The sequence below is a fragment of the Lacerta agilis genome, chromosome 3, assembly GCF_009819535.1.
Source record: "Lacerta agilis isolate rLacAgi1 chromosome 3, rLacAgi1.pri, whole genome shotgun sequence".
NCBI lineage: Eukaryota > Metazoa > Chordata > Lepidosauria > Squamata > Lacertidae > Lacerta > Lacerta agilis.
This window is the reverse complement of record NC_046314.1, coordinates 112,345,002-112,403,237: the sequence shown is the minus strand read 5'-3', so window position 1 is coordinate 112,403,237 and position 58,236 is coordinate 112,345,002. Positions and strand designations below refer to the sequence as shown.

Sequence of the window (58,236 nt, the reverse complement as noted above, 5' to 3'; positions counted from 1 at the left end):
TTGCCAGCAGTCGATTCTTTGGAACGAGGGGTGAGCAGACTCACGGGGGGCTAGTTGGGGCGTTATCCCTCCATGTCCCCCCGTTCGATGGTCAAAATGTCCCCACCCACAACGCTAAACAGCGCTTGTTGCTGGGCAGGACTCCCGGGTTACTGGCGCCGGTGACTGCAACGCCGAATGAATACTTAAGATTCATTTTGGGTTTTCTCCTTCCCTGAATGGACTGCAATCCCATAATAAGCCAGGATGGAAAAGGAGCTGCATTGTACAGCAAATGCCACAGATAAACACTTAAGTGGAAGACTTCAGGGTCTGGAAAAAGACACGAGAGCTGTTTTGAAAAGGGTGGGACAGAATTGTCGGGTTCTGGATACTGCGGCTAGTGACTTATCGCAAGAGGAATCTCATGCATTCAGCAGTTTTTTGACTGCCTGCACTGTGCCAGTGTTAATTTAATTGCTTTTCTGACATCTTGATCATGCCTCCTCCTCTTCCTCCTCTCCCCACCCATTGCTATCAATAAATCTCATTTTTATTGTTTTCAAAGCAGCTGTGCCAAGGTTCCCACCAGGAATGGATCCGAAAGAGGGCCTTCCTACCACCCTTAGGAACACAGGAAGCTACCTGAGTCAGACCACAGCTCCATCTATCTCAGTACTGGTGACACGGACTGGCAGCAGCTGTCTCCAGGATCTGCAGACTGGGGTCTTGACCAACCCTATCTGGAGATGCTGGGGATTCATAGAATCTTAGAGTTGGAAAGGGACCCAAGGGTCATCTAGTCCAACCCCCTGCGATGCAGGAATCTCAGCTAAAGCATCCATGACAGATGGCCATCCAACCTCTGCTTAAAAACCTCCAAGGAAGGAGAGTCCACAACCTCCTGAGGGAGACCGATCCACTCTTGAACAGCTCTGACTCCCAGAAAGTTTTTCCGAATGTTTAGTCGTAATCTCCTTTCTTCTAACTTGAAGCCATTGGTTCAAGTCCTACCCCCCCAGAGCAGGAGAAAACAAGCTTGTTCCCTCTTCCGTGTGACAGCTCTTTAAATATTTGAAGGTGGCTCGCATTTCTCAGTCTCCTCTTTTCCAGGCTAAACGTGCCCAGCTCCTTCAACCATTCCTCATAAGGCATAGTTTCCAGACCCTTGGCTGCCCTCCTCTGCACACGTTCCAGCTTGTCAACATCCTTCTTGAATTGTGGAGCCCAGAATTGGACACAGTATTCCAGGTGTGGCCTGACCAAGGCAGAATAGAGTGGTACTATTACTTCCCCTTGATCTGGGCACTCGACTTGGCCCTTCTGCATGCAAGGCAGATGCTCTCTCCTTGTGCTATGCCCCCCACAAATTAAATTCTCTTCCATTCTCACACAAAACGCTCTTGCCTTTTTGAAAGGAAGAGGTGGAATGCGGGTCACGGGTGGCGCAGTCCTTAAACAGCAGCTCGCTTGATCGGTGATCAGCTTTGTTTGGGCGCAACGATTACCGTCATTTAACCAACGCTAATCCTGGCATGTTTAAAAACAATATTGCAAAGCTGCTGTTTACCGCTGCAAACATCAAGGAGCTATAAAGCTCTTGAGCTGATTTAAACAAAAGCAAGCCCGGCCTTGCCTATCTGAAAGCAAACAGAGTGGCTTAATCCTATTTTTTCGGTGCATTTTACACTTGACCTCGTTTGATTTGGCCCTCCTTTGCAAATCTTACAGGCTCCAGACTGTAATCAACAGATGGAGAAGATGGATCAGCTCAATCTTTAGATTAAAGTGGTTCAGTCGTGGAGGGTGCATTTGGCATACAGAAGAAGGCAGGTTTGATCCCCGGCTTGGCTAGTTAACTGAATCAGATGGCAAGTGATAGAGAAGATATGAGAGTCCCTGGATCAACGTCTTTGGACTACAACTCCCATCAGCCACTGGAGGGCACCACCTTGGCAAATGCTGCCCTAGAGAGCTGCTGCCCATCCGACAATACTAATCTAGGTGGACATAAACACTTTTCCAGTTACAGTCTTCAGTCCTGCCTTGAAGGCAACTTTTGTCTGGCTCCACAGTTTGGACGTTTAACTGAGGCCGCAAACCTTGTGCGACTCGCCCAGCCGAACCCTGTCTGGCGTTCTTCCTCGGTGGCGCTCCCGTCAATCTGAAGGCAGCGTTTGGTTAGCAAAGCCACAAGTTGGATCTGTTGGTCCCCAGCGCTGGAACGACAGCATGGCGGCAATGGGCTTTCCCGCAGGAACGTTTTCAGAAGGCGGGCCCATGCTTTTTTGCCTAAGGCTCATGCATTTCATAACGTTTTCTCCAGTATTTCTGGTGCTAGGGAGTCCCAAGACCTGATCCCCTTTCTGCCACCAAATGAACGTTAATTAAAACACATTGCAGCTTTTGTAAAATCTCTGTCAAAGCCTGCGTGCCAGTTTCATGCAGCTCATTCCCCTTTCCTGAAAGAAACAGTAGCTTTTCTGCCATGTTTGTGTGGATGGTAGACATTTGTGAGGGGCAGATCTTGGGCATTAAGCTTAATCATTTACGTTGCTGAGGGCTGTTGTTCTGTAACGTGAAAAACATTAGCCTTTGCGGCCTCTGTGGCTGTCACACTTGCAAGACGAACTCGTGGTTTAACTTCTTCCCCGCTAAACATTCCAGGAACTGCAGCAGCTAGGGAGGCTGCAAATTATTTACATGTGCAAGCACCTTGTAACAAAAATGGGAAGACCAACCTTCAAACCGCACCTGAAAACTTCTCCCTTCCCCAGGTTTTCGGGGTTGATACCTCTACACCTCAACCCAAATGTCCAGCAGAACATTGGCTGTCATTTTTGGAATGGAACTAAGACTTATAAACCTGTAGGCATGTTGTCTTTTGGTTAAAAGAAAATAATAAAATAAAATAAAATATAGATACAGTAAAATGAAAGAAGAACTCCCTGGATGCCTAGCTCTAGGTTTGGGGCGAGTACTCTTTGGTGAGAGAGCCCCAGCAGAAATTTAAAATCACAACAGCATGCAGCAAAGTCAAGCATGGAAGCAGAGCCTTTAAAATATCTGCTTCTAAGTTGCTTCCAAAGTCTCCCAATTCCCATAGCATAGAAAAAGACCACACATTTGGCAAGTCAAAAATGGTTTACTTACAAACTTTTCAAAGGTCCGATTCATGTGCTTTTCCATACATCAGTCAGAAAACACGGGCAGTAAAATTTAAGATTAATTCCAAAGTGGTGAAAGTTCCTAAATTAATTGTATAAAAACACAAAGATGGCTTGCTTAAGCCACGCGGACTCCTTACCGGAAGGGTTCACGTGATACAAGTGTGGTGGAAAGTGGGGAAATAAAGAGTTTGGTGGCCCTTCCTTTGAACGTGAGCACAGGTGACCTAGTCAAACCTTGCAGGACAGCATACCCTATGGTCTGAATCCCTCCATGCATTAATTTGAGTTGAGCACGTTGGTTACAAAACCCAGGGGACAGGGCCAGGGTTTAGCTGCATTTTCAGTTTTAAAAATCATCTTTTGCGTCAGGGCCCCCTTAAGCATATCAGGCGCCCTGGCGCGGCCAGCGAACTCGCGCTCCCGCTCCGCCGGGCAGCCGGAGGGCGCTGCCGGCGGGAATGGAGGGTGGAGGCACCCTCCAGGCCATTGCGCTAGTAGGCTCAATGGTTAAGACGGCCCTGTTTTGCATCATTCAGATGCTTCTCTGACTAAGGAAGCCTCCTTTTGTACATAGGCGGAGCATGCCGAGATCTGCGGAGACGGAACTGGCACGTGCGTGCTTCATCCTACAGGGCTGTTTGTTCTTTTCTTTTTAACATAGCGCGTTGTTCAAAATGTGTGCCCTGAAATTCAGCTGCGCTGAAAATCTATCCCGTGTTCCAGCTCCAGCCATTTCCGGAGGCTTATTATGGGGTGCAGGAATTGTCCTTGCTCTGACAGCTGGTCTGGGGAGAGGGGTGGCTTCTCCTCCTGGAGAGGAGGCAAAAGACAGGCAGGGACCTGATCCATCCCCAGAGGGTGGTGCCATCCATCAGTTTATGGGGAAAAGAAATTGCTTTCCCATTTGCACGAGAAGGTCGGGTACTCCCTATTCTGCAACTGCTCTTTTTTGGTTTTTGTTGAATGAAATTTTATTCGCTTTTAAACAAATCCATGTGGATATTATTTTATCTTTTTTTTAAAAAAGGGGAAGACTTCCCTTAAAAACAAAGTCAGCAGGCACCCTGGTCTCCAGCACTTGGTAGCTGGCTTCCCCAGTTTTCTATGCTTCAATTAATGCTCAGGGGAAGATGTCATAAGGCATTGCAGGGGGGGTTGGACTAGATGACCCTTCGGGTCCCTTCCAACTCTACAATTTTGTGAATCTGACTCTTCCCACCGGGCTTTTCTTAATGATAAATAAATCAGGAAGCTCAAGTAACCAGGTAGGCGGCAGAGCGCTGGAGAAATATCGAAAGCAGAAGTGACCCTCCCCGTTATTTCCATCACACTGTGCCAAGAAACACTTCACCCGTTGAACTTCCAAGTATTTTGTTTTTCAAAAGAAGTGACAGCCAAATTTCGATGTGTTCTAAAAACTGTGCCTTGACCACGCCAGGCTGCAGGAGGGAGGTCGTATTACACAAGACTTCCACCATGCTGTAAATAAATAAGTTTAACAGACACCCCCTGCAATTAGAAAACTAGCTTATCAGGGAGAGGGTTGGAGGGGAATGTTTCTCCCTGCCTTGCTAGTTTTCTACATGCAGGGAGTTTGAAGCATTTGATTATGTGAGCCCCCCACCTGCAGGTGGAAGTGCTGGAGTCCAGAAACAGGTTGACCACCTCAAGTTGAAGTACTTTGAACGTAGTTCACCTTAGTTGGCAGCCCTGGATGGTTAGGCTAGGGAAAATGACCAGCAACTTTGGGCTAATAAACTGGTTGGTAACCTTAAGTGACATTCATACCATTTATTTAATAATAATAATAAAATCCCATGTATTTTTAGCATGATAAAGAGTCTGTGGAAAGGTGCCGTTCCAAGAAGATGCTTGCTTGAACGGTCGATGGCGAGACAGGAGCCCGAACAAGTTTTAAGATTATTTAAAGTTATAATATATATGTGTGAATATCTCTCTATATTATGATGCAATATGACTACCGATCTGCATACTGACTTCACCTGTTAGAATGAACGGAAATAAATGGACAGGCATTTTCATTTCCAAATCGAGAAAGTGTTCCTTCTTCATCCTTTCACTTCTTAAAAAATCTCTTCGCTGCAGCGACGAGGACGCCAAAAATCCGGGTTGCCAGATCTGCGCATGCACACGCACGCTAGGAGGCAACATTAGAAAGCAACGAAACTCCCTAGTACTGCAGCAATAAAACCGGCTAGCACATTTGCAAAGCTAAGCAGGATATGGTATGGTTTCAAACTTAACATTCTGCAGGTTGAAAACTCAAATTTTGCACCAAGAGAAACTGAACTCTGGTTGAATGACAGAAGTTCGGCATAGGTACATCATTTGTGTTGTTTTGCATGATTCATAACCCCCCCCCCAATTATTTAATTTATTGCATTTACAACACTGGGTGGCCTGAGGTCACCCAGTGAGCTTCATGGCCGAGTGAGGATTTGAACCCCTATCTCCCAGGTCTTAACTACTACGCCACATTGGCGCTCACAATTCATTGTGGCTATTTCGCACAATCTCATTCATGAAAAATGGTGGGATTAGCCCAGGGGCCGCATTCCCTCCTGGAAACTTCCCAGGGGGGCCGCAGGACAGTGGTGGGCGGGGCCAGATGAAAAAGTGGGCGGGGCAACATATTTGACTTTCCTTCGTTCGATAGGCTACATTCCAGCTGGTCACAACAGAATTTGAGAAGGGAATGGCCAAGCCCAATGAGGGCTGTGGCTTGGGAAGGGTGTATAGTTAAGCTAGGGGAGCGTCCCGAGGGCCAGATAGGAGGGAGCCAGGGGCCACAATTGGCCACCAGGTCTGAGGTTCCCCCATTCCTGTTTTAGAAATGAGCCAGTTGAAGGAATGCAGAAGGTGAGCTTGTGGAGAGCAGGTGAGCCATAGGGGGGGGGGGGCATGAATCGAGGATTCTCAAAGGGACAAAGTTTTATGGTCTGGGCAAAACTTCCAGAACAGGAGGATGTAAAGGAGAGGAAGGCAGACAAAAGGGGTGAGCAGTTTTTGTTGTTTTGCACTCTGCACATGTTCAGAAAACCCTCATCACATTCCCTTAAAAGTTCTTTTTCTTTTTTCTTTTTAAAAGCAATTTGCACATGCTCAGATTCCCTTGGACCTTGGGTATTTTTAAAAGCACCTTTCTCCCACGCGGGGCGGGGGGAACGCTCTGTGCGTGCTCAGAGGCCCAAAGCCCAAAGTGCTAAAGTGTTGTTGTTTTTTGGAAACAAAGAGGACAACAACCCTGAAGGGACTTGTCCACGTGGCATTTTGGGAGAAATCATCTGCTCAGAGACATCATCATGTGGACAGCGGCAAGGAGAGAGCGGAGCCCAATAGATGTGTGGGGCAGGGAGGGCAGGGCGCTCTGACATCGATTGCTCGGGAGACGCGCAGTTCGGCGCTCTGCTGAGTGGGTCTGCCGGAGCAGCTGTTTTGAAGGAGTTTCGCATCCCTGGAAAGGTATCGAGTCCGGATTCCACCCCCCCCCCCCCAAATGCCATTATCAGAGCGCAGAAGCCTAGAGAGAGAGAGAGAGAGAGAGAGCTAGATAGAAACCAGGTTGGCTGAGCACGCGGAGCGTTCACACGTTCATTTAATTCCCGCTAATGCGCGTGGCGACTCTGACACGCGGGGTGCACGTGTGCACGGCTTCCTTCGGCAAAGCATTGCGTTCGCGGGGGTGTGGTGCTTACTGACGTCTGCAGTCGTAGAGGGGTGTGTGAACACACGTGTTGGACGTGGAAGCTTTCCGGACGTACTAACCATGCCAGCGCTTGGTTACGAAATCTGAGGAGGTGATAGAATCATAGAACTGTAGTGTTGGAAGGGACCCCTGAGGATCATCTAGTCCAACCTCCTGCAATGCAGGAATATTCAGGTGTCCCATAAGGGGGTCGAACCTGCAACCGTGGCATTATCAGCCGCACCAGCTTCACCGCTTAATTGTTTTTTAAAAAACTCAGCAACAACCAAAAGTGGCTTGCAAAAAGAATGAAACGGTTAAAATCCACTTTTAAAAAGTGACGGCACCACATCAACATTCCAGATACCTGGGTAGTCTTCTGGAAAGCAAAATAAAATAAAATAAAATAAAAATAATTTATTATTTATACCCCAGCCATCTGGCTGGGCTTCCCCAGCCACTCTGGGCGGCTTCCAATAAAATATTAAAAATACAATAATCCACCAAACATTAAAAGCTTCCCTAAACAGGGCTGCCTTAAATGGTTTTAACAAGTGCTAAACAGAGTACAGTGAAGGCACCTGCCTGTTATCAATCGGCAAGGAGTTCCAAAGTGTGGGCGCGGCTGCACCAAAAGGTAGATTCCTTGCAAAGGTGAAACAGGTATTACGTTACACCTGTAAGAGTGTCCGTTCCCGCAGCTGAAGATGCTCAGAACGCAGGACCCAGGCCAGAATGAGCGGCCTTACAGAAAGTACTTTAATGTGTTGGGCAGCAGACAGAAGGCCAAGAACATCTGCATCGCTGCCATTTCTTCCTCACCAGCTGCCCACACCAAACCTCTGAAGAGGAAACCATCTACCACCTTGCCATGATACAGTTTTCTTTTTCTTTTCTTTTTAATATCTTTATTAAATTTTATAAAACAAAAACAACACAATCAAACATAAACACAACAATACAATACAATTATTTAAAAACAAACCTACATTAAAAACATACCTATAATAACAACAAACCTACAATAAAAACAAAAAATCTTATTTATTCTCACTAACAACTGTCCTTCACATTGTATGTTGACTTCCTCCTATCTCCTCTTCCTGCGTTCCTTGTCTATCATCTTTAGTAATTTCTAAACATCCTATAAAACCTTATTTTCTATTACAAATAAAGGTAAAGGTAAAGGGACCCCTGACCATCAGGTCCAGTCGTGTCCGACTCTGGGGTTGCGGCACTCATCTCGCTCTATAGGCCGAGGGAGCCGGCGTTTGTCCGCAGACAGCTTCCGGGTCATGTGGCCAGCATGACAAAGCCGCTTCTGGTGAACCAGAGCAGCGCACAGAAACGCCGTTTACCTTCCCGCCGGTGCGGTACCTATTTATCTACTTGCAATTTGATGTGCTTTCGAACTGCTAGGTGGGCAGGAGCAGGGACCGAGCAACAGGAGCTCACCCCATCGCGGGGATTCGAACCGCTGACCTTCTGATCAGCAAGCCCTAGGCTCTGTGGTTTAACCCACAGCACCACCTGGGTCCCCTCTCTATTACAAATACCTACTTATTAATCTTAACTTTATCCTAGCTCATATTTCATCTATCTTGAACACTTAACCTAACTCTACATCTACAGTCTATCTTTTCTTCCAAATTATATCTAATTATCAATCATACAATAATTTTTTTTAATACAGTTTGAATTTCTTCCATTCTTCTTCCACCGCATCATCCCTCTGGTCACGAAGTTTCCCGGTCATCTCTGCGACCTCGAAGAATGACATGATACAGTTTTCATAACTGCCTATAACTAAGCATAGAAGCGTAGTAAATTGTTCAGTCGTTCAGTCGTGTCCAACTCTTCGTGACCCCATGGACCAGAGCACGCCAGGCACCCCTATCCTCCACTGCCTCCCGCAGTTTGGCCAAACTCATGCCAGTTGCTTCGAGAACACTGTCCAACCATCTCGTCCACTGTCGTCCCCTTCTCCTTGTGCCCTCCATCTTTCCCAACATCAGGGTCTTTCCCAGGGAGTCTTCTCTTCTCATGAGGTGGCCAAAGTACTAATAGTAATAGTAATAGTACCACTCTATTCTGCCTTGGTCAGACCACACTTGGAATACTGTGTCCAGTTCTGGGCACCACAATTTAAGAAGGATGTTGACAAGCTGCAATGTGTGCAGAGGAGGGCAGCTAGGATGATCAAGGGTCTAGAAGCCAAGCCTTATGAGGTACGGTCGAAGGAGCTGGGTATGTTTAGCCTGGAAAAGAGGAGACTGAGAGGAGAGATGAGAACCATCTTCAAATATCTAAACGGCTTTCACATGGAGGATGGATCAAGTTTGCTTTCTCCTGCTCTGGAGGGTAGGACTCAAGCCAATGGGTTGAAGTTACAAGAAGGGATATTCCGGCTAAACTTCAGGAAGAACTTTCTGAGGGTAAGAGCTGTTCGACAGTGATTCATAGCCAAGTAGGAAAATGATCCTGAGTCTCCCCAAATCATAGTGTCATAGCGTTGTAGAATTGGAAGGGACCACAAGGGTCATCTGGTCCAACGCACTGCAGTGCAGGAATCTTTTGCCCAACGTAGAGCTCAAACCCACAAACCTGAGATTAAGGCTGGATCTAGACACATCAAAGAAGTGTATCAGTTAAACGCGTTGCAAACTTTGTATGGGAAATCGGGTTGGCAAAAACAGAACTCCACAGCGACATCTGGTGTCACAGTGTTAGAATGCATAAATAACGCATATAAAGCATTTTTTTCTTTGCCAGTGGAACGGTCTCCCTCGGCACTCTTCTTCCTTGCAAGTTTTAAAGCAGAGGTTGGATGGCCATCTGTCATGGACACTTTAGCTGAGATTCCTGCATTGGAGGGGGTTGGGCTAGATGACCCTTGGTCCCCTTCCAAATCTATGATTCTGCGATTCTATTATTATTTTTACAGTCATACCTCGGGTTATGTACGCTTCGGGTTGCGTACTTTTCGGGTTACGAACTCCGGCCGTAACCTGGAAGTATAACCCGCTGTGCGTGTGATACGCGCATGCGCAGAAGCGTTCTGTGTGCTTCATGCATGTGCAAAGCGATTTTTTTTGGGTTACGTACAGCGACCCAGAACCAATTAAATATGTAACCCGAGGTACAACTGTTCTGCAATTTTTTGTGCCTGTACATGCTTGGATTTGACCCTGTCATTGGAAAGACCATTGTACAAGAGCTGTGTCTTTGAGTGATTAACTTGGCCCCTTTCCGCTTCAGTGTGTGGTGTAGCCAGTGTGCTGTAGTAGTTAAGAGCGGTAGACTCGTAATCTGGTGAACCGGGTTCGCGTCTCCTCTCCTCCACATGCAGCTGCTGAGTGACCTTGGGCTAGTCACGCTTCTTTGAAGTCTCTCAGCCCCACTCACCTCACAGAGTGTTTGTTGTGGGGGGAGGAAGGGAAAGGAGAATGTTAGCCGCTTTGAGACTCCTTCGGGTAGTGATAAAGCGGGATATCAAATCCAAACTCTTTTTCAGGGACTCGGCCGCCACCCCCAATTTTCTCCCTCTCCTGCAGCAATGCCCGAGGGCCCGACTGTGAAGAGGTTCCAGCTTCAGTGCTCCTCATTTGTGGGGCAGGGTGTGACCGAAGTAGGGGGAAGCACGAAGCAGATGAACCCAGATGATCTGAAGGGGCTGGTGCTGTGGGACACTAAGGTGAGTCTCACATCCATTTGGCTCCCCCAAATACCTTGGGTATTTTTTCCTCGTCTCTGCTGGTATTCATTTGGATTTTTAGAGCATTAAGAATGATCTTGCTGTAAGTTGGTGGGCACTAGACTTGACATAGATTTCTGGGACCAAGTGGGTGCTAGAATTTAATTAATGCTTGGAGTATTAAAACTAGGTAATCACACCCTATGTGAATTTAAGCTGTTGGGCACGTCAACAGCTACTAAAGATAAGCTACTTTGACATTTGTGTTAGGCGTTTCTAAATCCTCTGAAATTTGCATGTACTGTACTGTATTAAGTTTTAATTAGGTCAAGCCCAAGATGATGCTTTCGGTGATGTAGTAACAGCTAATTAACAGACCAATTTCCTTGCAGGGAGCTACCAACAGCTCAGCTGGTACAGCATGAGTCTCTCTATCAGTGATGGCCAAACTTGCCCCTCCAGCTGTTTTGGGACTACAGCTGCCATCATCCCTAGCTAACAGGACCAGTGGTCAGGGGTGATGGGAATTGTAGTCCCAAAAGAGTCATGGGTCTGAGCGCCACATTGGGCAAAAGATTCCTGCGTTGCAGGGGGTTGGACTAGATGACCCTCGGGGACCCTTCCAGCTCTTAAAATTCTATGTTTCTATGATAGCCTGTTTGGTAATGATCTGCTAGCACAACGAAGGCTCAAATGCCAATCTCCACTAAGAGAGGTTTTTTTGTATGCTACGGCGGCGGCCCGAATTTTAATAGCGATGAGGTGGAAAGAACCAGATCCACCATCAATAATGGAATGGCAAAACAAGTTGCAGGAGTTTGCGGAAATGGCCCAGCTAACCAATAATTTAAGGGGGGGATCAAAGCAAAAGTTTCAGGAAAAGTGGTTTAAATATACAACATATGTTCAGAAATATAGTAGAGGTTGGATAGTCATGCCAGCTTTTCAATAGCCCAGAAAGTAGATGTAGAAGGAAGGATACGAGGGGAAAGCAGGGTATGGGTCGAAATTGTAGTGTTATAAAGATTTATTTGAAGATATGTGGACAGGATGATTTACACTCACAATTAAGAGTGAACTATACGGTTGGGTATGACAGGGGGTCGGAAGGGATTGGAAATTTGTTGATAGTGTTGGGACTGTTTATTTTCAATATTGGGGATGGGTGGGGGGAGGTCGGGATTTTGTTTGTTTGTTTGTTTGTTTTTGGGGTTGTTTTGTTTTTTTGTTTTTTCTTTTGGTTCTATCATGTATTTTGCATCTGTAGTTCTTTTATGAGTCAAGATAAGCTATCATGCAGAATGCAGTAGTATATAAAATATTCAGAATTGTATAAACACATGGAATTGGATACCGGATGGGAGTAACAACAAAAGGAGAAAGTGTATTAGAAGTTAAGAAACACAATAATTGTAACTGGTTGTGTTGTACAATTCTTTATCTTTATTTGCAACTTACTGTTTATTACTGTACATTTTGTAAAACAATAATAAAAATTTATATTAAAACAAAAACAAAAAAACAAATGCCAATCTCCTTTGCAAACGAGTGGGATTTCTCCCTCAGCTGAGAAGTTAGTTTACAAGCTAATGCTAGTGTTTTAGGGATGACAGTTCGGAGTTATGGAACGGAGTTTGCAAGCAGCCGGTTGGGGAGAGAGAGTCAGAGAGCGATGGTGTTGCTGTGCCTCTCTCCCAGATTTTTTTCCCATGAGCTTGTGAAGTTGTTTTGTGAGTTCATTCTGAAAACTTCAACAGGTATCCCATCAGGTCCACTGGCTTTGTTGTTTTCCAATCGGTGGCGCTGTGGTCTAAACCACCGAGCATCTTGGGCTTGCTGATTGGAAGGTCAGCGGTTCGAATCCCCGCGACGGGGTGCGCTCCCATCGCTCTGTCCCAGCTCCTGCCAACCTAGCAGTTCGAAAGCATGCCAGTGCAAGTAGATAAATAGGTACCACTGCAGCGGGGAGGTAAACGGCGTTTCTGTGCGCTCTGGCACTCATCATGGTCCTCTGTGTGCCAGTAGCGGTTTAGTCATGACCCGGAAAGCTGTTGTGATGGCCTGGGAGTCAGACTCTGATGCTGAACCTGAGGGATCCCAGCCTGCACAGGATTCCCCGCCTCCAGAACCAGCTGAGCCGGGGCCAGGGCTTGAGCCTGAAGGATCCCCACCTGTGCTGGATCCCCAGGTGCAGGCATCAGCAGAGTCTGCTCTGGCTCCTGATGGGAGGGAGGACCCATTGCCTGCAGGTGCTCCACTCCCAGCCTCTTCAGAGGAAGCTGAGGCATCCCCTGGGTCCAGTAACCCACCAGCCTCTCCTGAGCTACAGAGGCTCAGGGCAGAGAGGCGAAGGGAGTTAAGTGTCTGCAGGAGGAGTGCTCGCCTCCAGGCCCGGAGGAGAGGCGAGTCTCCAGAGGATCGGGGCGGCCCTAAGCATAGGGCCAGATAAAAGCCAGCCAGACCCAGCCCAAGTTGCGTGAGCAACTTAGTTGCAAGCGTGTGCTCAACCTGCAACCTTGTGCCTGAACCTGCCTTGGACCTTGACCTGCTCCCTGCCTCGCTCCCCGCCGGACTGACCTCCTTTGGACCCCTAGACCCAGGACTGGACTTGGACCTCGCTTCATGGACAAACCCTTGGGGCCAGCACAGTTTGCTCACGCCACACCCGCACTCCCCCTTCGCTGGGGTGCGTTCGGGAGGAACTAGTAGCCATGGCTGACCAGGCGGCTGCGCTGGTGGCATTGGCCCAGGAGAACCAGGCCTTGACCCACACCGTGCAGCAGCTAAGCAATGCGGTTACGGCGCTTCAGCAGCGTTTGGATGCCTTACCGGCTCCTGGGGCCGCCGCCCCAGCTCCTGGCAAGTACCCAGTGGCCCTGCCAGAGAAATTTGATGGGTCCCCAGCCAGCTTTCCCATGTTTCTCGCCCAGGCCAAGCTGTATATTCAGGGGCGAGCTTGGGATTTCCCCGACGACCGCACCAAGGTGCACTTCCTGATCAGCTTGCTGAAGGACCAGGCGGCCAAGTGGGCGTTGCCGCTGCTCCGGCAAGACTCCCCCTTGCTGACAGACTATATGGGGTTTTGCAATCATCTGGAAACCACGTTCGCCAACCCTCAGAAGGGGAGTCAAGCCAATCGGGCAATTCGGCAGTTGAAACAGGGCAAGTCCACAGTGGCCACCTACGCCACAGAATTTCGGCTGCTGGCGCAGGACTTGACCTGGAACGACTCTGCACTGCGGGACCAGTATCTCGAGGGACTTTCAGACGAGATACTGGATCAGCTGGCCACGTTGGATCGCCCTGCCACACTGGATGCCCTCATCCAACGGAGTCTGCAGATAGATGATCGGTTGGAGGACCGTCGCCAGGCCCGGGGCCGCCGGCACTCCGGGCTCCCAGCGCCGGTGCTTCCCTGCAGTTCCGTGGCCAGAGCTGAGTCATTGGAGGAGACGATGCAGCTCGGGGCAGCGCGGCCTTGCCTCTCCCCCTCGGAAAAGACTCGGCGTCGGGAGGGGAACCTGTGTCTCTACTGCGGTGGGAGTGGACACTACGCCCGAACCTGCCCTGAGAAACGCCAGCCGCAGGTGAAACAGCCAACCCCAGTAGCCGATGGCCCAGGCTACCTGGGGCCCCAAGCATCGCATGATGGGCCCTCACCAGTGGAATTGCAACACCTCATGATACCGGTGCGTCTATACCCCCCCGGTGGGCCCTGGATTCTCACCCACGCTCTGGTGGATTCGGGGGCAACCCGCTCCTATATGGACTCTGCCTTCGCCACTCAGCATCAGGTGCCGCTTCAGAACAAGCCGGAACCAGTACAGGTGGAGGCAATTGACGGACGGCTCCTACGCTCGGGCGCGGTTACTCGGGAGACCCAGCCCTTGGTCCTGTGCTACCAGCAGCACCGGGAGGTGAGAACCCTGGACATTGCCACCATGCCCCGGTTTCCCCTGGTGCTTGGGATGGACTGGCTGGAGTCGCACAATGTTCAGATCGACTGGGTCAATCGGACTGTACGCTTCCCAGACCCGGGTTCCCATGCTCAGTCCGAGTTAGTAGCAGCTGCCCCCATGGGGCAGGCTGTGTCAACGCTCCCTGCCGTGTACCAGGACTATTTGGACGTGTTCGAGGAACAGGGAGCAGACCAGCTGCCGCCTCATCGGTCCTTCGACTGCGGCATAGACCTCCAGCCTGGGGCGCCCCTGCCTGTGAGCCGCCTATATTCTCTTTCGGAGCCAGAGCGTGAAGCCTTGCAGGACTTCCTTCGCAAGAACCTGGAACGCGGGTTCATTAGGCCCTCTACCTCACCCACTGCCGCTCCTGTACTCTTCGTTAAGAAGAAGTGTGGGGAGCTTCGCCTCTGCCATGACTACCGGGCCCTGAATAAGATCACCATCCCAGACCGGTACCCCTTGCCCCTTATTGCAGAATTGCTGGAGCGGGTGCAGGGGGCGCAGATGTTCACCAAACTGGACCTCCGAGGGGCCTACAACTTGATTCGGATCCGTGCCGGGGACGAGTGGAAGACGGCATTCGGGACCCGGTATGGGCAGTTTGAATACCTGGTTATGCCGTTCGGATTATGCAACGCGCCCGCCGTGTTTCAACGGTACATCAACCACGTGTTCCAGGACTTGCTAGACAAATACGTGGTGGTGTACCTAGATGATATTCTGATTTATTCCCGTGACCCAGCCCGTCACGAGAGTCATGTTCGGTCCGTGTTGCAGCGCTTGCGGGAGCACCGCCTGTATGCCAAGCTCAGCAAGTGCGAGTTCCACCAGCGGTCAGTGGACTTCCTTGGACACCGACTCTCCCCTGACGGGGTGCAGATGGACCCTGGGAAGGTGGCTGCGGTTCGAGAGTGGGCAGCGCCCCGGAACCGCAAGGACTTACAGCGGTTCCTAGGGTTCGCCAACTATTACCGGACCTTCATTGCAGATTATGCTCATCGCACCACCCCATTAACCCGACTGCTGCGCCCCAAGACGCCCTTCTCCTGGGATGAGGAGGCTGAAGTGGCATTTCAGGGGTTGAAAGCCTGTTTCCAGAGGGCGCCGATTTTACAGCATCCTGATCCCTCTCGTCCCTTTGTGGTGGAGACTGATGCCTCCAGTACGGCTCTCGGTGCCATCCTGTCTCAGCAACATGGACCCGATGCGCCGCTGTTACCCTGCGCCTACTACTCCCGGCAGCTCCTTCCGGCGGAGCGTAACTATACCGTGTGGGAGCGGGAACTACTGGCCATCAAGGTGGCCTTTGAGGTCTGGCGCCATCATCTTGAGGGGGCACGACACCCGGTGGAAGTGAGAACGGACCACCGGAATCTGGAGTACCTCCAGACCACCCGCAAGTTGAACCAAAGGCAGATCCGGTGGGCGCTGTTTTTCTCCCGGTTCCAGTTCCGGATCCGCTACATCCCTAGCTCCCAAAACCGGAAAGCAGATGCCCTGTCCCGGAAACCCGAGGACGTCGCAGACACTGTACAGCAGGCAGTACCGACGACTATCTTACCACCAGCCACATTCCTGGCCACTCAGGAGGCCAAGCCACTGCAGGCTCGGGTGCGAGAACAGCAACGGGTAGACACTTGGGCTCAGGAACGGCTCCGGGAACTGTCTGACGGGTCATGCCCTCGATATCCGGGGCTGGCCCTGCACCAGGGCCTACTGCTGCACCAGGGTCGTCTATACATCCCACCAGGACCATTGCGGGCTGAGGTTCTCCAGATGTCCCACGATGCCCCAGCAGCAGGGCACTTTGGGCGGTACCGGACCACTCATCTGGTAAGCCGGGAGTTCTGGTGGCCCCGCCTGAAGGCTGATGTGGCACGCTATGTTGCTGGTTGCGATGTCTGCCGGCGGGCCAAGGGTCCTACTGGGCGACCCCCCGGTCTGCTCCAGCCATTACCAGTCCCACCACGTCCGTGGCACACGGTCTCGCTGGACTTTGTGGTAGACTTGCCCCCATCTCGTCACTGTACCTGCCTCCTGGTTTTCACGGACCATTTCACTAAGATGGTGCACTGTGCCCCCTGCCCGTCCATACCCACAGCTAAGGAGACGGCTCAACTGTACTTGCAGCACATCTTCCGCCTGCATGGCCTTCCCGAGCGTGTGGTTTCTGACCGCGGCGTCCAGTTCACATCCCACTTCTGGCGAGCCCTGCACCAGACCCTTGGGACGGAGGTCTGTCTATCTTCGGCCCACCACCCGCAGACCGATGGCCAGACGGAACGGGCAAATGCGGTGCTGGAGCAGTACCTCCGGTGTTACTGCAGCTTCCAGCAGGATGACTGGGTCGATCACTTGCCATTGGCGGAGTTTGCCTACAACAATGCAGTGAACGCCTCCACCCAGCAGACCCCGTTCCAGGCCTCCTACGGCTACCATCCACGTTTGTTCCCGGACGTGCTGCCAGCTTCCGCAGTCCCCGCAGTGACAGACTGGCTTCAGGAGCTTCAGTCCCAGCAACAATTATTGATGGAGCAACTGCACCAGGCCAAGGACGCATACAAGGCCCAGGCTGACCGACATCGTCAGGAGGGGCCAGAACTCCATGTTGGCGATCGGGTGTGGCTCTCTACCCGTCACCTGCATCCTTCTCGGCCCTCACGAAAGCTGGATGCACGGTTTGCCGGCCCATTCACCATCACTGCGCAGGTGTCACCGGTGGCGTTTCGCCTCCAGTTACCTCCATCACTCAAGGTTCACCCGGTATTCCACCGGTCCCTACTTAGTCCAGTCGCCCCGCCCGACGAGTTCCACCCAGACAATCCACGACCGCAGCCAGTTTTGGTTGAGGGTGAGCCTGAGTACGAGGTGGAGCGCATTCTTGACTCACGATACCGCAGGGGGAAGCTCCAATACCTCATCGACTGGAAGGGGTATGGGCCTGAGGATCGTTCATGGGAACCAGCAGAAAACGTCCACGCACCTGCCTGCCTCTGTGATTTCCATGCAGCTTACCCCAGCAAGCCTGGTCCGGCCCCTCGGTTGAGGGGGAGGCCTGGGAGGGGGGATGGTGTGATGGCCTGGGAGTCAGACTCTGATGCTGAACCTGAGGGATCCCAGCCTGCACAGGATTCCCCGCCTCCAGAACCAGCTGAGCCGGGGCCAGGGCTTGAGCCTGAAGGATCCCCACCTGTGCTGGATCCCCAGGTGCAGGCATCAGCAGAGTCTGCTCTGGCTCCTGATGGGAGGGAGGACCCATTGCCTGCAGGTGCTCCACTCCCAGCCTCTTCAGAGGAAGCTGAGGCATCCCCTGGGTCCAGTAACCCACCAGCCTCTCCTGAGCTACAGAGGCTCAGGGCAGAGAGGCGAAGGGAGTTAAGTGTCTGCAGGAGGAGTGCTCGCCTCCAGGCCCGGAGGAGAGGCGAGTCTCCAGAGGATCGGGGCGGCCCTAAGCATAGGGCCAGATAAAAGCCAGCCAGACCCAGCCCAAGTTGCGTGAGCAACTTAGTTGCAAGCGTGTGCTCAACCTGCAACCTTGTGCCTGAACCTGCCTTGGACCTTGACCTGCTCCCTGCCTCGCTCCCCGCCGGACTGACCTCCTTTGGACCCCTAGACCCAGGACTGGACTTGGACCTCGCTTCATGGACAAACCCTTGGGGCCAGCACAGCTGTCTGTGGACAAACACCGGCTCCCTCGGCCTGAAAGCAAGATGAGCGCCACAACCCCATAGTCGCCTTGGACTGGACTTAACCATCCAGGAGTCCTTTACCTTTACCAATACAGTCATACTTCTAGATACGATTGCTGCGGGTTGCGAATGGCACGGGTTACGAATGCACCGAACCCGGAAGTACCGGAACGGGTTACTTCCAGGTTTGGCGGTTCGCGCATGCGCAGATGCACCGAATCATGACCCATGCATGCGCAGAAGCGGCGCTGCGGGTTGCATTCTGCTCAGGATGCGAACGGGGCTCCGGAACGGATCCCGTTCGCATCCAGATTTACCACTGTAGCTGTACACAACTCTAGATGGCTCTTGGAATTCCTTCCAACTGTATGATTTCTTTATTCTATGAATTCTGGAAATTTTACATCTCTATGATGAATACAGTGTGGAACAGAAAATGATGCCTTCTGATATCCCTGATTTTTTTTTTAGGTCCACGGGAAGAATTTGTTCCTGGCTTTTGGTGGAGTTCAGGAAGCAGCACCCAGCAGCGAGGGCTCTTCTACAGAACCTTCCGAACCCAGGTCAAGCAGCCGAGGGATGGGCCTTGGCAGAGGCAGTCCCATTCTTCAGAGTTGGGAAGGAGGCAAGGCCGACTCTGGGGGTCCGCAGCGCCCCCTGCAGGAGGAGCACGAAACTGATTTAGCATCATTTATGGACGACGCTGCCAGACCCCCTTGGAAATGGCTACGCTTCCACTTTTGGCTCTATGGGAGCGTCCGGGCCAATGAGTTTGCAAGGGCCAACAAGGCTAATAAAAGAGGGGACTGGAAAGATCCCGTTCCCAGGTACGAATTTGATAATTACTACGCTGTGCAGATGCCACCAAAAAAATTAGGCCCAAGCCTATTTTGCACAGGAGCAAAAATTGTCATAAGTCTCAGCTGGTCCTAATGCAAGTGTGACATGGATTTCAAGCACAAGCAGGGGCGTAGCAAGGGGGGGCGAGGGGGGCGGTCCGCCCCGGGTTCCATAATGGAGGGGGTGAAAAATTAGCAAGGAACAATTTTTTTTGAAAAATTTTTTTTTTGATTTTTTTTTTAAATGCCTGCTCCGAAGGTCTTATCTTACTATACTAGGGATTATATAGCTATATATGAAATTTCATGCATATCAGTTAATATCTTGACCCTCCTCCACCAAAATAGCTGTTCACTTGACTGTTTTCCTATGTCGTGAAGGCTGAAATTTCAGTTCAGTGGAGCACTTACTGCTCCCAACCCTAACCCTGTGGAAAGCCATCTAATTAGACTTTAATTTGATTTTGAGATGTTTTTAGGAGGTAATTTAATTATTGTTTGGTTTTATACCAGTGTTACGTATCTGATGTTAGCCATCCTGAGCCCGACTTCGGCCGGGGAGGGTGGGATATAAATAAAAGTTTTTTTTATTATTACTTGTTATTATTCCTTTGTAAGAAAATATGAAATAACGTAAAACAATTTTTGCGGGGGGGATCAATGGGGGGTTGACACGAAATTTTCCGCACCGGGTACCACCTGACCTTCCCATGCCTCCGGGGGGGGGGTGGTTTGACAAATTTTTTTTGCCCCCAGGTACCAATTTACCTTGCTACGCCCCTGAGCACAAGCAAATAGACCAGCAGCTTACACTTTTTCTAAACCAGAGTTGCAGAACCTTCGGCTCACAGGCTGATCTTTTTGCAAAAACACATCCAGCCACCCATCAGCTGACTGGCTGGGTCAGGGCCATGCGGTTCCCCATACTGGGCATCAAGCTAAGAGGGCAAACAAGAACAACAAGAACAAGAACAACAACAACAACAACAACAACAATAACATTTATATGAGTACCTACTGAGAAGATCCACAAAAAATGTAACTTTACCAAAAAGAATTATTGTGTAAATAGGAAATATTTAGGGATGGGGTCACTAAATTTCCTCCTTGCTCAGGGTGCCATATTACCAAAATCTGCCCCGTCTGGCTTGGACTTCTAATTTAAGCAAGCAAGTGGGACAGAGGACGGAGGATGGAGGATGGAGGAGTGTTTGTTGTGGGGGGAGGAAGGGGAAGGAGAATGTTAGCCGCTTTGAGACTCCTTCGGGTAGTGAAAAGCGGGATATCAAATCCAAACTCTTCTTCTTCTTCTTCTTCAGTGTGTCCTCTCTCCTGTTGTTCGCTTGAAGGAGAAGTGTGCAGCTGCTTCAAAGAGCACTTTTGTGAAGCTCTTTAAGAGTCCCTGGGCTCCGTTTTGAGCCTCTGCAGGCTCTTTGATGCAGTCTCCCCGCCTCTTTCAAACATTGGCTGGGCGGGGTGGAGTTGAGGGAAGGATGCTTCAGTCTGCAATTTTGCAAAGCCCTTTTCTAAACACCGCTGAGCAATGTTAAATGGAAGGGTACACTGCTTCAAAGAGTGCTTTTGCAAAGAGGTTTCAGACAGGTCCCCTTTGACGCAAAACCCCTTTGCAAACAGTAGAAGGACTTTGAAGCCATGGCAGGCTACCAACAGCCCAATGTCTGCCTGATGCTTGGAGACTCCGCACGTGGGATTTGGAAAGATGAGTAGAGCCACCCACCTGTCAATCATTTGACACCATTTGATTGACATACAGGTGGCCCCTGCTCCTCAGATTTGGCCGGATCACAATAAGACTCTGGATCATAGAGACCAAAATGGTTCCCCACCCCTGTTCTAAGACAGTAAGATATTCTTCGTTTGACTTTCAGGCTTGTTCTGCATTTTGATGGCGGGGGCTTCCTTGTCTTTTATAACTGCCGGATCCATAGCTGTTCTTCTCCTACCGCTGAGCCGGCTACTGACATCCTGAGCTTGGAGTTTGATCAGGAACGCGCTTTGGGGGCTCTGTGCAAAGCTGTACCTGTGTGCCACACCCTGCTGGACCAAAGATATTTCTCAGGGCTTGGTATGTATCGGGTTGTATCTCTTTAGTTTTGTTCCCAGTTCGGTGGTACCTTGGTTCCCAAACTTTATCCGTTCCGGAAGTCCGTTCCAAAACCAAAGGGTTCCAATACCAAGGCGTGCTTTCCCATGGAAAGTAATGCAAAATGGATTAATCCGTTCCAGACTTTTAAAAACAACCCCTAAAACAGCCATTTAACATGGATTTTACTATCTAATGAGACCATATGCACTATATTCAGGAAAACGAACACAATATTCCAGTTCCAGGTAGGTAGCCATGTTGGTCTGTCATAGTCAAAATAAAATAAAATAAAAAATTCCTTCCAGTAGCACTTTAGAGACCAACTAAGTTTGTTCTTAACTTAGTTCGTCTCTAAGGTGCTACTGGAAGGAATTTTTTATTTTATTTTGTTTTGACAATATTCTAGGACCTTGTGCCACACAATACATTGCCCCACAAGAGTGAAGTGTGGCGTAATGGTTAGAGTGTTGGACATGGACCTGGGAGAACAGGGTTCAAGTCTCCACTCAGACATGAAGCTCACTGGGCGACCTTGGAGTCAGTCACCATCTCTTAGCCTTACCTACCTCACAGGGTTGTTATGTGGATGAAATGGAGAGGAGGAGGAGGAGGAAGAAGAAGAAGAAGAAGAGGAGGAGGAGTTTGGATTTGATATCCCGCTTTATCACTATCCGAAGGAGTCTCAAAGCGGCTAACAATCTCCTTTCCCTTCCTCCCCCCACAACAAACACTCTGTGAGGTGAGTGGGGCTGAGAGACTTCAAAGAAGTGTGACTAGCCCAAGGTCACCCAGCAGCTGCATGTGGAGGAGCGGGGACGCGAACCCGGTTCACCAGATTACGAATCTAGCGCTCTTAACCACTACACCACACTGGGCACCCTCTGCTTGAGATCCTTGGAAGATACAAGGCGATATAAATTGATGAATAAATGTCTGACAAAGCCATCTTTAGCCATCTCACCCCTTGCCTTTCCCTGCAAGACTAATTGCAGCCGTTTAGAGTCGTCAACAGGTTTTCCACACTTATCAGCCTATCACCCATTCCCACCACCCTTCTGAGTAATACCCCTCCCCACTCCCCCACTATATTTAAGGATCTGGTGACTTCTGTTTCAGTGTATCTGAAGAAGTGTGCATGCACACGAAAGCTCATACCAGGAACAAACTCAGTTGGTCTCTAAGGTGCTACTAGAAAGAATTTTCGATTTTGTTTTGTATATACATCATTTTCATTATATATTCTTTCAATGCAGTGCATGCAGTAAATTTTACTCGTTCTTTCTACAGTTTCTCCCAGTCCTTTAACTGTATATTATACCCAAAATCTTTGGCCCAGTGTATCATAACCAACTTGTCTGTTTTAAAACATTTCATCCCAGGGAATATCATTAAGAACGAGGCCCTTTACCTAGCGAAGATCCACCCACTCTCCCTCGGATCCCTCCTGCCACTCCCGGAACTCAGGTCCCTGCTTGACCACGCTGTTCGCTTCACCTCCGACTGGTTCCTCAACAAGCGGCGGAGAGGGAGGCAACACTGGCAGATCTACCAGAAAGAGAGATGCCCTGAAGGGCACCAGGTGAGGAAAGAAGCCTTTGGTCCCCCGGATGGACTGAAAAGACTTACCTGGTGGTGTCCCCAGTGCCAGCCTCAAGTTGCTCAGGAAGAGGCTGAAGACCTTTCTACTGGCAGCAGCTGAATGGTTGAGCCTCTCTGCCCCTGGTTGGATTGTGCTAGGGTGCTAAAATTTGAAGAGAGGGCAGGGCGGGCACATGCCCACGATTGCTACGCAGATGCCACCCCAAACCCCAACTGTTTCCACCCTGGTTTTAATGCTGACGAGTACTTACCAAGCAGCTAGTCCTCATCGTATTGTGGCATTCAGTCCCCACTTGGGTGATGGTGGGGCGTAGAGACCTGCAGTGCAGTGTCGACTAGTTGCGGGGTCAGTTTGAGTCCTGCTCGCTTTGTTGTTGCCAAGCCCTTTCTGTCCTCCCCACCCGCCCCACAATTCTCATTGCGTTATTAGGCACGAATGTTTCGTTCCCAAGGGTTTGTATCGGTAGTAGTATTCAAACGGGCGCAAGGACCCGGGTTCTGCTCCGTATAGGATTAAAACTGGCTTTGCAGAATTTTAGGGTTGGATTTCAGCTTGCTGTACCAGTTTTTCCCAGTGTTGAAAAAAAGCAGACAGGCTCTTCCTGAGAAGAGAAAAGGCTGCAAATCCTTGGGCCACGTTAAGCATGAGCCGGACCAAAGTTAAATGAAAGATGTTGGGTTTGAAAAAAAGGAGACGGCTCTTTAACTTGGAGTTTCTCAGTCTGAAAGACAGATTTTTCAGTTAGTGTAGCAGCCGAGGCTGTTGCAGTAGACAGCAGAAGTTTCGCATCCTGCCTGTTTGGAGAATGAGAGCCCCATATACTGTAGATGTTGAGAAGTTCCTGGTTTCTGTATTAAAGTTTTATTTGTTCCTCGAAGGAAATGTTTCTTGTGCGTGTTTCTTCTAAGGGTCAGGGGGCTGTGGCTAATGCTCTGCGTTAAAACAGTTTCACTGCAAGTGAGCAGACTGCAATTCTCAGGCTTGTTTAAGGGGAAGTTATGGCCTTTCAATTGACATATATTATTATTATTATTATTATGAATTATTATTTATTATACCCCACCACTTTGGCCAGCTTACAGCATATCTAAAAACACCAAACATTAAAAACCTCCTAATATAGGGCTGCCTTCAGATGTCTTCTAAAAGTTGTGTAATTATCTCCTTGACATATTATTATTAAATAATAATAATAATAATAATAATAATAATAATAATAATATAGAATCATAGAGTTGGAAGAGACCACAAGGGCCATCCAGTCCAACCCCCTGCCAAGCAGGAAACACCATCAAAGCATTCCTGACAGATGGCTGCCAAGCCTCCGCTTAAAGACCTCCAAAGAAGGAGACTCCACCACACTCCTTGGCAGCAAATTCCACTGTCGAACGGGGCTTCCGGTGCCGGCGCCATTCTGTGCAGTCGGGAGCCATTTTCTTTCCGAGACGGCTCCGGTGTTTTTCGGGTTTGGAGCTACCGCAACCGCGCTGCGGGCTCCTTAAAGCCACTGGTGGAGCGTCCAGTGGACTGCGGTTCGAGCGGGTGCCAGACGTGTCACCCCGGTTCTCAGGCTACCCCTGTAAAGGGGAGGCTTGAGTGAACCGAGCAACGGCACAGCGCTGCGGAACCATTGCAGTCCGAAGACACAAAGCAGCGGGATCTGCCAGTTTTGAGCGCTTGCATTTTCTTCGATTTGGATTTAAAGAAAGACTCTGTAAGTAAGAGAGCTTGATTTGGATTTTTAAATTTCTTAAAAATTTGGCTTGCGGAGGGAGATTCAAGTGAGGAAGTCCGTCTCTCTGTTGCGATAAGAGGACAGTAACGTCAATGAAGCTGAAGCCGTTTAAAAACTGGTTTTGAAGTTTAACTCTGATTTCGGGTAACTTAGAGTCCCCTGTTTTGGGGGTAAAACTAAAACTTTGATTGATTTCTTCCTGTGGACTATAAAGCATTAGGTTGATACTATCAACCCTCTGGCTAAGGATCCCTGGTGGGTTCGGTAATGGCGGCTGCTGATCGGCTGGCGCACCTGGAAAAGTACTGAAACTTCATTACTTCCGCCCAACTAATTCTCACGGACTCTGTAAACCCAGCAATGACACCAATCCAGGAGAGAATACTGTTGGAATTAAGATTACTTCAAACACTTCAGCAAAATCTTGCAGAAAAGTTTACCCAGATTGCAGCAACTTTGGAAAATACTGACTTATGCACACTTGAAGGAGAGGAGGGAGTGAAAGTGGATCCTGTGGAATTTTTGGAGGATGAATCGGCACAGGCTTTTGAACAAGAGGGGCTCCCTTTGTGTGAGAGGCAGGGAGCCCCCAACGGGAACATTATAGAGGACTTTTGGGGTGGCAGCCCAGAAGTTCAAGAAGTTCAAGAACAACAGGGAATCCGACAAAAACTTGAGAGTGGGAAAATGAAACTTTGTTATGACTTTACTGTAACAAGTTACAAAGAAGAATGCTACACTCTGGAGAAGAAGTTACTTCTGAAGGGAACTGCAGAAGTGAAAGGGAAAGAAGTTGAATCAACTCTGGATGAGATTACAGAAGAAGGAGAATCTGGACTGGTGGAAGGTTGGGGGGGAGACTGTGGGGGTGTGGGAAAGTTGAAGAATGGGAAACAGATGAGCAGGAGAGGGGTGGGGTAATGGGTGAATCAGTAGAAAGGGAGGATTGACCATGGTACCCGACACCAGAGGGGAAATGGAATATGAGACTGGAAGAAATATTTAGGAATAGGTTAGTTTGAGTTTTTAATAGATTGAGAATTGGAATCAGAAGATATATAGGCTATAGTATAACTAAGTTAAGTTAAGAAGGATATAAGAGGTAGTGAGGGACAATTTGAGGTTGGTTTGACAGAAAAACTTTTTTCTTTTTCAAGTTAAGATGTGTTGAAAAATTAAGAATCAAGATTTAAGATATAATGAGTAGGATTTTATGACTAAGATGAGAGGGTGAAAAGTAGATATTACAATGTTACAAAGTTACTAAAAGAGGTTTAGAAATGAACGCAGAGGAGAGGACGGGAGGAGGTCCCAATGGAATGTTAAAAAACTAGGGAAAGACATTGAGATTTTTGTTTTTCTTTTTGTAGTATTTTTGTATGTTTCTAGAATGTAGTTTTTGATATTTGTTTTTTGTTTGTTATTGTGGGTATTTGTCTTATTGGAAAATTTAATAATTTTTTTCAAAAAATAAATAAATTCCACTGTCGAACAGCTCTCACTGTCAGGAAGTTCTTCCTAATGTTTAGGTGGAATCTTCTTTCTCGTAGTTTGAATCCATTGCCCCGTGTCCGCTTCTCTGGAGCAGCAGAAAACAACCTTTCTCCCTCCTCTAGATGACATCCTTTGATATATTTGAACATGGCTATCATATCACCCCTTAACCTTCTCTTCTTGAGGCTAAACATACCCAGCTCCCTAAAGCCGTTCCTCATAAGGAAGGTCATAAGGAAGGTCGCTGATGGTGCTCCAGTCGCCTAGCCCAAGGCGTGGGCAGGACCGGGTGTACTGACACTACCAATGTATCAATATCAATTGTGTTTCAATGTATTTTTAATCTCTTAACAACGCGGGTGGTGCTGTGGGTTAAACCACTGAGCCTAGGGCTTGCCGATCAGAAGGTCAGCAGTTTGAATCCCTGCGATGGGGTGAGCTCCCGTTGTTTGGTCCCAGCTTCTGACCACCTAGCATTTCGAAAACATGTCAAGTGCAAGTAGATAAATAGGTACCGCTCCGGCGGGAAGGTAAACGGCGTTTCCGTGCACTGCTCTGGTTCTCCAGAAGCGGCTTTGTCATGCTGGCCACATGACCTGGAAGCTGTACGCCAGCTCCCTCGGCCAGTAAAGTGAGATGAGTGCCGCAACCCCAGAGTCATCCGCAACTGGACCTAATGGTCAGGGGTCCCTTTTGTTGTTGTTCAGTCGTTCAGTCGTGTCCGACTCTTCGTGACCCCATGGACTAGAGCACGCCAGGCACCCCTAGCCTCCACTCCCTCCTGCAGTTTGGCCAAAGTCATGCAGTTTGGCCAAACTCATGCTTCGAGAACACTGTCCAACCATCTCATCCTCTGTCGTCCCCTTCTCCTTGTGCCCTCCATCTTTCCCAACATCAGGGTCTTTTCCAGGGAGTCTTCTCTTCTCATGAGGTGGCCAAAGTACTGGAGCCTCAACTTCAGGATCTGTCTTGATGGGGTCCCTTTACCTTTACCTAATCTATTGTTGGAAGCTGCCCAGTCCAGATGGGTGGGGTATAACTAATAAATTATTATTATTATTATTATTATTATTATTCAGATGTATGGGGTGTGTAGACTGCTTATAAACCACAAAACTCTCTTTAGCGTCATCCATTCTTGGCTTTGCAACCTCCTGGGCAGATCTCGTGGCAACAGAAGAACCTCCCTGTTTTGCCTAAGCTGAATAGGACACCTTGTCCTTGAGCTCTCTGTCACACCCAAATCCCAGCCACCTACATTCTTCTTTCTGAGAACATAGTTCGACAAACCCAAGCCCTTGGTTTCCCCCCCCAGGTTGCTCAAGCCTCCAGCATTTCCTTACATCCTGATACAATCACAAAATCCCAATTCTTCAAACCATTCAACCTTTCCCTGGTCAACAAGTTCTGCTCCATACACCGCAAGGTCTTCCTTCTTCCTTCTTATGTTACAACAGGGTTAGTTGGCTCACATTCCCTAGGCATTGGTTGGCCCTTAGGAATTCTCTGACAATTTGGTGGCGCTACACACACACACACACACACACACACACACACACACACAATGATTTTAACCATGTTTCTCCCCCCCCCCACTTTTTATCCATTTGGGGGGTATTTGTGAGTGAGATATCGAGGTACAAATGTACGTTGTTGTTGTTGTTGTTGTTGTTGTTGTTATTATTATTAATTAAATTTGTAGACCCCGCAGGTCTCAGGGTGGCTCACGGGATAAAGTCACAATATAAAAATGCCAAATACGCAATCTGAATAAAAACAAAAACAACCCAATTATTCCCACATCCCCGACACGTTTTAAAAGGGCGTTGAGTATCAGTCAACCAAAGGCCTGGTTAAAGAGGAAACTCCCCCCCCCCCAGCCATTAAAGATGTATAATGAAGGCGCCAGACGAACTTCCTTGGGGAGACCATCCCACAAATGGGGGAGCCACATATATGTGCATTGTAGGGGGTTGGACTAGATGATCCTTGGGGTCCCTTCCAACTTCTTACAATTCTCTGTTTCTACAATTTTGTTCTGAGAGACCACCCGCACGAAATATCTCCCTTCTTCTAGGGTTTCGTTTGGTCTGCTGATTGAGGATTAGGAATAAGGTTGTCTCTGCACTGTGAACTCACATCAGGGTGTATATAAAGGATCTAGGAGTCTTGGTAGACCATAAACTTGACATGAGTCAACAGTGTGATGCAGCAGCTAAAAAAGCCAATGCAATTCTGGGCTGCATCAATAGGAGTATAGCATGTAGATCAAGGGAAGTAATAGTACCACTGTATTCCACTCTGGTCAGACCTCACCTGGAATACTGTGTCCAGTTCTGGGCACCACAGTTCAAGAAGGATACTGACAAGCTGGAACGTGTCCAGAGGAGGGCAACCAAAATGGTCAAAGGCCTGGAAACGATGCCTTATGAGGAACGGCTTAGGGAGCTGGGTATGTTTAGCCTGGAGAAGAGAAGGTTAAGGGGTGATATGGTAGCCATGTTCAAATATATAAAAGGATGTGTTGTAAACCAATTAAACTATAATAAGGAGAAAATAGGGCCCGTTTCCCAAGGGGGAGTTTTTACCCTGGGGAAGACCCCGTAATTTGCGGAGCCTTCCACTTACGCTGAAATGACAGAGACGAACCGTAGCTGAAAAAGCAAAGCGTAGCCTTCCCGTTTATTCCAAAATCTGTTGCAACAGAGGTTCCCCTGATGTGGCAACACGAACAGAGAACGCTGATTAATGGTACAAAGAGACTTATATACATTTCTGTTCCCATACAAGTCAATGATACAAAAAGAGCAGGAAAAAGGGTTTTTGCATAAGGTAAGTACATCTAATACTGAGTGATTGGGTTAACAATGGTGGTCGAGTGCTTTTCCTGAACATCCTTTGACTAGATCACAGCTCTGTTTATCTTTGTTTGCAGGGTGGAGTTTGGGATATGTGGGCGATCGGATTTACATCTGTACATCTGGGTTTTGGCTGGAGGTCACGCATCACAATAGGCAGGATTGTCACCTTTCGTTTCCCCCCCCCTCTCTGCTTCCAAGGAGAAAATGGTTCTTCCCAGGTGGCCCGTCCTGGACCTGGGTCCCCTCTCAGTTCATAAGGAGACAGTGGGGTGTAGATGGGGTATGGGTGGGGTGCACTCCTATTACAGATGTCATATAGAGGAGGGAGAAGGTTGTTTTCTGCTGCTCCAGAGAAGCGGACACGGGGCAATGGATTCAAACTACAAGAAAGAAGATTCCACCTAAACATTAGGAAGAACTTCCTGACAGTAAGAGCTGTTCGGCAGTGGAATTTGCTGCCAAGGAGTGTGGTGGAGTCTCCTTCTTTGGAGGTCTTTAAGCAGAGGCTTGACAGCCACCTGTCAGGAATGCTTTGATGGTGTTTCCTGCTTGGCAGGGGGTTGGACTGGATGGCCCTTGTGGTCATTGAGCACCAGAGGCTTGGCAGCCTTCAGCAGAATAACAGCAGAAGCTGGCTGTATTGAAGCATAACTTCTTTATTTCTACATACTACAAACTACAGACTTGTGTGAGAGTTACAATTCTCACTCTCCATCTTATCTCTACAGAGTTACAGATCAAAAAGCAAACAGAGTCAGGCTGGGACGGAGGAAGATAAAAAGCCGTTCTGCCCCCTCCTTCTCATACTATGATCAGCAGATTCACACAATGGGGGGTGTGTGTGAAAGTATCAACAATCTCCCCCCTTTCATACTGACCATTGCAGAATCTAACACATTTGCAATTTATGTACATATGCACCCAGTTGTTCCTTGTTAACAACTTTTGTCAATGCATCTGCAGGTATCTCTTTCCCTGGCATGTAGGACACTTTTACAATTCCATTCTGGATGCATTCTCTAGCTCGGTGCAGCTTAATTTGCAGATACTTTGTTCTTTGTTTGCATCCTTCAGAGTGTAGCAAAGCTATGCACGCTTTATTGTCCTGATAGACCTGAACTGAAGGAACGGGGTTGAAAATTGTTCACGACTCCAGAGCTACGGCACCCCTTCATATCTTCCTGGGTGGGGCTCCCCAGAGGTATCCGATGGGGTCATTTGGGAAACGGTCCACTGGTCTAAATCAGGGCCGGATTTAGGTTTGATGAAGCCCTAAGCTACTGAAGGTAATGGGCCCTTTATATGTCCAGCTGTCTTTTGTCAACAACAAATTGTCGCTGGTTTTTTCCTATTGAATATATGCTATACACAGTATGGTAGTTTATGGACCTGATAGGTATCTAAAGCCATTTGCACATAACAAAATACGTATTTTATCAAAACAAAATAAAAAATTAAAAAATTCCTTCCAGTAGCACCTTAAAAAGGTAAAGGGACCCCTGACCGTTAGGTCCAGTTGTGTCCGACTCTGGGGTTGCGGCGTACAGCTTCCGGGTCATGTGGCCAGCATGACAAAGCCGCTTCTGGCGAACCAGAGCACCAACTTAGAGACCAACTAAGTTTGTTCTTGGTATGAGCTTTCGTGTGCATGCACACTTCTTCAGATACACTGAAACAGAAGTCACCAGACCCTTATATATAGTGAGAGAGTGAGGAGGGGTATTACTCAGAAGGGTGGTGGGAATGGGCGATTGGCTGATGGGTGTGGGAAACCTTTTGATGACTGTAAACGACTGCAATTAGTCCTAAAGGAAAAAGCAAGGGGTGAGATGGCTAAAGATAGCTTTGTCAACTATAATGCGATAAGAATCCAATGTCTTTGTTCAGACCAGGTCTCTCCATGGTTTTAAGTTTGGTAACTAGTTGCAATTCAGCAACTTCTCTTTCCAGCCTATTTCTGAAATTTCTGAAAGCTACTTTATCAAAGTAATTCTTGAACTGAAATGCAACCAGTCCATGCAGAATGTAGGCACCCTATATATAGAAAGGAGCAAACCAGTGATATTTCAGGGAGCAGGCTAGCAGGCAGGGCCCATTACTTACATCATAGGAGCCTACACAACACAAAACACTGTTGCTGTATGTAGGTTTTATTTTATTAGTTTTTTATCTTATATTTTGGGAATGTACATCCAGTTTTTTTCTCTTTTTTGGGGGGGGGCAAGAGAGTGGTGCCCTAAGCCATAGCTTAATAATAATAATAATAATAATAATAATAATAATAATAATAATAATGTATTTATACCCCGCCCATCTGGCTGGGTTTCCCCAGTCATTCCACTATGGGGAGTGTTCTTAGCAACATAGGGTATACAAATGTCCAGGGGTGTAGCAAGGGGGGGCGGGGGCGGGTCGCCCCAGTTTCCATAATGCAGGGGGTGACAAATTACCAAGGAACAATTTTTTGGGAACTTTTTTTTTGAAAATTTTGTTTTGAAATTTTGCTTTGAAATTTGTTTGAATTTTTTTTTTTTGCCTTCTCCGAAGGTCTTATCTTACTGTACTAGGGATTATATAGCTATATATGAAATTTCATGCATATCGGTTAATATCTTGACCCTCCTCCATCAAAATAGCAGTTCACTTAGCTGTTTTCCTATGTCATGAAGGCTGAAATTTCAGTTCAGAGAACACTTACTGTTCCCAACCCTAACCCTGTGGAAAGCCATCTAATTAGACGTTAATTTGATTTTGAGATGTTTTTAGGAGGTAATTTAATTATTGTTTGATTTTATACCAATGTTATGTATCTGATGTTAGCCACCCTGAGCCCGACTTTGGCCGGGGAGGGCGGGATATAAATAAAAGTTTATTATTATTATTATTACTTGTTATTCTTCCTTTGTAAGAAAATATGAAATAACGTAAAACCATTTTTGCAGGGGGGGAATCAATGGGGGGATTGAGAAGAAATTTTCCGCACCGGGTACCACCTGACCTTCCCATGCCTGGGGGGGGGGGGTGACCAAATTTTTTTTTGCCCCTGGTTACCAAGGGCATATTCCTTTTTTAAAAAGAAAAAAGAAAAAGAAAATTCCCCAAATGGCGATCTTGAGGCCCCAATATTTAAAAAAAGAAGAGAAAGGTTTTTGAAATACACTTGCATAATCTTTTTATCTGCAAGAGGAGCTTTGCAAGTTTGAAATTTAGGAAACTCCCTGGAACTGAATGGCTTGTTCTGTGCTCTCTTTGAACCCTCAGGTTGCACTTAACTTTTTCTCAGAGCGGACTACCTAATTGAAGTTAGCAACCACAATTATCTTATGGCCGTTAATAGCAATAGGAACACTATGAGTAAAAGTTAGTTGCACCAACCCAATATGCTCTTGTCTTAGAACAGACCTTTAACTCGACTGCAGAGTTGTGGCTCCAGTTCTTACCAATCCCGTTGTGTACACTATTTTTTCTTTAAAAAATAATAATAATAATATAATAATAATAATATCACCACCCATCTGTTAAATATGAAGAGGCCAGGCTGCTTTGCGGGCAAACTCACAACCTACTTTGGTGATCAGAAGAGGTAAATAAAAGTACCTAATCCTGTTGAAACTGGAGTGTTGCAAGCTTTCAAGCGTTATCTATCGTGCAAAGAAATGTGACCCAGCAGGTCCAGTAGGCAGTGAATAAGAAAATGTGTGTCCAAAGTGCAGGACTCTCGCAGAGGCAGAGGGACCCTTTCACCTTTATCTGCTGGCTAAGAGGGGACTGAGTATAGCCAACTGTTCCTGCAGTGCTGACCGCCATTAATCGTCCAGGAAGAAACATAGCAGCCTCCCCTTAAATGGAAAATGGGTTGCAACTCCCATCAACCCCAGCCAGAGTGGCTACTGTTGTTGGCATCCGAGAGACAATGGAGTATGCCGCTGGGGGTGAAGTGAAACTGTTGCATTAGCCGCACTGATGTGACCTCCCCGAAGCACAAGACTGGGCAACGTGCTTGAGGTTCTGGGCTGCTAAGATAACAAAACTCCTCTCTCTCTCTCTCTCTCTTTCGGCCTGGAATTGTTCAGCGGCCACCTGCTCAATCACCTGGCCCTGGAACGGAAGATTTGAGTCCGGCCAATAGTTGGCCATGATGGCTAGGTCCAAAAATGGTTTTGTTAAGAACCGGTTTAATGAAGGTGTCTGTGAAGACTCACAGAGGGAGCGTGGTTTCACTCCCAGCACGCATGCGCAGCTTGCGTATGACGCATGTGTTGGACGCATGCTGCACATGCGTGCTGGGAGTGGCGCGCCGCTGGCGGCCAAGCCCCAGAGGGGCAGCCTTGCTCCGCTGCTTGCTCGGGGCCTGCCAGCGGCGCGCAGCGCTCCTTGGCGGGGCACTGCCGACAGGAGAGCCCAGAGCAAGCCCGCCTGGGGTTGGCTTGCCGGTAGCTCACCACTCCCAGCACTCCCAGAGCAAGCCCGTCCGGGCAGAGGCGAGCCAGGGAGGGGTGCCCAGAGTGTCATGCTCTCTAGGGTGGCACCCGGGGTGCCCTGCCCCCTTCCCCCCCCCCACGCCACTGAAAGTTTTTCACCACCAGCACTCTAGCTGCAAGGCCATCAATAATAATAACAATAATAATAACAATAATAATAAACCTTTATTGTCACTACACCACCTGTATGCAGTGAAATTGCAGGTGAAACTCAAAAAATTCGAATATGGTGGAAAGGTTCATTTCTTTCAGTAATACAACTTAAAAGGTGAAACCAATATATGAGATAGACTCATGACATTGCAAAGCGAGATATGTCAAGCCTTTATTTGTTATAGTTGTGATGATTATGGCGTACAGCTGATGAGAACCTCAAATTAACAATTTCAACTTTGGGGTTTTCATCAGCTGTGCACCATAATCATCACAGTTATAACAAGCAAAGCCTTGACATATCTCGCTTTGCATGTCATGAGTCTGGCGTGCTCTGGTCCATGGGGTCACGAAGAGTCGGACACGACTGAACGACTGAACAACAACAAAGCCGTGTTGGTCTGCCATAGTCGAAACAAAATAGAAAATTCTTTCCAGTAGCACCTTAGAGACCAACTGAGTTTGTTCTTGGTATGAGCTTTCGTGTGCATGCACACTTCTTCAGATAGTTCTTCAGACACTTTCTTCAGTGTGCATGCACACGAAAGCTCATACCGAGAACAAACTCAGTTGGTCTCTAAGGTGCTACTGGAAAGAATTTTCTGTTTTGTTTCGACTATGGCAGACCAACACGGCTACCCACCTGTAACTGGAACCCGAAAATTGTGATTTGAAACTGCTTTCCCCATCGACGTTTTTACACCCAAGAAGCAGGACGTGTCTGAAACTTCATGTTATCAATCATATGCAGGGTGGAGAGAGTTTACCTCCTCCTCCGCCGCAATATTTCATTCAAGTTGGCACCCCTGGCTGGCCGTAAAACATGAGCGATCCTACAGCATTGCATACTCTCAGTATTGCGCATTATAATCCCAATGGTGATCATAACTAATAGCAATATCGCACGTGCAGTAGCGCAGCTTAATTATCAGGTACCCACGAAAAGGGAGGCGAGGCTTAGATTGCAGATAACACAAATCTCCCTGGCTGGTTTCCTATTGCACCATCGCCTCTGGATCTATTGCAACATTGCCAGTGTGTGACAGCGCGACCGTCACACGCAACCTTTGCAAGGAAAGGTGGTGGGAGGAGGAGGCGGAGGCGCAGCAAGAGCGGGCCCTTTAAGGAACCCGGCTGCTGGCGAAGCCCCGCCCCGCCCCCATTTTCACCCTTCCCGCCTCCGAGCCAATCCGGAGCCGCCGAGCCGCCGTCACGCCAGCCCCCGCGACGGCCTCATTGGGCGACGAGGCCCTGGCGCCAGCGCCGCGCGGCCTCCGGGCTGCCTATCCGCCCTCCGAGCCTGGTGCGGCTCCCGCCGATTGGCTGCTGCTAGGGGACGGCCGTTGAGGGCACAGGAGGGGAGGGGGGAGGAGGAGGAGGAGGAGGAGGAGGGAGGATGGCGATGCGCTTTCTTCGGGCAGGCATCTCGGTAGATGAGGCGCCGGGCAGGGAGGGAGGAGGAGCAGCTGACAGGGACCCATAGGGACGAGGAAATTTCCAGGGAGGGCGGAAGAAGAAGAAGAAGGGGCGAGTGAAAGCAGGCGGGGAGGAGGGAGGAGGAGGAGGAGGAAGAAGAACCCAGACCGGGCTCAGAGGAGAGGACCTCAATAGGGACTAGAAACCTCCCAAGGAGACGGTAAGGGTGGGCGAAATAAGGCGGGGTGGGGGGGCAGGAGGGAAACAGAGGGGTCACAGGTATGTAGGAAGGTGGGAGGTGGAACAAATAGGGACTAGAAACCCTCCAATGAGGGTAAGGGTAGGGGGACAGAGAAGGGGTGGCTTAAAGCAGGCGGGGAGGAGGAAACCAGACCCCCAGGGTCATAGGGAGGGAGTAGGAAGGGGATGGGGAGGACCTCATAGGGACTAGAAACCCTCCAGGGTAAGGGTGGGCAAAATAAGGTGGGTTTGCGGGGAGGGGGGCAGGAGGGAAACAGCGGGGTTACAGGTACGTAGGTAGGTAGGGCAGGGGGTGCAGATGGGGCAAAATAAGGCAGGGGGCGGGGTGGGGGCACGAGGGAAAGAGCGGGGTCACAGGTAGGTAGGTAGGTGGGTGGGAACCACATAGGGACTAGAAACCCTCCAATGAGGGTAAGGGTAGGGGGACAGAGAAGGGGTGACTTAAAGCAGGCGGGGAGGAGGAAACCAGACCCAGGGTCATAGGGAGGGAGTAGGAAGGGGCTGGGCATGACCTCATGGGGACTAGAAACCCTCCAGGGAGACGGTAAGGGTGGGCGAAATAAGGGGGGGTGGGGGGGCAGGAGGGAAACAGAGGGGTCACAGGTAGAAGGGAGTGAGGGGACCTCATAGGGACTAGAAACCCTCCTAAAGAGATGGTAAGGATGGGCAGGGGGTGCAGATGGGGCAAAATAAGGCAGGGGCGGGGTGGGGGCATGAGGGAAACAGCGGGGTCACAGGTAGGAAGGTGGGGGGGGACAACATAGGGACTAGAAACCCTCCAATGCGGGTAAGGGTAGGGGGACAGAGAAGGGGTGACTTAAAGCAGGCGGGGAGGAGGAAACCAGACCCAGGGTCATAGGGAGAGAGTAGGAAGGGGCTGGGGAGGACCTCATAGGGACTAGAAACCCTCCAGGGAGATGGTAAGGGTGGGCTGGGGGATATAGAAGGGGTGAATTAAGGCAGCAGATAGGGTGAGTGGGAAGGAGGGAAACAGTGGGATCGTATGGAGGGAGGGGAGGGGAAGACCTCATAGGGACTAGAAACCTCCAGGGAAGGTAAAGCAGGAATATAGAAGGGGTGAATTGAGGCAGGTGGGAAAGAGGAACAGAGCAGGATCATAGGTAGGGAGGGAGAGGGAATGGGAATGGGAGGATGTCAAAGGAACTAGAAAACAGGGAGAGGGAAGCTAAGGGTGGGTTGGGATCTAGAAGGGGCAAATTAAGTCAGGAGACAGGTGGGTGGGGAGAAGAGTGGGTAAAAAGGAAAGAAAAGGTGAGGGGAAGGCTAGAGTAGGTGAATGAAGCCAGGTGGTGGTGGAGGAGGAGGAATAAGAAATTGGGAGTGGGAGAGGAAAGAAAAATTCAAAGAGAAAAGGAAATCGTGATTCCGGAGGGTGGAGAGAAAAGAGGGATTTAGCAATTTTTGCTGGGCAGGGCAGGTCCTCATTAAATGTCATCGCTCTGCACACCCACAAATTGACAGGTGAGACTGGAAGCTGATGGAGCTGTTCAAGAAATGGCTGGGCCACCCAGAGGAGCTCTACAACCTGGTGAGGTTTAAGATGGGAGGCTACAAGACGGTGATGCCCAAGATGAACCAGGTGAGTGAGCGACAGTGCACTGTGTTGAATGGGTGAGAGAAAGAACGGGTTGTCTCGTTCCCTGGTTTTTAATTTGCTTGCTTTATTGTGCTGCTTTGTCATCACTGGCTAGGAAGGCCCTTAGCTCGGTGGTCAGGGTCGATGCTGTCTCTTAAGCAGGACTGGAAATGTTCCCCTGTCTGAAGCTCTGGAGAGCAGCTGCCAGTCTCTGATGGTTGAGCATCTTGTTGCTCCCAGCGGCCAGAGGACCTCATAGGGTCAAAGGACCTCATAGCGGCCAGACAGACACTTACAGGAAGCCCACCATCAAGGCATTAAGGCAATTGCATTCCCACAATGTTTTCCCCGTCCCCCAGCAACTGGCGTATTAAGTGATACCCTGCCTCTGAACATGGAAGTTCTATTTAATGGTGCTGCCCAAACATCATTTGGGAAGGAGCTGTAGCTGTGGCAAAAACTTCTGCTTGGCATGCTTTTTTATTGGATTGGTTGTGACTCTCCTCAAATTGCTCACATTCAGGAAGAAAAGCAGAATAAAAACATTTTTTAAAATAAAGTAGACGGGAAATAGAAAAAGATGGAGATAAGGAGTTGTTGTACGGGGTGTATGTCTTATTTTCTCTTTTCCCGTTCTGTTTTTTCCTGCTCCATGCTTCTACCTTGTCAAGGAAGTGAGAAAAGAAATCATGGTTTCAGAAGGCGGGGGTGGGCCCTGGAGAGACTCTGAAATCTGTAAATTATTTTCAGACATATTTGATACACATCTTTAGTCTAAACAAAATAAAAAATAAAAAAATCCTTCCAGTAGCACCTTAGAGACCAACTAAGTTTGTTCTTGGTATGAGCTTTCGTGTGCATGCACACTTCTTCAGATATCTTTAGTCTATTAATTGCAGAATAGATTCATACTGTTTTCCAAAGTCCACAGTCTAATGTCAGACACGCAGGATTTGGAGCAGGGGTTGGCAGAAACAAAGACAGACAACAAATAATTGGAATTTTTTTTAGTTTATAGCAATCAAATAAAATTCTATATTGTGAAATTACAGTGCTAGACAGGTCTTAAATTGGACCGCCACTATTGGCTCATGATACGACAAAGCACTCTTACACCTTAATTATGAATTGCTGCCTGTCAGATTCTATGAAAGGTACTAGTTATATTTCATTATTATGACTTTATATGTGCAGTGAACTTGTCTGTCCTCTGGACAAATGGTTTTGTTCCGTTTTCTTCCTTTCTCTCTTCTTGAAAGCAAAAAGCCATTTCCCTCCACCAAATATCTCCTGTAGGATCTTGGGCCAAATCGCACTATGCTGGAACTGCTGTTTTGGAGCGCTTGGTGCAAATTTCTTCTTGTAGAAGCAGCTGGGTGGGGGACTACTTTGGATGCCAGGTGCAGTGAGGTGGGATCCAACTCCCTTGCCTCATTGCTGTTCTACATTGCCCAAATTCTCCAAGAAATCTTTGAAAATGAAAGACAATTAAGTAAAGTCCTTGTGGTCATCTTTATTTATTATTTATCTGCTGCACTTATTTCTTGCATTTTTACCGACGCTTTTTCCTCCAAGGAGCTTAATGTGGTTCTTCCCTTCCCCATTTAATCCCCACAATAACCCTGCAATGTAGGTTAGGCCGAGAGGGGCGAACTTCCCTGAGGATAGCATCCCACAAATGGGGAGCCACCACAGAAAAGGCCCATTCTCATGTTGCCACCCTCCAAATCTCATGGAGGAGGCGCACAAAGAAGGGGTTCAGATGATGATTGCGGGGTCCAGGGCAGTTCATATGGGGAGAGGCATTGGAGCCCGGGAATGCCCTTAGGGTGCAGGTGCCAGCCCTACTGAATCCTCTCCACTAGGTCTTTGTTGCGCTCTCATCCCTGATCACTGCTGGTGGTGTGTGTATTTGTGTATGCGCACATGCTGATGGGAATTGAATGCCCAAATCAGATTTCCGCCCCCCAACACTAGGTTCATGAGACACCAACATCTAAAGTGCAGCAGACGGCATGTTGACTCTGAAGAGAGAATCGCTGAACAGCTCTGGCGCTAACTTGGCAAGTAGGAAAAGCCAGCAGGGGGACTTAAGCCCCAGGAAATTAAGTGCCAGGAAGCTCAGAGGGACTTGCTTCTCAGTAAAGACACTTAAAAAAAAAGTTATTAAATTATTTCAGCACATAACAACTAATGAACCACCCCACCCTACTCCCAGAAGCTACAATCAAATAACTCAATTTCTTACACCAGGCTACTATTTGGATAAAAGGCGATACTCCGTTTAAGTCAAGCTAAAAATTTTATATGGCTGTTTTCGTTATTAGCCGCATACACAGTATGTACCTAATGCATCAGGCAAAACCATACCTCTTCTCCCAGACCTTTGGCTACTTAAGCAAACTAGGACGTTTTAAACTGGGCATGGGTGTGGGCGGAGAAAATCGTTTGTTATGCCTTTTTGTGATTTTTTATATTGAAAGCTGCCCCTTGGTCCTAAGAGGAAGGGCAGTAAAGAAATTTAGCAAGTAACAATCGCAATAATAAAAGCCGTGCCGTTCGGTTGCGCAGGAGTCTCCATGCGCTCCAAGACGCGCAAACGGCAAAGCCAAGTGCTGTTTAGTGGCTAAGGCGTCGGAGTAGGACCCCGACCGCATGAGACCCGGGTTCAGGTCCGCACGCAGCCTCCCGCCACTCGGAGCCTGACCCACCATCCTTGGTTGCCAGGATAACGCCGGGGGCAGGAGAGGAACCTCCGGCTGTTGGGGAAAGGTGGCAGATACGAACACGGCGAGAAATGAGGTGGTAATTTAAAAACGCCTAGGATAGCGCTGTGGATCTCGCTGCGCTTTCGTGGGGTGGGGGTAAGGGATCTTTTCCCCCTTGAATGAAGGGGGGGGGAGGAAAAGGTGGAGTTCGTTTCGCCCACGGCGATTTTTCAAAGCGCCGGCAGGGAGCGCCCGGGGTTAATGCGGCCAAGCGCGGCGCGGCGCCCGGGGAGGGAAGGAGGCGGGCCGGTCTCGGCTCCCTTCCCTCCCCGCCGAGGGAAGGGGCGGTGGGTGTGTCCGCTTCCCCTCTGGCTGCGCGCGCCCCGGATCCTTTCCCCCGCGCCCATGGCACGGGGCCAGGCGGGGGCCGCGCTGCTGGCCCGCTGAGCCGTGCGCCCGGGCGCGCCCCTCGTTCCCTCTCCATGGCCAGCGGCCCCTCCAAAGCTGCAGCCTCCCTTTTCAAGCGCACCTTGGCCCTTTCCCCGCCCCGTGCTGGAGGAGCAGCAGGAGGATCGGGGCCGGGAGGCGGTGGCGGCTGCAGCAGCTGCTGCTGGGCCGGGAGCCGGGTGCGCTCGGCGTCCGGCCCGCACCGCCTCCAGCAGCCCCAGGCTCCGCCGCCGCTGGCTTCCCGGGGGACCCGTTTCCTGAGCGCGCCGCCGCCCTCTGTGCTCTTGTTGCAGGACTCGCTCAGCGACAACCTCCGCCGCTGCTACCAGTATTTGAACCAGACCAGCCGGAGCTTCGCCGCCGTCATCCAAGCCCTCGACGGGGAGCTGCGGTGAGTTCCCCGGGCGGGTGGGGGGCGCAGGGAGCGAGGGGCGGACAAGCTTGCACGCTGGCTAAGGATAGGCTTGGAAAGGGTTAACTGCGACTGCGTTGGTCTGGCAAGGAAAGGGTTAACCGTGCGCGCGCACGGGTTTTGTTTTGGTTGCAAGTTTCGTGGGTTTTTTCCCTCCCCCTGGAGGAGGGCGGTGGGCGGGCGGGCAGGAGTGAAATCCGAATCGAAGTCCTGTGCCAGGCAGTGCGCTCCGAGTGACCACCAAAGAAGAAGTTGTGCTCCGCTTGGCACCGCCTGCGGGGCTGGAGCCTGGAAGTTTCAGCGCTGCATAGCCTGGAATGGTTTTCCTGCCATCTGGCGACCTGTTGCTAGACTACAACTTCCATCAGCTCCCAGGTGCTGAACATGCTGGCTGGGGAGCTGAGAAAGTCCCAAACTCTTCCGGAGACACACGGTTCAGAAAGACCAACATTTCTCTGATGAAAATAGGGATGTCCTATTATTATTATTATTATTATTATTATTATTATTATTATTATTATTATTATTATTATTTACCCCAGCCATATTGGGCAGCTTCCAACATATATAAAAAACATATGCCTTAAGGTGGCTTAAAGGTAAAGGGACCCATGACCATTAGGTCCAGTTGCAGGCAACTCTGGAGTTGCACCGCTCATCTCGCTTTACTGGCCGAGGGAGCCGGCGTACAGCTTCCGGGTCATGTGGCTAGCATGACTAAGCCACTTCTGGCAAACCAGAGCAGCGCACGGAAACGCCGTTTACCTTCCTGCCGGAGTGGTACCTATTTATCTACTTGCACTTGCTTTCGAACTGCTAGGTTGGCAGGAGCAGGGACCGAGCAACGGGAGCTCACCCCCTCGTGGGGATTCGAACCGCCAACCTTCTGATCGGCAAGCTCTAGGCTCTGTGGTTTAACCCACAGCGCCAAAGGTGGCTTAGGTGTTGGCTAACTCCATACCCTCTAACATTTCTCCGATGAAAATAGGGACATGCTAAGGAAAACCGGGACATTCTGGAATCAAATCTGAAATGGACTGTTTCTGTAAATGCAGGGACACTTGGAAATATTTAGAATGGACAGAGATTTTAATTTATTATTATTTATTAAATTTTTAAAGTAGAGGTTTTGTCATTGCAGTTCCTGCATTGGACTAGATGGCCCTTAGGGGTTCCTTCCAGCTCTGTGGTTCTGTGTAAGGCAGCCTGGATGGGCTGTTTTCTCCATTGACTGCCCAGGGCTGTCAGCTCTGACTGGCAATGGCTCTCCCCAGGAGATGGTGGGTGCTGTGCCTGGGTCCTTCTGCATGCCAAACAGGAGTGCCGTTAGCATGGAGGGAGGTCCCAGAGCATGCACTCTGCTTGCTGACCAGACAGCTCCTCCCCCAAACAAGGTTTTGGGTTGGCCTCTGAAATCAAGAGAACATTGTGGTTTGGGCAGCTTCCACCAACTTAAAAAGATCTGAGGTCCGTTTCTTAGGAGGCAGTGAAAACACAATTCCAGGAATTGTGGCTTAGCCTCCTGGTGCAATTGTCAATAAGCCAGCGACTCACCTAGTCCAGCATCCTGGTCTCACATTTGCCTTTTGCTGATGCAATGCCAGTCTGCATTGCCATCTAGCCCCTTCTGAAATCTAGATTGCTTTTTTTGTTGCTGTAAATATTTCATTTATTCTGTTAAATCATTGGCTTTGGACCTCTTGGAATTCACTGACATACTCTTCATTTTGTCTGTTTGAATTTTGAACGTTTGCTGTTAATTGCTCTGGGCCTGTCCTTCACAGTCTATTCTGGCACAGCACATACCTGTTGCATCTTACCAAGTTAAAGATATCATCTGAGCTGCCCTTTGCATCACTGCAAGCAGGCCTCCTCCGCCCTGTTTTATGGGTACACATGGGTTTGCTCCACAGCAATTACGGCAACTTTGATTCAGCTACCTCTGAGAAAGAATGAAAGGTGAAGTGCGGACAATGACTCCGTTCCCTATACATAGTGGTGTGTGTCTGTGTCTGCCTGCATGGGGTAAAAAAATGCAGGAGATTTTCTGCAAATTGCTTCAGGCAGACTGTAGAGAGTGACCCAGTCTTGCTGCCCATTTAAGAAGCTGGCGCAGTTAAATATATCAAAATGAAGTGTTTCATCCAGGAAAGTGAGGCTGATCTGTAATCATAATAGCAAAAGAACTGGACTGAATTTTGGAAAGTTAAATAAGTTAACAATATACTGTATTGTCCAAAACCGGTTTGAAGTCTGTATCGTGATATCAGTTATTGACCTGGCAATATACAGTGGTACCTTGGTACTCGAACAGCTTGGTACTCGAATGGCTTGCCTCCCGAACAAATTGGCTCCCAAACGCTGCAAACCTGGAAGTAAGTGTTCTGGTTTGCGAGCGTTTTTTGGAAGCCGAACGTCCGACGCAGCTTCCGCTTGAGTGCAGGAAGCTCCTGCAACCAATCGGAAGCCGCACCTTCGTTTTCCAACGGTTTCGGGAGTCAAATGGACTCCCAGAATGGATTAAGATCAAGAACCAAGGTAACACTGTATTGCGAATCATGATGTGCAGAAACCACCTTGTGGGAAAAACCATGAAGCCATCCAATGCTTTTCTTGGTTCCTGCAGCCTCTGTTAACTGCCGGCTCACAGCTCTCCCCTGCCTCCTGCGAATCACAAGAGCAGGTCCCGGCAAAAGTCACAATACAGGAAAAACCACAAAGCCTCTACATAGCTTCATTCTTATTTCAGACATGGTGATTAATCAGTATATTATGATGTTTAGCTGGTTATAGATCATGGTGTTGAAATCCAGGAATCACCCAGCCCTGTGCACTGCCTCCAAAATCAAGGGCTGTCTGCTGCAGAATTCCAGTTGCTGGTAACTGCAAATGGGTGGCGTGCTGCAGCCATGATGGTCTCTTGGATCCTGTTGTCGGGCTTCCCCGTAGGGCATCTGGCTGGCCACGGTGAGGACAGGATCCCCAGTCTGATGCAGCTCTCTTTAGGTTCTGCAAGGTTGATGCTGGCACTCTTGAGTTGCACCAGGAGGCTAATCTGGAGCTGATACTCAGTTCCTTTATTTGCAGCTGTGTTTCCTAATAGAAACGAATGATCCACAGATCTTTCGCGCTGGCTGAAGTTGCCAAACGCAATGTTCACTCTCCTCCTTGGCTTCCTGTCATTTCACAGGCCAATCTGAGGCCTGGTTTGTGGGGAGGAGTAACCTCTTTGGGGAGAAGGGACTTGGCTCTGTGGTCCGGGCACCTAGTTTGTGTGCAGAAGAAGCCAGCTTCCATCCCCAGCATCTCCTGGTAGAAAGTGCCAGGTGGCAGGAGAGAGCTGCTGCCGGTCAGAGTAGAGCGTTCTCTGTTGTGGGTGGATAGATGGCTACCAAGCAGTCTCAGAGGCAGCCCTAAATAATATCCTCTCTCCTCTTTAGGACCTATGGAGACATAGGAAGGTGCCCTTTACTGAGTCAGACCATCGGTCCATCCAACTCAGTTCTGCCCACACTGACTGGCAGCAGGGGGTTGGACCAGATGACCCTTAGGGTCACTTCCAATTTTATTATTCTGTTAGCTCTCCCAGGTTTCAAGCAGGACTTTCTCAGCCTTTTCTGGAGATGCCAGGGATCGAACCTGGGGAGCCACCTGCTTGTGATAGGAGATTCCTTCAGCTCAGACCTCTTTCCTCCTCGTCCTCAGCCATGCCGTGTGCATCTTATACCTGGTGCTCCGAGCCCTGGACACCATTGAGGACGACATGACAATCGACCTGGAAACCAAGGTCCCCATGCTCCACAACTTCCATTCCTACCTGTATCAGCCAGACTGGAAATACATGGACAGCAATGAGAAGGACAAGGTAGTTTTGGAAGACTTCCCAACGGTGAGCAATTCGTGTGGTCTTTTTAAGTTGGCCGTGCAAATCCTGACATGGCCGGCTTGCTATGGCTCTTTGTATTTGCAAAATGGACGCTTGCTGGCAGCAGTTAGGAAATTGGTTTTATGATGGTCTCTTACTGAGCCATCTCTTCTCAAGGGGATTTAGCAGCATTTTTAAGATGGGGGGGAGAGAAAAACAACAGTGTGACCCTCAAATTCAATTAACTGCCTCCAAGGATGCTTCAGTCTTCAAGGGATAAACACAGATCTTAGACTGGTCTAACCACTGCATGTTTTGGGAAGTTGCTTACCTGATCGCTAAGTATTTGGACGCCTCTTGAGATATAACTAAATTTTTGCATGACAGTTCCTGAGAACGAAGAGCAGGTTTTCGTCTGTGTTTGGATGCAGTTAGGTGCCATTTTGAGATGTGCAAAAAAATTAAATAATTTTTATTTGATTTTACAATACAAAATTATAAAAAAAATTCAAAAACATAACCATATACAGAGATTCCCACTCCCTGGAGTCCCATTCTAATAAATTAAAACTGCATCTTCTTCCATACTCTATTATATCAATCCATATTTTCCATGGGGATTGTTGCACTACAAGTGAAATCAAAATCCTTCCAATGTTTCCATCTGCTTACAGTAGTCTTTTAAATAGCTTATAAATTTTTCCCATTCTTTTGTAAAGTTTTTATCCTCTTGATTCTCGAGTTTTACAGTCAACTTTGCCATTTCAGCATAGTCCATCGGCTTGGTTTGCCATTCTTCTAGTTGGGTCCCATCAAGATGGCGAGCTGGATCTTTCACAACTGACCTGATTTTAACCACTGGTTTCAAAACCGCACTGGCATTTTGGGTTTCTTAGAATTTCTGAGCAATGTCAGAGACAAGGCTGCTGGTTCCCTATAAGTGCGAAGGCAAGATTCGATGATTGGTGTCTTGAAAAAGTTACAACATCAAATGCAACCTTAAAGTTGCGGCTGGACAATAATCTGGTCCTGAACCAAGGGGTGAGGGAGACTGGCCCTCTAGATATTATAGACTCCATCAGTCCTAGTGAGTGATGAGAGATGATGGGAGTTGTAGTCCAATACTGTAGGTTCTCCAACCCTGCCCTCAAGTTGCTATAATTCCTAGGCTGAAATCCCATAACTGCTTTCCTGGGAGCAAGCTCCACTGTACTGGATGGGACTTGACTTCTGAGTAGACCTGTGCCTACTGTCAAACTGGTTACCCTTTGTCAAACTGGCTACACTTTGGCCCTGGAAAGAGGAGTATAGGTCCGTTTCCCTTAAATGCAGAAACTTCATCCTTACCCTTGTTTTGAATTGGCTCATTTTGTTTCCTCCTGTCATTTGGGATTGTCGCCTTAGATCTCCTCGGAGTTCCGCAACCTGGAAAAGATCTACCGGGATGTGATTGCTGACATCTGCCACAAGATGGGTCTGGGGATGGCTGAGTTCTTGGAGAAGAAGGTGGATTCTGAGAAGGAGTGGGACCAGGTGAGCAGAATTGGGAAGGGGTCCCCAGGGAACTTTATTTGGGGCTGAAACCTTTGCGTTCAGGAAAGGCGCTGAAATGGATCCAGCTTGCAGTGTGGGACGTCGTTCGCCCCTTGCTCCTAGGGGTTTTTATGATTCCTTATTGCGTCGTCCTTTTCCAACTGCTGCTCTGTGTACTTGGAGTCATCTTCTGGAGCATCTGTGGGCTGCCCCATCACTCTGCATCGTCAAATCTCTCTTCAAAACTTTTTTCCCCCCTAAACAAAATAAAAAATAAAAAATTCCTTCCAGTAGCACCTTAGAGACCAACTAAGTTTGTTCTTGGTATGAGCTTTCGTGTGCATGCACACTTCTTCAGATACACTGAAACAGAAGTCACCAGACCCTTATATATAGTGAGAGGGTGGGGAGGGGTATTACTCAGAAGGGTGGTGGGAATGGGGGATTGGCTGGTGGGTGTGGAAAACCTGTTGACGACTCTTGTTGTTGTTGTTCAGTCGTTCAGTCGTGTCCGACTCTTCGTGACCCCATGGACCAGAGCAGGCCAGGCACGCCTATCCTTCACTGCCTCCCGCAGTTTGGCCAAACTCATGTTAGTAGCTTCGAGAACACTGTCCAACCATCTCATCCTTTGTCGTCCCCTTCTCCTTGTGCCCTCCATCTTTCCCAACATCAGGGTCTTTTCCAGGGAGTCTTCTCTTCTCATGAGGTGGCCAAAGTACTGGAGCCTCAACTTCAGGATCTGTCCTTCTAGTGAGCACTCAGGGCCGATTTCCTTGAGAATGGATAGGTTTGATCTTCTTGCAGTCCATGGGACTCTCAAGAGTTTCCGCCAGCACCATAATTCAAAAGCATCAATTCTTCGGCGATCAGCCTTCTTGATGGTCCAGCTCTCACTTCCGTACATTACTACTGGGAAAACCATAGCTTTAACTATACGGACCTTTGTCGGCAAGGTGATGTCTTTGCTTTTTAAGATGCTGTCTAGGTTTGTCATTGCTTTTCTCCCAAGAAGCAGGCGTCTTCTAATTTCGTGACTGCTGTCACCATCTGCAGTGATCATGGAACCCAAGAAAGTGAAATCTCTCACTGCCTCCATTTCTTCCCCTTCTATTTGCCAGGAGGTGATGGGACCAGTGGCCATGATCTTAGTTTTTTTGATATTGAGCTTCAGACCATATTTTGCGCTTTCCTCTTTCACCCTCATTAAAAGGTTCTTCAATTCCTCCTCACTTTCTGCCATCAAGGTTGTATCATCAGCATATCTGAGGTTGTTGATATTTTTTCCGGCAATCTTAATTCCGGTTTGGGATTCATCCAGCCCAGCCTTTCGCATGATGAATTCTGCATATAAGTTAAATAAGCAGGGAGACAATATACAGCCTTGTCGTACTCCTTTCCCAATTTTGAACCAATCAGTTATTCCATATCCAGTTCTAACTGTAGCTTCTTGTCCCAAATAGAGATTTCTCAGGAGACAGATGAGGTGATCCGGCACTCCCATTTCTTTAAGAACTTTCCATAGTTTGCTGTGGTCGACACAGTCAAATGCTTTTGCGTAGTCAATGAAGCAGAAGTAGATGTTTTTCTGGAACTCTCTAGCTTTCTCCATAATCCAGCGCATGTTTGCAATTTGGTCTCTGGTTCCTCTGCCCCTTCGAAATCCTGACGACTCTTAACGGCTGCAATTAGTCTTGCAGGGAAAGGCAAGGGGTGAGATGGCTAAAGATAGCTTTTTCATGTATAATGAGATAAGGATCCAATGTCTTTGTTCAGACCAGGTCTCTCCGAGGTTTTGAGTTTGGTAATGAGTTGGAATTCAGCAGCTTCTCTTTCCAGTCTATTTCTGAAATTTCTGGGGGGGGAAATTCCCTGAGCTCTTTGCTTCTGGCTAGCTAGTTTCATTATACAGTGGAACCTTGGTTCTCAAACTTAACCCATTCTGGAAGTCCTTGCGACTCCCAAAACCGTTCGAAAACCAAGGCTGGGCTGCTGATTGGCCGCAGGAGCTTCCTGCACTCAAGCAGAAGCCACGTCGGACGTTTGGCTGGCAAAAAATGTTCGCAAACTGGAACAAATTCAGCGTCCGGGAGCCTATTTGTTCATTAGCTAAGCCGTTCAAGCACCAAGGTATGACTGTACCTGATGTAATGATTTGTGAAATGTGCATTGATTTTTATTGTATCAATTTCTATTGCGTTGTTTGTATTTGCCGTTTTAGATCAGGTACCAGCTGATATCAGGTATCAGGACGCGGGTGGCGCTGTGGGTTAAACCACAGAGCCTAGGGCTTGTTGATCAGAAGGTCGGCGGTTCAAATCCCCGCGATGGGGTGAGCACCCGTTGCTTGGTCCCAGCTCCTGCCCACCTAGCACGTCAAAGTGCAAGTAGATAAATAGGTACCGCTACAGCGGGAAGGTAAACGGTAATAAATTGTTTGAGATTCACGCCGTAATGCTTTTTTCCATTCATGTGCACAACTGGCAGTCATGTCTGTGCTTATGCAAACCCTCCTTTCTCATGTGCCAGAAAAAGGAGGGAGATGCAAAGCCTTAAGTCATGCAGCTCTTTTAATAAGTAGATTTTAAAACAGCAACAGCAACAACAATACCTACTATAGCGAGGATTTACTTATTTATTTTAAAACCCTCTCTCTAGTATTGCCATTACGTCGCTGGCCTGGTGGGCATTGGCCTTTCCCAGCTCTTTTCTGCGTCGAAGCTGGAAGACCCCATCGTTGGGCAGGACACAGAGCTGGCCAACTCCCTGGGGGTTTTCCTGCAGAAAGTCAACATCATCCGGGACTACTTGGAGGATGAGCTCGAAGGCCGGGAGTTTTGGCCCAAAGAGGTAAAGCAAGGGGTGACAAGAGGGGAGGGGAAGCTGTGACATTTGGTCCAGGGATGGAGACCACCTGTTTTGATGGGACACGAGAAATGGGCCTTTGCTGCGGTGGCTCCCCGCTTGTGGAGAGACTCGCCTGGTGTATCTTTAGATGCCAGGCGAAAACATTCCTCTTTTCCCAAACTTTTGCCTAATTAAACAACCTATGGCCGTGTGTGTGTGGCACGGTATTGTCTTTATTTGATGATGATGATGATGATAATAGATAATTTATTTATACCCCGCCCATCTGGCAGGGTTTCCCCAGCCATTCTGGGCAACTACCAACAGAACACCAATAACAATAATAAAAAAGCATCCACAGCTGTGGATGCCAGGATGGGTTAGAGTGGGTGTGGGATAAGCAGCAATAAGGGCTATGATACTTTAAATTGGTTAAAAAGGACTGAAACTGGAACGCTGTATGGAATTTGCTGAAATGTTTGCTGAAACGTCCAGGGGTCCCCGAGTCCAGGGGAGTGGGGATTAGAACTAGAAGTAGTTATTAGAAGAAAAAGCAATGGTTAAATGTATGGATGTTTTTGGGAAGTAACTTAGGCTAAGGGGTGTACTATAAGATAAATGGATGAAAAGATTACAAGGTTTGGAATAGGATTTAAGATATAAAATGAAAACTGCTAAAGATGGATTAAAAGAGGGACCCAATGAGGGGGGGACCGAGGAAGTCTATATAAACAATGTCAATTAAGATATGTTATTGAAAACAAGTGTTAATTGTTTAAAAATGTGGGGGGAAATCTATTAAATTTTTAAATAATAATAATAATAATAATAATAAAACAGCAACAACAACAAATAGTAAAAACTTCCCTAAACAGGGCTATGGTACTACAGTGGTGCCCCGCTAGACGAAAATAATTCGTTCTGCGAGTATTTTCCTCTAGCGGGTTTTTCGTCTAGCGAAGCGGCAATGCAAACCGCGGTTTTCGCTAGACGAAAAAAAAAAATCCGTCTTGCGGGGCAGCCTTCCGCTAGGCGAATGCCTTCGTCTAGTGAGTTTTTCGTCTAGCGAGGCATTCGTCTAGCGGGGCACCACTGTATGGTGTGTATTTTTGTGGTTTTATAATATTATAATAATTTTATTCAGGGGTCCCCAAACTAAGGCCCGGGGGCCGGATGCGGCCCAATCGCCTTCTAAATCCGGCCCACGGACGGTCCGGGAATCAGCTTGTTTTTACATGAGTAGAACGTGTGCTTTTATTTAAAATGCATCTCTGGGTTATTTGTGGGGCATAAGAATTCGTTCATATTTTTTTTTTCAAAATATAGTCTGGCCCCCCACAAGGTCTGAGGGACAGTGGACCGGCCCCCTGCTGAAAAAGTTTGCTGGCCCCTGATTTTATTTATACCCCGCCCATCTAGCTGGGTTTCCCCAGCCACTCTGGGCAGTTTAAAACATATCTAAAAACAAAAAAAATAAAAACATCGGTCATTAAAAACATCGCTAAATGGGGCTGCCTTCGGGTGATGGGCAGTGCAGAAATTTAATAAATAAATAAAAGTAATAAATACAGTGGTGCCTCGCAAGACGAAATTAATTCGTTCCGCGAGTCGTTTCGTCTTGCGAAGCACGACCTAGGAATGCATAGGAATTTAATTCCCTTAGGAATGCATTGACATTTTCGTCTTGCGAAGCACGGCCATAGAAAAATTCGTCTTGCGAGTCACCTAAAAATCGCAAAACCCTTTCGTCTAGCGAGTTTTTCGTTGTGCAAGGCATTCGTCTTGCGAGGTACCACTGTATATATAATAAGCCGCCTCCTCTCAAGGAACTGTGCCCACAAAGCAGCTTGCGAAAAACCTCCACTGATCAAAATACAAAGTGTTGCAGGGTGGGAGAGCTTGGGGAGATTTAAAAGAAATTGGGGCAGCAGTTGAACTTCCGAACTCCCTTCCTATTGACACCAGGCAGGCTACTGTGATCTCTCTGTCACCTTGTCACCTGCTTAAAATACTTTTGCTTAGGCAGGCCTACCTAGATATGTAGGGTGTTGCTGGGTATTTTGACCTGATTCTATTTATTTAATCCCCCCCCCCAACGTTTTAAATAGTTTGTTTTGGTTTTGGGGTTTTGTTTGTTTTTAACCAATAATTGTATTGCTTTGTTCTCTTTGTAAACCCCTTTGAGGTTTGTTTGTTTGTTTTTTAAAAAAACAACAACAAAGAAAGTGGTGTGTGGATTTTACGAAATAAATACATAATAAATGGGGACAAAATGTATCGAGTAGGATAAAAACCAATCATTTAACAAAAGTAGAATAATGCGAAAGTTACAAACAAACAAACAGACACCACACAAGCTTAAATACATAAGCAAAGAGCTAGTGGGAAGAGGAAATTCTCAGTGCAGCGCTGCATAAGCCACTCTCAGTTCACATCCTGCATCGACGGGGGTCAGACTAGATGACCGCTGGGGGTCCCCTTCCAGTTGTATGACTTTGATGACCTCTCGGTGTCTCCCAGGTTTGGAGCAAGTACGTGAAGAAGCTGTCTGACCTGACCAAGCCGGAGAACATCGACAAGGCCGTTCAGTGCATGAACGAGCTCATCACCAATGCCTTGCACCACGTTCCTGACGTCTTGACATATTTGTCTCGCCTGAAGAACCAGAGCGTCTTCAACTTCTGCGCTATTCCGCAGGTGGGTAGGGGCGCGTGGCTTGCAAAACTGTCTCCTGCTTTGAAGGTGCTCTTCTGTTTCCCTTCATCTCCTGTTAACAGGGCCGGATTTAGGTTTGATGCGGCCCTAAGCTACTGAAGGTAAGGGGGCCCTTTATATGTCCAGCTGTCAACAACAAATTGTCACTGTTTTGTGGGTTGAATGTATGCTACATGGTAATTTATGGACCTAATAGGTATCTCAAGCCATTTGCACGTGTTGCCATGCAACCAGTCTATGCAGAATGTAGGCACCCTATATATTGTTCGTTGTTGTTCAGTCGTTCAGTCGTGTCCGACTCTTCGTGACCCCATGGACCAGAGCACGCCAGGCACGCCTATCCTTCACTGCCTCTCGCAGTTTGGCCAAACTCATGTTAGTAGCTTCGAGAACACTGTCCAACCATCTCATCCTCTGTCGTCCCCTTCTCCTTGTGCCCTCCATCTTTCCCAACATCAGGGTCTTTTCTAGGGAGTCTTCTCTTCTCATGAGGTGGCCAAAGTACTGGAGCCTCAACTTCAGGATCTGTCCTTCTAGTGAGCACTCAGGGCTGATTTCTTTGAGAATGGATAGGTTTGATCTTCTTGCAGTCCATGGGACTCTCAAGAGTCTCCTCCAGCACCATAATTCAAAAGCATCAATTCTTCGGCGATCAGCCTTCTTTATGGTCCAGCTCTCACTTCCGTACATTACTACTGGGAAAACCATAGCTTTAACTATACGGACCTTTGTCGGCAAGGTGATGTCTTTGCTTTTTAAGATGCTGTCTAGGTTTGTCATTGCTTTTCTCCCAAGAAGCAGACGTCTTCTAATTTCGTGACTGCTGTCACCATCTGCAGTGATCGTGGAACCCTATATATAGAAAGGAGCAAACCAGTGATATTGCAACCATTTCGATCTTAAGCAAATAAATTTCCATCTTTAAAGTGCTAGTCAGAAAGTCGTCTGTGTTATTTTCCAGCGAAGGTACATGAAACTCATTTGTGTGGACACTCATTAAAAAGACAAAACTTCCTTCAAGAGTGGAACTGTGAGGGTGTGACTTCGAGGTGCACTGTGAGGGCGAAATAGGCAGACAGACCCAGGGGGTCCCAACTTTTACATGAGGGAATTTCTAGTGGCTGAACCCCTCATACTGTGGACACAAGGGATAGTCTCATATTTGGCCTAGAGTTTAAAAGGGTACCTGGCCACGTTGGTGCTGGAAAGGGGCTCTGTTTTATTTAAAAAGAGAAAGGTTTACAGAAAGGCTAAAGGGATAAGTGGGAGTTTAGTTTTACCTAAGAAAGCCCTGTTAGTTCTTTTAATAAGTGAGAGGACGAAGTTGTAAGACGAAAGGAAGGGTCCTTCGTCTATCACAGAAGCCAAGAGAACATGTGGCTAATGACCTTTGATAGCCCAGAATCTAGCAGGACGGTTTTTGTGACTTCTCCTCCTCCACTTCTGGTCCCCAGGTGATGGCCATCGCCACGTTGGCTGCCTGCTACAACAACCAGCAAGTCTTCCGTGGAGTGGTGAAGATTCGGAAGGGGCAAGCCGTCACTCTGATGATGGATGCGACAAACATGCAGGCTATTAAAGCCATCATGTACCAGTATGTGGAAGAGGTGAGCTCATGATCTCCGTAGGTTTTATTTCTGTGCTTGTTTTCCATGGTAGAACCATGCTCAAAGCGCCTTACGCTGTTACAGAAATTACGGGGGGGGGGGGGAGGGCACCTAAGCAAAGTCTCCTCCTGAGTAAACTCATTGGGGTATGGAGCGATGCCCTTAAGGGAACCCATCAGGGAAATGCATTGCCTCTGCAGCCTACGCCAACATACAGAATAAAATATAGCAACATTTCAAGGTAAGTTACAAAACCGAGCCCAACGTAAATCATCAGCGCAAACAAAGAAGAGGAGGAGGAGTTTGGATTTGATATCCCGCTTTTCACTACCCGAAGGAGTCTCAAAGCGGCTAACATTCTCCTTTCCCTTCCTCCCCCACAACAAACACTCTGTGAGGTGAGTGGGGCTGAGAGACTTCAGAGAAGTGTGACTAGCCCAAGGTCACCCAGCAGCTGTATGTGGAGGAGCGGGGACGCGAACCCGGTTCACCAGATTACGAGTCTACCGCTCTTAACCACTACACCACACTGGCTCTTGCACCTTCTAAAAGTTGCATAGTGCAGTTATAAACTTGAGATTGGCAAACCTCGGTCAGGTGACTTACTGGTGGGGCTGGAAATTAAGGGCAGACAAATTTGGCGGTTGCCTTCTTTATTTGTTTTGAGGCGAATTTGCCACGTTTGTTGCTGTAATAAGCTACTTTGCTTCTGGTGTGTTAAGGCAATAAAACGCGGGCACTTTGCTTCTGGTGTGTTGCTGGTATTAAACAATAAACAACAGGAGATCTGTTTGGACAAATGCTGCCTCTTGGTGAAAGCTGGTTCTTCTCTCCCGCAGATCCAGCAGAAGATCCCAAGTACAGATCCTTCCTCCAGCAAGATACAACAGATCATTGCCTCTGTCCGATCCGTTAGCCTACCCAGCGGTGCCCTGGTCTCCCGGACCCATTACTCTCCCATCTACCTGTCCTGCGTGATGCTCTTAGCTGCGTTGAGCTGGCAGTACCTGAGCACCGTCTCAAAAGCCGCAGAGGAATACGTCCATACAGGCGAGAACTGAGAGCAGACTTCCAAGGATGGCACGCCCTTCGCAGCGGGAGGGAATATGCTGCTGTTTCTTGCCCTTTTGGAAAGGGAGAACTCATAGATGTCCCAGGACTGTTGGAGGAGGGCTTGGCATCTTGCAAGCTAAAGTTGGAGCCAGAAGATTTCACCTAGAAAGCAATTATTTGCTAGCTTTGAAGCGTCTAACAAATTGCAGTTTCCAGGCCTCTTAATTTTTTCCTTCCTCTTTTGGATGAACTGGTCTGTCTTAATATATTTTTCCTTCCATTTCTTTCCCGCAGACCCGTTTGGATCTGCGTCTTTTTTTGTGTTTTTGACATAGAGTGTTTTTTAACTAGCGTGTTTGAAGGTGCCTCTTTGTTGTTTGTGAATTTTGACAGTAAAAAGGGGGGGTAAATGCTGCAATGAAGCCTCCTGCTCTCTTTTTCTTCTGTTTTTATTCAAGTTGTTGAAATCCAGCGAACAAAGCAGTACAAGAGTCCATGGTATGGTTATCTTGAGTCGGGCTTATTTAGAAATCTCAGCAAGTTATAATATTTACCAAGGATTTACCCCGGCTCGTTTTAGAACGGGGCCTTCTCTGCAGTGACTCCCCATCTGTGGAATGCTCTCCCCAGGGAAGTTCACCTGGCGCCTTCATTATACACCTTTAGGTGCCAGGCAAAAACGTTCCTTTTATAACCAGGCCTTTGGTTGATCTCATTGACATCCAACACCCTTTTAGAATGTGGTTCTTTTCTGGAGGGGTGTTACTGGGTTATTGTTTTCGGTTTGATTTTATATGTTGTGGTCTTGTTTGTGAACCGCCCCAAGACCTCCAGGAATAGGGCGGTGTATCAATTTAATAATAATAATAATAATAATAATAATAATAATAATAGATTTCTTTATTGTAAGAGAAGCTAAGCTAAGGGATTTTGTGGTAGTAACGAAACACATACTGGTGGGTGGCAGCCTTGTTTTCACGGAGGGATTCTGTTTTTACGGGATTTTTTGATGTGTAACCTGGATTGCAAAATGTACAGGCAAGTTCTTAGCTTCTGGTTGGTGCAAAAGCCTATGAGTTTGACTGGTCAGCATTTGAGAAGCAGGCTCACTCGCTTTCAATCCTGGGATTGGCTTTGTTCTAAGATACTCTTGTTCCAAAGCAGCCTTGCTTGAGGTTCCCAGGCGTTGTTCGACTACAACTCCCATGATCCATAGCCAGCAGAGGCAGCAGTCATGGATGATGGGAGCAGTAGTCCAACAACATCTGGGAGACCAAGTTAGAGAAGGCTTTAGACCGGTCTTTCTCAATCACCTCTTATTTGGAGAATAAGGAAGGAATAAGGAATAATTTCTTATTGGCCAAATACATTTTCCAACATACTTGGAATTTGTTTCGGCTACATTGCAATGTAAACATACAAACACTGTTCCTCTCACAATACAAAGAAGCAAAGAAACTCCACCCATAATTGACCTCCCCTTCAGCTACACAACTACGAATTTTAACAATTTAATGGCACAAGGGAAAAAACTGTTCCTGTGCCTGGCCGATTTTGTATATGAAGTCCTGTAGCGATGTCCAGATGGAAGTAAATCAAGCAGATGATGACCGGGATGTAAAGGATCTGCTACAATTCTCTCTGCTCTCCCTAACTCGGGTAGCATAGATTGTCTCTATTGTAGGCAAGCTAGCACCAATTTAAGGCAATTGGAGCCTTAAAGAATGTCTATTGTGTGTGTTCTCAAAAAGATCTGAGGCCAGGCTGCTGAGATGGGGCCCTTTAATGAAAATATCTTGGGGACAATCAGTAGAATGCATCGTTGTTCCTAGGCCAGGGGCTGTTTTTCTGTTCAGTACACCTGGTCAAAACAGCCTCAATTTATTATATATATATTTTTAAAAGCAGCACCAAATATAGATATTCTTGGCTATTCCGCAACCAGTTTGAGCACTTCTGCTTTGCATCTTTACTTCCTGCCCGTAGCCTGGTCCATGCCACTTGTTTCGGATTGCAGCTGCCCTGGCTGGTGCTGGTGTTGCCATTCACAACATCTGGAATGCATCAGGCTAAGGAAGGCTGCTCCAGAGTAGACCTGGCAAACCTGTGGCCTAGCTGCAGACTCCTACCTGCCCCTGCCAACATGGACACTTGGCCGGTCACAGATGCCCCCAGGCCTACTCTAGAGGAAGCCCTCTTTCAGTACTCTGAACCATATCTATCCTGGCTCTGATCCATTTTATACTTAATGGCTGTGTTTGTGTGCATGTTTTCCTTTTCCGGGTTGTGGGGGGGGGGCATAACCCACAGGAGCCACTTTCCAAAAGAAAAGATCAGTTTGTCAAACTCCCTTGGCCGCTTTTCCAGAACTCGAGTTTCTGCACAATGTGGATCCCCTTTGCCTTTGGTTTTTCACAAAACTGCAGCTTTAGTTTGCCAAACATTCTATATTCTTGGATGGCGTAGAACTCGAGAGAGTTTGGTTAAGGGGAGAAAAAAGTTGCTGTGTTACATAGATCTTGCAAGATGCAGAGTCACTTGATGCCATCAGGGAGTGGGGTAGTGGCTGCCCTTTGGACGTCTTGCAGCTCAGGCCTTGAATTATATCTCCCGGGAAGGGCAGGGAGAGGCCAAGAAATTCAACCTTTGGAGTAAAGAGTTTGACTGTCTCATCTGCGCAAAGATTGCTGAATCAGGCAAACACTGAACTTCTCCAACAGGGCGCAACGGCGCTCTCTCCCCCTGGCATTGCTGTGCCAGCCCTCGTTTCCCTTTCCCTCAGGTGAAATCCCCAATGGAGAATGAATCACGAGCGACAGTGGGTTTTTCTTTTGGACGCTTCAGGTTTCAGACTCCGCTAACCCAGAAATAACACTTCAGGTTAAGAACTTTGCTTCAGGATAAGAACAGAAATGGTGCTCTGGTGGTGCAGCGGCAGGTCCCATTAGCTAAGGTGGTGCTTCAGGTTAAGAACGGACCTCCGGAACGAATTAAGGACGTAACCAGAGGTACCGCTGTACAGTACTAAACAACTGCAGAAGGCCCAGTTGGTCAAAAGCTGGCCTGGTTCATACAGAACAGACTCCACCCTTCCGAGTGCAATGCCGTGAAATGCTGGTTCAAAAGCATGAACATGTATGCAGCCTCCCCCTTCCAAAATAGCAGCTCTAATATTCAGGCACAACCTATATCTTGGAATCCTGTTCTTTCCCTCAAAGAATTCTGGGCACTGTAGTTCGGCTACTGCAGAGCTAAACAAACTACAGCGCCCAGAATTCCTTGAGGGAATGAATGTGCTTTAAAATTACAGCATTTTTGCGTATGCAGTCTATAGTAAGGTTGGGGTTTATTGTCACGCCAGTTCCTCCACCCGCAGCATCTAAGCAGGCAGGCATGCATGCACACAAGACCAGGGAGCCTAAAACTTTTACCCCAGAACTGCTGCATAATACGTACCACTTCCCAGGAAAACACAAAACCATTTCTGGCAACCGGGGGGAAAGAATAAGAACTTACTATATAGCCAGGTAATGAGGCCTTTATTGAAGAGAGAAAAAGAGAAATTGACATATACTGTGATTGCGACAGCAGGCAATTGTAATACATGGTTCTTGTCAAATGCTTAAAAAGGGGGGGGGTATTTCGAGTTGGAAGCCAGTGAAATAAGGAAGATGCGTGTCTCTTGTCTTATTCCCAACTGCTGGCTGCAATGCTTCAGTTCATTTTCGTAAAAACACAAGTTGGTAACTTGAAATAGCAAAAATAGGTTTGTTCTTTACATAACTACCAGCTGCTCATGCACAAGCCCAGCCCTCCTAACAGAATAGGTGATTTAAAAAAAAAAATTGAGTGTCATCACTTAACATCTTAATTTTAAAACAAAACGAAGGCAAAGTCGGTCCCTCCTGCCGCTGTTAAATGCAGTTATAATTGCAAGCTGGCTTTCCGGCACCAGCGAACATGATGGCGTTGCAATCCAATGAAGCCAGATTAAAATAAATCAAACAACATTTCATGTGGAGATTGCAGGAGTGCTTGGCTGTCCATCGCCCTTTCTGGGACTGGGTCAGTTCAGAAATAAGGCCATGGGCTTCTGAAACCTCACTGTTCCCCCTACCCAATTTAGCAGCATGTTGAGATGGAGGAAGGCAGATGGGGGAACATACCCTTTTAACCTCTTGGCACTGGGATACAGCAGCCAAGGAACTGCCCCAAGGCCGTTGGATCAACTGTATTGGCTCTGCAGCAACTCGAGAGAAATTCCGGAGGATTGTTGCAATTAAGGCTTGGAAGAAGAAGTTTCAGATT

General features: G+C 48.0%; 2 protein-coding genes across 3 annotated transcripts; both read left to right on the top strand.

The window, feature by feature from the left end:
• The first annotated feature begins 6,536 nt into the window (after positions 1-6,536).
• NEIL2 (nei like DNA glycosylase 2) lies at positions 6,537-22,842 on the top strand. The gene is made up of 5 exons (XM_033145533.1): positions 6,537-6,632; positions 10,370-10,549; positions 18,669-19,024; positions 20,926-21,122; positions 22,523-22,842. The coding sequence occupies exons 2-5, from the start codon at positions 10,412-10,414 to the stop codon at positions 22,840-22,842; spliced, it is 1,011 nt and encodes a 336-aa protein (XP_033001424.1). The 5' UTR covers positions 6,537-6,632; positions 10,370-10,411.
• A 12,168-nt stretch (positions 22,843-35,010) lies between these two features.
• On the top strand, positions 35,011-54,330 carry FDFT1 (farnesyl-diphosphate farnesyltransferase 1). Of its 2 annotated transcripts, XM_033145150.1 has the most exons (9): positions 35,011-35,103; positions 36,627-36,744; positions 40,190-40,287; positions 44,014-44,197; positions 45,578-45,706; positions 48,365-48,556; positions 51,074-51,250; positions 52,723-52,875; positions 53,715-54,330. In XM_033145150.1, the coding sequence occupies exons 2-9, from the start codon at positions 36,643-36,645 to the stop codon at positions 53,934-53,936; spliced, it is 1,257 nt and encodes a 418-aa protein (XP_033001041.1). In that variant the 5' UTR covers positions 35,011-35,103; positions 36,627-36,642; the 3' UTR covers positions 53,937-54,330. The 2 variants fall into 2 exon arrangements, with proteins under 2 accessions (XP_033001041.1, XP_033001040.1); XM_033145149.1 differs by lacking the exons at positions 35,011-35,103; positions 36,627-36,744 and having other exon boundaries at positions 39,796-40,287.
• Positions 54,331-58,236: the final 3,906 nt, after the last annotated feature.

What these genes read in the sequence shown, in the direction of transcription:
- NEIL2 (XM_033145533.1), top strand. Translation starts at nt 10,412, where the DNA reads ATGCCCGAGGGCCCGACTGTGAAGAGGTTCCAGCTTCAGTGCTCCTCA. An exon ending in TGGTGCTGTGGGACACTAAG is followed by an intron (nt 10,550 to 18,668) that starts GTGAGTCTCACA and finishes TTTTTTTTTTAG; the next exon opens with GTCCACGGGAAGAATTTGTT. An exon ending in AAGATATTTCTCAGGGCTTG is followed by an intron (nt 21,123 to 22,522) that starts GTATGTATCGGG and finishes ATTTCATCCCAG; the next exon opens with GGAATATCATTAAGAACGAG.
- FDFT1 (XM_033145149.1), top strand. Translation starts at nt 39,932, where the DNA reads ATGGCCAGCGGCCCCTCCAAAGCTGCAGCCTCCCTTTTCAAGCGCACC. An exon ending in GCCCTCGACGGGGAGCTGCG is followed by an intron (nt 40,288 to 44,013) that starts GTGAGTTCCCCG and finishes CCTCGTCCTCAG; the next exon opens with CCATGCCGTGTGCATCTTAT. An exon ending in ACTTCTGCGCTATTCCGCAG is followed by an intron (nt 51,251 to 52,722) that starts GTGGGTAGGGGC and finishes TCTGGTCCCCAG; the next exon opens with GTGATGGCCATCGCCACGTT.